Source organism: Hippichthys cyanospilos, chromosome 4 (assembly GCF_059441005.1).
Source record: "Hippichthys cyanospilos isolate Australia breed blue-spotted pipefish chromosome 4, RoL_Hcya_1.0, whole genome shotgun sequence".
In the NCBI taxonomy this organism is placed as follows: domain Eukaryota; kingdom Metazoa; phylum Chordata; class Actinopteri; order Syngnathiformes; family Syngnathidae; genus Hippichthys; species Hippichthys cyanospilos.
Window position 1 is genome coordinate 21,123,230 of NC_142372.1, and position 72,089 is coordinate 21,195,318.

At 39.7% G+C, this 72,089-nt stretch overlaps 3 protein-coding genes across 8 annotated transcripts; all 3 read right to left on the reverse strand.

The window, feature by feature from the left end:
- Positions 1-7,360: 7,360 nt before the first annotated feature.
- On the reverse strand, positions 7,361-11,221 carry rxfp3.3a1 (relaxin family peptide receptor 3.3a1). The gene has a single exon (XM_088413306.1). The coding sequence runs from the start codon at positions 11,214-11,216 to the stop codon at positions 10,227-10,229; it is 990 nt and encodes a 329-aa protein (XP_088269432.1). The 5' UTR covers positions 11,217-11,221; the 3' UTR covers positions 7,361-10,226.
- Positions 11,222-14,505: 3,284 nt separating this feature from the next.
- LOC148424980 (E3 SUMO-protein ligase PIAS1-like) lies at positions 14,506-59,222 on the reverse strand. 4 transcript variants are annotated; one of them, XM_088413593.1, is made up of 14 exons: positions 59,178-59,211; positions 51,223-51,385; positions 33,488-33,983; positions 27,574-27,658; positions 27,345-27,483; positions 27,111-27,245; positions 25,435-25,540; positions 24,587-24,660; positions 24,159-24,319; positions 22,806-22,942; positions 22,102-22,351; positions 21,378-21,520; positions 21,222-21,262; positions 14,506-18,733 (listed from the first exon to the last, which is right to left on the reverse strand). In XM_088413593.1, exons 3-14 carry the CDS (start codon positions 33,978-33,980, stop codon positions 18,422-18,424), a joined length of 2,076 nt encoding a protein of 691 aa, XP_088269719.1. In that variant the 5' UTR covers positions 33,981-33,983; positions 51,223-51,385; positions 59,178-59,211; the 3' UTR covers positions 14,506-18,421. The 4 variants fall into 4 exon arrangements, with proteins under 4 accessions (XP_088269719.1, XP_088269718.1, XP_088269717.1 ...); XM_088413592.1 differs by lacking the exon at positions 51,223-51,385 and having other exon boundaries at positions 21,378-21,517; positions 59,178-59,222; XM_088413591.1 differs by lacking the exon at positions 51,223-51,385 and having other exon boundaries at positions 59,178-59,222.
- A 3,406-nt stretch (positions 59,223-62,628) lies between these two features.
- LOC148424981 (SKI family transcriptional corepressor 1 homolog-B-like) lies at positions 62,629-70,047 on the reverse strand. 3 transcript variants are annotated; one of them, XM_088414023.1, is made up of 8 exons: positions 69,881-70,047; positions 67,496-69,218; positions 67,094-67,163; positions 66,920-66,973; positions 66,687-66,749; positions 65,694-65,768; positions 65,501-65,575; positions 62,629-63,353 (listed from the first exon to the last, which is right to left on the reverse strand). In XM_088414023.1, the coding sequence occupies exons 2-8, from the start codon at positions 69,206-69,208 to the stop codon at positions 63,256-63,258; spliced, it is 2,148 nt and encodes a 715-aa protein (XP_088270149.1). In that variant the 5' UTR covers positions 69,209-69,218; positions 69,881-70,047; the 3' UTR covers positions 62,629-63,255. The 3 variants fall into 3 exon arrangements, with proteins under 3 accessions (XP_088270149.1, XP_088270148.1, XP_088270147.1); XM_088414022.1 differs by lacking the exon at positions 69,881-70,047 and adding an exon at positions 69,355-69,468 and having other exon boundaries at positions 62,629-63,350; XM_088414021.1 differs by lacking the exon at positions 69,881-70,047 and adding an exon at positions 69,355-69,468.
- Positions 70,048-72,089: the final 2,042 nt, after the last annotated feature.

A 72,089-nucleotide genomic window follows, 5' to 3' on the forward strand; every position in this document is an offset into this window, starting at 1 on the left:
TTAATATATGTTTGTTGGTCTAATACTTGCTATTTATATTACATGGGACCATCCAGATGGGGGCAGTCATGTTTTTTTTTTTTAGCCAGGAAAGCGAAGGAGGAAAACATTCGCCAGCGTAATTCAAATCACTTTTAGGTTGCCAGTTTGTGTCTTGTGTGCATTTGACCAACTTTCCGAATTTGTATGTCAGTTGCGAATAAAAAAAAAGGAAATAGATGGTTTGTTTGAAAATCCTAAAAAAAAGAAGGCAAAAGAAGAGGGGAAAGAGGTGCGGGGGGTGTACACTCCACGCAGCCCAAGTTTCATGATAACGCACGTGGATTGATTGATCGGTTTGGGAGTTAGAATAACTAGTTACTGTACACATATGAGTTCGCCCACCAAACACAAAAGAAAACGCCAGCAAGGCAAGAATTTACCTTGGCCCACAGTTGCCGGTTGTTAATCCTTAAGTGCCTGCCTGGATGTCTACCTGTGTGACAGCGTAGTGCATGTGACGCATTCACATAACACCAGTAAACGGCAACTCTAAATTCTCCACATTCTCTCGCCGTTTACCATTTTTTGGACTGCCACTTCACACAACTTCCACCACTTGTGTCCAAATCTAAGCATTTCAGTCAACACATATGAATAAATTAACAGTTACTGTAGTTGATTATATTTGTAACCAGGCTTGTTTTGTATCTGTGTTGCTATTTTTAGGAGTAGCTATTTCTAACTTAACTCGAAGTTTGGGACACAAGCAAAGGAACCTGTGCTTCTCAGCAGTATGAACATTCTCATTTCTAAGCTCTCGTACAGTGAAATCATTCAAGTTTAGAACAGGACTATTTGTTATCCCTGCACAGTATGAGATCTTTTTTCTTTTAGCTGTTTTATTGGCAATGCAGTACACCATTGAGTGTAGTACTGATTAATGCTCTGCTATGCTTTTTAGTGCTCTGCATGACAGGACTCTTGTGGCTTTTGTAGGTAACCTGTTGCTTGTTGGTGCCTTGTTTTAATGCTAATTCATTGTAGGATAAAGCAGTTAGGATAGATGGATGGATGTGAAACGCAAGTGTGATAAATACAAAAAAAAAGAAATAAGCAAGATAGTACTGCAGATTTTCATGGCAGTGTAAAAAAGAACTGTCCTGACATTTACCTTTAAGGGGAAAAGCCACATAAAGGGCACCCAATGGATGTACTGTTGCAAACAGTCACAATGAACTACAGCATAATAACCCAAGACGTTACTGCTCGACAATGAACACATTGTCCACAATGAAAGTATAAGACGGTGGTGGCACTACCAACAAATGAATTTGCCCTGAGAGAAAACTGGTCTTTAGAGGATGTGGAGAGTCCGACGGTGCTATTAAAAAAAAAGGGTCATTTCTAACAAGAACCAGTGATGTACGACACATGATAATCTCTCACATTCTTCCTATTCTGGCTACAAGGTAGAATGGAAAGGCAAATTTGCATTATTAGAAACGCAACATGTTGCCATGTACCTTTTGAGTCCATTTTTCAGACACACCATAACAACGGTCTGTTTTAAACCTTCAGCAACCTCAAGGAAGACTAATGAACTGTGGAAGATCTGATCATTTTAATAGTTTTGTATGGAGGTAAATTTAGTGTGAAAACTAACTTGTAGTTTTTGAAAATTAATTTGTAGTTGTAGCAAAAGTAGCTTGTAGCTGTCAAATATGATATGTTATTGCTGTAGCAACACTAGCTTGTAAATAACCATAAATTGCGGTGGCAAAAACTGCATTTGTAGCAACAAATACGTACACATTTATTTATTCATTTACAGTTTATAAATTAATAAATATTGCCTTAAATGTAACAGAGACATGAGTGTACAGAGACATAAATGTAAATGAGACATTTTAGTGAGACACTTGTGCATCATTAAGGTTTGTCATTGTTGCAAGTTTTGTTTCTTTTTTTTTGCATTTTTGCTACTTATGAAATGTATTTAAAAACATCATAAAGTCCCTGAATTGCCTTCAAGTACTACCAGATGCACAAGTGCACCTATTTGAGAACCACTGCTTTAAATGACATATAGCAGGGGTGGATTGTAAAAATGACTCAGCTCGATAGAAATCACTCATAGAACGTGATACAACTCTTGAAAATGCTATTAACATGAGCAAATCCATGGAAATGGTATTTCAAGATACAACCTGGTTTCATAATAAAAGGAATTTTCATAGCTTGAGTGGAAGTGGCAGGGCCACTGAAGATGTTCAAGGGCCATGTTTCCACTGTTGCATGATTGGTCGCATGGTTTCCGTAGGGATTGCCGTAAATATGCCTCAAGCGGTCAAGCATGTCAAACCTATAAAAATAATGACAATAGACACAAGACTGCGAGAAAATAGTAAAGCGCACATTCGTTTCTGCAAGGAGCGTTTCAAAGGGGCACTGAACCCCTTGATGCAGGCTGAAAACGTTCCAAAGTTACAGAATGGTCCTCAGTCATAAAAAGGTGAACGTTCATCTCCAGGTCAGAGGTGAGACCCTGCTCTACAAGGAGGAGTTTACGTATTAAGGGGTCTTGTTCAAGCTACGTGCCCACGCTCACCTACGGTACCGAGCTGCGTGTGGTGATCCAAAGCACAAGAGTGGATACAAGCAGCCAAAATGGGTTTCCTCTGCAGGATTCCGGTCTGTCTCTTAGGGTAAGGCGCTCAGTCATCCGAGAGAGACTCGGAGTAGATCAAGTGTATCAAACATCTGACCATCATGCTTCCTTGACGCCTTCCCAGTGAGTTGTACCGGGTACGTCCCAATGGGAGGAGGCCTCGGGGGCGACCCAGTACACGCTGTAATGATGTGAGACTATATTTGCAACCATCTACTTTATGGTGGAGAATTTCTGCTGAAATGGGTTAATGGAATTCAAGCGTTGTATAAGAGTAGGGTTGGAATCAGATGATCAGATGTGTATTTGATATGTATTTACCATATAGATCAGGGTTTTTTTTCATAGTTTGGTAGGTATTGCGACTTGTACTCAGGTGCCACTCATGGATTTTTTTTCTTCATGATGCATTTATTTTGCCTCATATATTCAGTCCCAGCTTATCCACTTGATGACAGAAAATACATAATTAACCTGAGCATCTACATTTTGTATTTTTATGGAAAATTCTAACCATATTTCAAGTCACCACTAAGCATGGGATGCTAAAGGAGTCGCTAAAGTACTTGGCAACTGCCGAAACAGAAGAAGAAAAATACAAGAGAAGTCCTGAGTCCAGGAATGACCAACCTTTTTGACAGAGAGCTACTTCTTTGGTACTGATTCATACGAAGTGTGAACAGTTTATGTGAAGACATTGATCATGTTAACGATTTCTCACATTAATTAAGGAAAAGCTGTATAGTATTAATTTGTAATGTTAAATCTATGTAGTAATTGTTTGTAGAATTCCTACTAAATCATAATGTTACTACTCATGTGATCAGGCTACTCATGTGATCCTTGGGGGCTACCTGGTGCCTGCCAGCATGTTGGTGACCCCTGGCTTAAGTCACTTAACATAACTGCAGCGGCACAGCAACGTTTCTGCCTTTGGCCTATGAACTTGTGAATGCAAAAATGCAATTGTGAGAAGTGAAGCCACCAGCACCCATCTTATTTGTATTTATTTATTTTACTGAAAACACTTGTCAGTGTGTCTCCTTTACCAGGATTATTGTATGGGCTATTGAGAGCCTCTCAGAGAACAAACTTTACTCTCTACCTCAACCATTCAGAGTCGCCTAAGGGAGCCAAAAGTTGGCAACATAGTATGGCATTTGCCTGCTTTGCCTATCACCAGGCAAGCTCTTGTTTTGGCCAAAGTGAAATGTACAGTGGGATTCTACTTAAGGTAAGTCATTTTTTAAAATCTTCTTTCCGGGCACTCTGGCTTTCTCCCACACTCCAAAAACATGCATGGCAGGTGTATAGGACACACTAAATTGTCCTTTGGTCCTTGTCCTTGGGTGCGTGAATGGTTGTTTGAATGGTTGTTCATCCCGTTGTGCCGTGCAATTGGCTGGCAACCAGTTCAATCAATCAATCAATTTTGTTTGTAAAGACCTTAATCACCGGAGTTTCAAGGGGCTTCACAGGTGAAAAGAAGTCATACAGAAACTTCCTAAGTACACAATAGCATTGCCTGATCAAAGCTCCCAAAGGGGAAGGAAAAAAGCTCAAAACCCCGATTAGGGGAAAATCAGAACCCCTCAGAAGGGACCAAAGATGGGAGGAGCCCCCTTCCAGACCCAACAGGTTGAAGTAGATGCTGCATGTACCAAATACATACAAATACAGACAAACACATTATGTGATATTGGGCAGGAAACATCCAGTGCAAAGATGCTTCGACAGCAGGCGAAGCCACCTGGCAGGTTCCTTCCCACGGTCTGGCCAAGTGGGTCAATCCCAACAGAAACACCACAGAGGAAGTGGTCCATCCCACGACCTGTGCGCGTTTAAATCATCTCTCACCGTCTAGCCCCCTCTCCAAGCCCGGAGAAGCAGGCAGGAAGAAGAAAGAAAGAGCTACAATCAAACAGACGCCTGCTGCCCGAAGTCATTGGCACCAGCAACCCTGAGACCCTTGTGAGGATGAGCTGCTAGAGGAAATGGATGGATGGATGGATGGATGGATGGATGGATGGATGGATGGATGGATGGATGGATGGAAAAAGAGCAGCTTTTCCATCATGGTCATCCAACCAGAACTTGCTGTTGCCTGAACGGCGTGTGCTTGCATGTGTGTATTTTGCAATCAGCGGCTCAAATCAGCTCATGCTGGAATTGTTTCCTGCACTGGCTCCTCTTGGGAGTACTTTGAATAATGAAGGCTGAAGGAGCACATTTGAATAACCTTTTGAGTTTCTGAAATGAGTGTGTACTCTACTGTTCTTGGTGTTGTAAATATATCTACCCCCCTTGCCTCCGCCTCCGCTCAATACTATAGGGTACGATAGAGTCCTCAGACCTTCCGAAAACATCCGTGCAATGTTGTGAATATGAGTTTGAATGGGTGTTTGTTTGCCCATATGTGCCCTGTGATTTGCCAGAGACAAGTCCAGAGTACTCCCCCAAGCGAATTCAAAGCCAAGACCAATTCCAGCTCATCTACAACATGGATAAGGACAAGATAATTAAAAGGATTGGTGAACATTAACTGCCTACGTGTGTTGCATCCCTGGTTATGTGCTTATAATTACAGTTACTCTGCAATCATTTGTACCTTCTTTTGTTGAAATTTACCAAAGGCACCAAAGTAATTTTCTTGCTTTGGGTTTACTTTTAGGATTTTGTTTGTTAGTTGGCTTGTGTTTTGGAATTTGTCATGATGTCTGTGTTAAAAGTATATCAAAACTGACTGATTAGCCTTCTGAAGCTCTTTTTGTTTCGAAAGGTTGCCGTCCACACATTTGAGAACTCTGCTTTCAGGCACCCATTCATTCTATCTGAAAGACAAACAGTAAATACTGTATCAGTTTGAAACCAATGTAGAAGAAAAAGCTTACATTTTATTCCATCCGCTATAATTAATAAAGTACTTGATCTGCTTTTCCTTCAAACTGATCTTGACACACTGTGACTTGAAGCATGCGTAATTGCAGAACCCTTCACCGACAGCACCATGGATATCCATTGTCGAACCACCTTCGCTCACCCCGCTCAGGATCAATGGACATGATGCACATACTGTAATTACACGAACCTTGGCCTCATTGAGCAATGGCGCATGAAAGCATGCAACTCTTTCACCTGTGAAGAGAGCAATTAAATGAAAAGGGGCTACAACAGATCACATTAGGTTGTAAATAATAACAAAGTTGTGAACCTAACGTTTGGAAAGAAGCATTTGAGGGGGGTTAGCTATAGAGCTAAAATGAGGCAAAAACTAGCTCATTTAGAGGGTTTACTAGATGTGTGTACAGTATAAGTTCACTACATGATACACCCAAGTAGTCGCGGTAGTCTAGCAGTGCGCCTCCTTCACGGTTCGACTATTGTTTAACAGTGGAGACAACTGAAAACACTCCCCTGTGTCCGCCCACATGAAGTGTTTTAAGTCTTCTTCTGTGCACCCGCCTTCTTGAAATTTAGGTTTAGCGTCCTGTTTTGGCGCCATTCACAGACTCAAGTGAGGTAACCACTGAACAATCAGTTTCATTGCCGAAACAAACATTTCTGTCAGACACGAAGCAATGAGACGTCCAGACCTGACTGGGAAGCGCCCTGACTGGCTGCTGTTGAGTCATGTGACAACAAAGACTCATGACAACTAGGAGGCGTTCAGGTACCCCTTTGTAAAATGATAAATATGACGGACCACAACTAATCGTTGTAGTCATGCACTATTTTAATTGCTGAATAATCCTCGCTTGATCGACGATAGCTGTTTGAGCATTTACCCGATATGTTTTGTTAGGCTTACATAAATGAATAAATAGTAATGTCATGTTAAACATTAGAAAGTAAGAAAATTATCAAGGCCTTTAAAGGAAGGTTGTCAGCGAACTCAATAAATACTCAAATAAAAGTGTCATGAAATCATTAAATGTTTCATCAGTTAAAAGTGTCTTTCATGATAGAAATGTTTAATTAATTAATTAAACGTTTAATCAAAGGGACAACGTGTAAGATTTAGACGGTTTTTCATTCAACAGGGATAAATTAAACGATTGTAAATATCAAAAACTTGCAAATGAATGTGTTCTTGATGATCAATGGAATGTTTTAAATACAATCCTAGGTCTACAGTAAATGAGTAAACCATGTATCCTTTTTAAACATGCTAGAAATGTCCATAATGATACCTGTCTGAAATGTAACATTTTAGCAGCAAAATACTGACATCTGTAGGATCGTGCAAATGTTTCAAATTGTCAGAGATCTGTCCTCTGTTTGCATTGGATAGACAAGGTAGATTGTAGAGAATTATTTTCACATGTATAGCACGATACATGTGCACGCGTTAATATTTAAGTGAAGATGCTATTAGCAAGCTAATGACAGGCCCCCATTAACAAAATTACCTAAAAGGTTTCTAGAATTTTATTACCCCCATACTGGATGAGCACATGAAGCCTTGACTGGATGATGTAGTTTTGTTTCTCATTCCTTATTGCATCGATGAACAAGAATAGATTGTCTCACATGCAAAATATTAAACATGTTAAAATAATTGAAAAATTACAAATATAAACATTGTAATGTTTATTATTTAATCAACAAACCAAGACAGCACAATCTTGTGGTTTTTGAAACCAGTGTGGTTCTTTTCGATTATTATTATTCATAATAATAATAATAAAAACATATTAATAAAAACATATTATTAAACACACCACGCATACACACACAACACACACAGAATATAAGAGCATTCATCTGTGTCACGTACATCTGGAGCAATTCAGATTTAATACTTGTCTAATATGTCAAAAATAAACAATCAAACTAAATTACATCACCACCAGATAGTCCAAATCGGTTGATGAAAAACCATTGATGCCTTTGTGCACTTTGAGATCAATTTGATCAGAATCTTGGAAAAAGTAGATGAAATTTGATAGAGCAAATATGAGAATTCGGGTTGTAAATGTAGATCATTGCTTCTAATAGAGTTTGGTCCAGTAGAGAAAACCTGACCGGACGTGATGATCCGCCTCTAAAATTTACAAACTAAGGCACACCTCCACCTTGGTGGCACATATGGGACCGGCTAATTCAGCTCAGGATATTTCCTTCCATCCCGTATGTATTTATAGAATATCTGTGCATCCTGCATTGCCGGATTGATCTGTATTCTTAAAAATGGACAGCTCCAATTCATTATGTTCTAAATGTATTTTTCAAAGTTATCGCAACGATAAAAAACATCACAGTGAGCCTCTTAATCGAACACAAGCATGACGGTCCTTGTGAGCGACAGTGGTTCTTAATCTTTTTTGAGGAATTGAACCTCGAAAAGTTTCATGCATGCATTATCAATGGCATCACCGTTGCTGACTTAAAATTTGTATTAAAAGAACAAAGGCAACAAAATATGAACTCTGTCAAAAATACAGGGCACATACTGTACTGTACATTCAAGTAACTCACATGGACAACCACTTGAGGTTTCTCATAACACAAACCATAGCTATAACTCAGATGCAGACTGCCACCGAGTTGTAGCAATTTCTAACAACAGTTGAAGAGAACTAAGACAGACTTTAGACTAAGTGAAATATGGTCTAAGGTGTGATGGAGGTGGTGTTACATGGTTTTGGTGAATCCGTTCCAGATGGAGGCAAACAGATGTTGCACTCTGCTAATATGTCTGGTGGATCATTGTATTTCACTCATAAATATGTAATTAGTGAGCATCAAACCCTCACAATCAGTGCAGAAAATTATGATTGTCATTATTAGTCATAAAAAAATAAAAATTTTACAAGGCAGTTTGAGACCCACTTTGTAGAGATATTTGTTTTATTCTATCGTTTCTTTAAAGCATACTTTGAGCATGCTGATCTGAATGGACTTCAGCTAGCCCGCTATACTTGTGCTATGTAGACGATGCACTTGAACTGAGCTAAATTTAAAGGGAATTAGATCAGTCTCTATGAATGGCCAAAGAACAAGTCGTCTGCGTTCACTCCTACAGCGGCGCAAACACCCATTTCTAATTGTACCTGTACGAAAATACCAGAATCATTAAAATTCCACCCACGAATACAATCAGACTGTACAGTTTGACTTTTAATTATACTGCTTAGCACAAAAACAAGGCTCATTATATCATCTTTTGCTACGTTTCTACAAAAACATACTAATTCTCCAAAGAAAGGGCACATTTTTGTATATATATTTCTAATAGATGGAAGGTTATTTACATCTGAAACCTATTGTAAATTGAATGTCATGAAGATGTTTTGGTGGCCCAGAGCCAATGATGGATAATGCCTAATGAGGGAGGCTACAAACAAACAAAAGCCAAAGAAAGAAATAAGGACAGTCTAAGACTCTAAAAAGGTGAATGTTACACATCCGTCCATCCGTTTTCTTAGCCATTCCCCACTGTCTTCAGGCAGTAAGTGGGGTATACCCTTAAACTCTTTGCCAGCCAGTGGCATGGCACACACAAAGATAAACAACCAGGCATTCTCACAAACATGCCTGGAAACAATTTGTAAGTGTTCAATACATCTACCGTGCATGTTTTTGGAATTTGGGAGGAAACCGGAGAACCCCGCTCGAAGAAAACCCTGGCAGGCACAGGGAGAACATGCTTACTCCACACAGGAAGGCCAGAGCCGGACATGTACTCATGACCTATGCTAACCAGTCTACCACTGTGCAGCTAATGTCACCATTCTATTCTTACCCACTTCAACCTCTGAACATATCAAAGCAATTGCAACAGCACGTTTTATTTTATAGGGCTGTTGTGAGCCTTCTTCTCCCTACATGTACACTAATTGATTAACATTAGAAAACTACGAGCAAGTGTGTCCAAAATGTGCACATCTCAACATATGCCCACATCTTCAAGATCTCAACAATCACCTCAATATTTTGAATAGTATAGACTAAGCATTTTCCTCACCAAGTGACATTAAACAGACAATGTCAATAAAATGCAAAATATTGGTGATATTATTTGAATACGTAGGATTGATATGGGGGTACAGGTAGAAATGTTCACACAGAATTTGGTGATTTAAGTTATGAGACAGTAAGTGCTATTGAGCGTTTTTTGTTTGTTTTTTATGAGAAGAAAACAGAGAATTGAACAACTATAAAATAGTGGGGTGTTTTTTTAATATTGTATGGGATTGATATGAGCAATGTGCACGTGAATTTTCGTGACAACTGGTCGTAGCTTTCTAACAACGAGAGCAACTTTATGCTTTTGAATGAATGACGTAACGGAATAAAAATTTAAAATATTGCGCCTATTGTTTTGGCATTTTTAGAGGTTTGGCAAGGACTAGTGGCGTGCACAGGAACGTTAATAGACATTAAGCATCTTTTTTAGACGGTCCCAAGTATGGTATTTTATTTTCTGGTTCACGCCAGACCCTTTTTTTGTATCCCAAAAAACGTCACTGTATTTACATACGCACAATAGACACAAGAGCTCGTTTATTGAGCGACGGTTGAAAAACGCGCCCAACCCGTGCGTAATTACGCACGGCTCTGGTCCTCTGAAAAGCTAAACGTCCGACGCCTGTCGTCCGCGGACGAGAAGCCTCAGCTTGATCCTGAAGTCGGGCCTCATAAGGCAGTAGATGACCGGGTTGAGACAGCTGTTGGCGTGGGCCAAACACACGGTCAGCGGAAAGACGTAGGTGTGCGCCACGTAATAGCTTCTGTCCCAGTTGACCGCGTTGAGTTTGACCAGAACGCTCCACAGGGTGACGGCGTGGTTGGGCATCCAGCAGAGGAAGAAGGAGAGCACGACGATGGTGACCGACTTGGTGACTCGCGATCTCCTTTTGGGGTTGCTCGTCTTCATGCTCCTGATGCGGATCACGCGCACGAGCTTGATGTAGCTGACCGACACCACGGAGATGGGCACCACGAACCCCACGAGGATCTTGTGGATTTGGTACAGCGCCAGCCAGTCTTGACCGCCGGGAAATTTGAGCAAACATAGCTTTTCTCCGCTCACGTGGCTAACGGTGGAGAAGATTGACGTGGGTAAAGTGGCCACCGTAGCGAGGATCCAAATGGCGGCGCACGTCCACTTGTCGGAACTGGGGCTTTGCACGTCCGTGCCCTTGAGAGCCGACGTGAGCGACAAGTACCTGGTGACGCTCATGGCCGTGAGGAAAAAGACGCTGGCGTACATGTTCATCACGGTGACGGACAGCACCACTTTGCACATGGCTCCCCCGAAGGGCCAGCTGAAGTCCCGAGCCGTGTCCACGGCCCAAAAGGGAAGCGTCATCACAAACTGCAGGTCAGTCAGAGCTAAGTTGAGCACGAAAAAGTTCATCCGGGACGCCTTGCGCTCTTGTTTGCTCCCCAGGAGGAAGAAGACTAGAAGGTTGCCCGCGAGACCCGCGGCGCACACCAGCGAATAAACCGAGCAGATGAGGACTCTTAGAACGGGGCTGTCGTCCGCGGAGACGTCGATGTCGTCCAGTTTGATAAAATTGGAGGCGTTGGACCAACCGGTGTAGTTGTTGTCTTCGCTCATGGCTCGGTCGTGAGCTGTTCTCATATGACAACCTGACTCCTCAGCCTTTATTCCTCACGTCCCCCCCTCCCCTCTCCCAAAAACATCACCAGCAAGGCTGTCGCGGAGGTGAATCTAGTTGCATGACCAAAGTCTTCATTACATTTACTTGGTATAAAACGTCCGGCAATACTCCAAAATCACCAGTTTGTTTTAGTTTCTTTGTTGTTGCTGTTTTTTTTCTATAAACACAAACAACACAATGAAACAGGAGAGGATAAGCAATAACCCGACTTGAATTTTACCAGTCAGTTTGGGAGCACTCTTTAATTGAGTATCCATCCATCCATCCATCCATTATTCAAGTACTTATCATCACAGAGTGCTGGAGCCTATCCCAGCTGCCTACAGGCAGGAGGCGGGGTACAGCCTAAACTGCTTGCCAGTCAGTCACAAAGCACACAAACAGTTTCACACACACAAACTTGCCTGAGGGCAATTTAGAGCGTCCAATATACATGCCCTGCATGTTTTTGGAATGCGGGAGGAAACTGGACTGCCCAGAGAAACCCACGTGGGTATGAGAGGAACATGCAAATGCCACACAAGGTATGAGAGGAACATGCAAATGCCACACAAGGGGGCTGGAGTCTTAAAGGGAGTATGTGTAATTTTTGGCAAGTGCCTGTGGGAGCTTTAGGTGCATTACGGTAAATGTAGCACAGCACACTCCGTCTGCAAAAACAGACACGGCGACCTCCGGAGGAGTAACACCCCACATGTAATATGATTTCATGATAACTAGACCTACGATTATATGTAAAACATACTGTTGGACACATTTATTTTCAAGTTTTTGAAATGTATAATCATTTATTTTGTTCCTTTTTAAATGGAAAATGGTCAGTGTCACTCTAAGTGAACCCACGACCTCCGTATGTGAGGCATGTCTTCTGTTAATATTTCTGATTACTCAAAGTAGGTACATTTTGACAGATGACTTGACATTTCAGTATTTTCAGTGAACTTAAAGACATGGAAAATCTTTTTTTTAAAGGCTTGCGTTTCACGGCTGCATGTTACTCAGTGTTAATAGCTTTAAAGGCATGACCTCTTAAAGAAAAGAATGAAAGACATTAAGTGTGCACTCTGCATAAAAATGAGCACATTTTAATTTTTGTGCCTGTTAAGAATGGGTAATTTTGAAGACCTAGATGCAGGGAAGCAGGGAGTCAGGGAATATTCCTCAAAAGATAATTTCCTGAAAGAAAAACAAAAAAGCAGTGAAGGAACTTGGAACCACAAAATGCGAGATGAACAAAACAACAAACAAAACAATAGAAACGAAACAAAACAAAACAATAGAATACAAATGCAAAACATTGGGAGCTGAACATTACATGGTTAGGAGTGCTAAGTGAAGCATTGTTCTGTGATCTGTGACAATCATTGCCATTCGGATCGTCCTGAAGCATCGTACCACATGTGTGAGGATCTGAATTGTAACTTTAAAGTCAATAAGGTCATTAATTCCACGCAATGGGAAGGATAATACAGTCCGTACTCCCACAACCTCTCTTCCCAAAACCTTACACGGAGGGGATATACAAATTCCGCATTTTATGCACAAAGACATAGAAATCTGCAACATTGTTTCTTTTTTACTTTGTTCCGAAAATTTCACATTCACAAAGCCAATGTTTTAACTTATTTTTGATTGATTTTGATTATTACATGGAGTCACGTAAATTTGTATGTAAAAAAGGTACGATTCTTGACATTTATTCTAATTTGGTTAAACGAAGTTTGTTACGAAATTATATTTTAACATTTAATATTTTGCCGGTTTTTATATGATGTTAATGTTATCCGGAATGTCTGATTGTATGTTTTTGTTGTAGTTCTTTACTCATTATTATATCGACAAAAGAATTGCTCAAGCATTGTGAAAAAAAAAAAAAAAAAAAAACAACGTACCACGTGACTGATTAAGGAAGTGGCTATTTGGTTTGGCAGTTCGACCAGGTGTCATTTGAAGTATAAAAGGCAGAGCAAAACATGATGCAGTCACCCGCACAGCTCGTGTAATTTTGAAGAAATCCCACTGCAGTGTTGGTTGGCAACAACGAAAACATAATTTCCCTAATTTATTCAAACGGACTCTCACTTGCCTTTCTACACCAGCATAATCTGTGCTCTGTGAGATCATTTTTTATTTCCTAAAGCAGAAGATATCCTCACAAAAAAAAAAAAAAAACTGCCTCACCCAGCCACTTTGGAAAAACATCTTTAAAAAAAAATAAAAACCCAATGAAAAAAATATTTCCATCCTCCTTATTAACAATAACTAACAATAACTAAGGAACACTAGCACGCGGTTATTACCAAAGCAATTTTCACTGTGGTCCTGTCACTTGTTATGTTGAGGGAAATTAGATTGTAGTACATTTTAATGAACTCTTGATGGGGCTACAGAGTAAAGGACTTTTAATGACTTACTGGTACACGTGTCCCGACGGTTGGCTGAAAGTTTCGATGGTTCATGGGGCTTCATCTCAAATCGTTACAAGGAAGCACAAACAGGATCATTACAGCAAACAAAAATAACTTTACAAGAACACAACTAAATAGAAGTCAATGTTTGCGGAAACAAAAGGAAAAATAAATAATTTGAGCCAAACATAAGTTCCCTTTTCATTCAGCAACATATTCAATTTGACAAGTATATTTGTTACTTTTCAGCTATACTGCAGTTTAGAAAATAAGAGTTGCAAATTGCACACCTACTTATAACAAACAGGGTCGATTTCCCCCCAAACGGTTACTGCCAATTATTTAGTCAAAAAGAGCATTAGCTTTACTGGCTTCATTGCCTACTTAGCAAGCAATTGTTGACACAAAACGCATTAAAAAAGTATTACATTTTTAAAAATATATTAAACTGGTTCAATCGACGAGTTAATTGAAGCGTACTGAATACTTTCACAATCTAATTTAAAACAAACACAAATATATATATATTTTTTGTATTAGCCCTATATTCTGTCTTCCCTGGGTGTTAACGACAAAGACGGCACACTATAAATGCACTATCAACAGCGGCCAGAAGCGGCGCCAAAAAACAAAGACGAAAGCAAACGGGGCACAAATCTGGAAATGTTAAAAGATAAACTATATCAGTTCCAAATCACCCCAATCATTTCACAGACCCCTGTAGTCAGGCCACGGGCCCCCAGGGGTCCGCAGACCCCACTTTGAGAACCACTGCTATAGTAAATGCTGGAAAGGAAGGAAAGACAAATGCGGTGAATTAGCAGAATGCACTTTTAATACATCTAAAGTTTTCTACATAAACAGTTAACATTCAAGAAGTAAACAATTTGTTCGAATGCATGTAATAAATATTTTCTTCCACTTGGTACATTTGTACAAACTGACAAGGGTTTACTGTACTCAACACAGTTCTCTTCTTTAAAAGCCTTGTGTGGTTTTGGAGTAGGAGCCATGAAATCAAACCTGTACATGTTTTAAGGCAGTGAGTGCGGGTGTTGACTATTACAGCTCGAGACACTCTTTATTGACCACAGTCCTTTCTTCCATACTTAGCTACGGCTTCCATTCTCTTAAAAAATATATAAATCACTTTTTTTGCGAGCGGCTCTGACACAAAACGGACATCAAACACATTTGGATCTGAATATTCAGGATTCCACACGGGCAGAATATACATATCGTTGAATTTTCCCTTTCGATCAGTGGGAAACATCTCGACCGTTTTTGAGGAGCGGCCTCGTTCGATCCCGACGGAACGAGTGCGCGGCCGGGCCCTGGCACCCTAACATTGATCTTATCGGGTACAGCGTGTACTGGAAAATGGCGGACAACTTGAAGCGTGCACCTGCACAGACGAACTGGCCTGCATGTTGTCTGCTGTCATATCACGCAAGACGCTCATTTTGAAGGACAAAGAAAGACAAGTAGCTTAAAATCTGTAATGGTGAACTTCAAGGTCAGTGCTATAGTTGCGTTTTAAGATGACTTTTGGTCAATCCATCCATTTTATGCCGACACCTGAGCAGAAACACGTTCAACATGGCCTGCGATGCCCCTTACACTAACAGAATGTAGTCTGATACACAGCCTGCACTGGAGACTCAATGCATTAATTTGGAATATTTTGGAGTGTCTACTCAACCTTAATTTGATCTCTAAAGTTCTTAACCCGTATGCCCAGGTGCTCAATGTTCTAGTCTTCTCAAGCTCCCAAGTTTGTTGAGGGTCAAATTATTCATAAACGATCCTTTAAATGTTCTTTTTGTACATTATGTACTGTCATTAAAGTTAACTCATAATGACTTGATGATAGCAAGGCAAGCTAAAGCCATTAAGTCATTATGACTTTTGTATGAGCAGGCTAGCATTATTGCGCCATTAAAGCTCTCAAGAAAATGAACATGGATTGGTAATAACTTATTGTACCTTTATCGTTTGTGAGAAACGCACACTTCTGTCAAAGCAAAAAAAAAAAAGACAAAACAGATCGGGAATGATGACAACTCATACACAATGTCCCACATAAATCACTTTGTAAAAAAGTAAATCCCACTGAGAAATAACAGCAAATAAATAAAAAGCGCACAGGAAAACACACAGGAAAAAATCAATTGTGTGTGTTTGATAATACGGGGTTGGTTGATCTGAGGAGATGACCTCAATTTATTATTTTTTTAAGTCCTTAAACAATCTTCACAATAACAAAGGAGCATGGTCATGAAGTCTAGTTCTTTCTCCGGCGACATGAAGAAAACTAAACACTAAATCACCTTCAGAAGCAATCCCTGTTTGTTTCGGTCACATAAAGTACAAAAACGCGGACTAACGGCTCCGATTTCATTCGGACTAGTAAGCTGAGAAAGAAAGTGATCAGGCTATGGGACCATGCATGGCAAAATATTGTGTTTGTTGTCTGCAGGGGATGCTTGGGAATATGCTATTTGAATCTTTGAAGTTTCAAGACGTACAGGATAAGAAAATAGTGAGCTTGACTGTATGTGAGCCGATGACTCCGACACCCCAGGATTTTTTAAATTTCCAATTCAGTACAAGTTTCAGCTGAACACATTGAAGCTAGCGCTTGCAGGATTCTCAATTCTCTATGTGTTCCTGCTCACCTGCAGTCTGACTGCAGATTCACCCAACAAAAGATGGATGGATGTAAATCACAATTTTCGAGTTTGATCTTAGGGGTGGGCATGATTACAAAAGAATCAATTCATACATATTTGGGAATATTGATAATTGTGGTGAACTGACTGCTGATTAAATACAAACTGGGGGAAAAAAGGAGGGAACATTCAGTGCACTACTTAGCTGCTGACAGCTGAGGCACTGTTGATTCAGTTTCAACTCGTTTGTGACCTAAAAACAAAAAGCCTTACGAGAGCGAAGGCCTACATTCACGCAGCAGCAGTTTAGAACATTCAGGGAAGGTTTATGTAATGCCTCGCTTCTAACTACACACGAGTGGAAGATGAACCGAGGAAGTTTACAAAGGTTGGCAAATCGGTTACACTGCATTACCGAGTTTCCATTTGCTTGAATGGCTGTCCCTGCTCCGCGCGCCTGTTGACATGCTACTTTCTTATGCGCCGTGTACATTTAACGAGAAGAGCTTCAGTCACAATCGACTGTATTTCAAGTTTGTTTGGTTGTTGTTTTTTTTTTCATTTTCCCCCATAGGTTACAAAGCTTTTCAGTGTTAAAAATAGTTGTAAAAATTATTTAGAAGCAAGTAAATATAGCGATATGGAAATAGTTCATATACAGAATACCAGTAAAAGGTCTGGAAACGCCTTCAAATTCAAGTTAATTGAATTAGGTCATTTATGACCTAAAGCGTCGTCTGAACCATGAAGTTGACTGATAAAAACAGGATTTGCAAAAGGTGCCGATATTGAAGAACATAAATTTGAAAACATGTTCTGTCCTTTTTTGTCCCATCAAAGAATTGTGATGACTTATGACACCCCCCTCACTGAATTAGAGTGTGTTTTCAAACATTTGACTGGTAGTGTAGGACACGGTAATTTTCCTCAGAGTTCAATGTCCATCCCTAATCGAATTTCATTCAGTTTCAAAGATCTACTATGTTTTGAAGTTTAGCGAAACCATTGACGTTTTGTCAACTCCCCCCAAATGCCTAAATGGACAAAACGTTGTTTATAAAAACAGGAGACACATTAAGACATTCTTTTTTTTTGACTCGGGAGAAACCATCTCTAACATGCGATGACGCATTCACACAAACAGGCACTAGTTGAAAATCAAGTCGCCGTGGAACGACTCAAGACGGGCCGCGGTTCGACTTTTAACTTCATTGTTCGATTATTTTGAATGGTCCAGCAAAGAATGCGCTTTAAGTGTCCCAAGAAAGACGAGAGGACTCCGACTGCACTCTCGTCATCGTCATCAAGGTACCTTGTTATTTTTGGCATAAGCAAATAAAAAATAAAAAAAATCTTCCATCTCACGGTTTCATAAATATTGTGAAGCTCTAAGAACAGTCCGAATACTGTATGTTGAAGGTCTTTCAAAGGGGTGCAAATGCGGTGGATACGGTCGCTCCATTTGCCCATTTCCTTTCACAGATTCAGGGTAACCTAACATGTAAAGGAATGCATAATGCGTAAAAGAAGTAGTAATAAACATTGAGAATTGTCTGTAGGTGACACAAGGAGGACTGATGCGGCGACGAGTTTGAACCAAGATGTCACTGAACACATCACGCAAACCAGGAGCCAGACATGTTGTACGGACGACAAACTATAAACGTAAAAACTAAAAACAGCAGTTGAAGCAGCTTGCCCGCATGGATGTATCCCGATTGACCATACAAAAGTAAAAGGAGAAAATAGATTTTGTTCTCTGTACGCCGCGCCTCGCCTCGCCTGTGTTCATTAAAGAAACAGACAAACAAAAAGAGCCTCGTCCGCGCTTTCGCTGTGCCAGGTCGGGAGCAGTAACGTTGTAATGCGAGCCACCGAAAAAGTCAATGACCTTCGGCTGACCTTCACGACCGTTTGAGCAGACATTACCTTCACGCCGTCCGGGTGCTCCGCTTGCGCTCCGACTCCACCGAGGAGTTGAATGATTCGAGTCTAGTTTGCGAGTCACTTCTCTACCCTGCAGTTAAATTCATGGATGGATCCAGCCGGACTCTTTGTTAGTCAATCCAACGATATAACGTCAGGAATTCCTCCGTATATAGCTGCCACCGCCGCTTCCGTGCCGCCGCGGCCGGCCAGCGCGCCGCCGTGTGAGTGTGAGGATAAGGAGTGAGAGTCCCGGAGGCTGCCGGAGGACACCAGGCTGCTGCTGCTACTGCTGCTGCCGCCGGAGCCGGCGGCCCCGTTGCTCGGCGGAGTCAGTAAAGATGCGGAGGAGCCAGAGGTGCTGTAGGGCAGGAAGCGGTTGAGCAGAAGCTCGTGGTCGTCCGAAGCCGAGGCGGCCGCCGCCGCTGCCATCACCATGTTGTAATGCTGCCGGAGAACACACAAATTAAGGTCAGATATATATATATATATATATATATATATATATATATATATATATATATATATATATATATATATATATATATATATATATATATTTGATCTCGCGTGTGTCCTACGCGTTGCGTTGCTTGGCAACCTGGTCAAACTCTGCTTTACGCCGTCTCCTCAGTCTGATCGTATCTGATTAAAATGCATGTACTGGATTTATTAAAAAGTGAATGGAAAAACACACGGGCCTTCAAAATAGCAAGCGGATAAGCTGCACGCACAACACTGGCAGGGATCACATATCTTGTAGGTCCATGTGTTAATTTCACATTGAAAGTGAGATGGATTTTCCAAGTGGATCTCGATGAAACATATGTCTCAGGAAAACTACGATTTGGAAATTAAGGCACCATCAGACTTCCCTGAGACGTCACTTGGGTGGGCGCACACAAATTTCCAAATTATTTGTCATGGTTGATCTTGTTTTTTTTTTTTTTTTTAAAGGTCTGATTTATTAAAACAATACAATCTTGTGCAATATATTCAGACAAAAAAAAAATCAATACTGATTTCATATCAATTTGAACATGAACGTGCTCAAAGGGATAATCCATTTATTATTAGCAGTAAATAGTTAATATTTGATCTAAATTTAGATAACTACATTGTTGTTCAGGTACAATCAATACCTTTGAACACACATTTTTCTACTTGCTTTTAAACTGAAAATAACATCACCCATGCTCAACGCTCGGGTAAGGACCAATTATCGCTCACCTGTTGGTCATGTGAGACATTCATAAACTGTACTATGATTGATTGGGATTGATTGGTTGTCATAGAACAGCAAGGGACAGGAGATGAAGGTATCAATCAGTTCAGCACGTGATGTCATTTTCAGTCGACAGCAAGAGGGAAAAAAAAGGTGTTTTTAAAGGTGGGGCCCCTGACTCCAAAAAGTTTGAGAACCCCTGATCTATCCTCCTAATACAGTTAGAGCACACGTAATGTGTGAGCGCAGAACAGCAGCGGACAGTGCATGAAGCTATCAATCATGCCAACAAGCGTTAAAATAGAACTCTAACCCTAAAGCAGTGTGGGGCGGGCCCCCAAGGCGATGCCAGGGGGGGCGGGGGATGACCCCAAGGACAAGGATTTGTTTTTGCCCTGCGAAGTGTAATTGTGATAAAACAAAGATGAGCATCTTTTTTTTCCAGGCGCTTTGATACACTTGGGTTTTTTTCAGTAGACCAGAGTTGTCAAACTTGTTTTAGCTTGTGGGCCTTATGGAGGGCCCAATAAAATCATGGTATATATTTCTATTACTTTAAAACAACAACTTCATATTTATCAGTATTTGTTACTACTGTCCAAATGAGTAAAAGCACAACATTACAATTAAAAATAAAACATTACCGTCACTAATCATCATAAAACATTTAAACTTTTTCAATTATTTTTACTTCATTTTTTTTATTATACTTTTATCATTTTTATATGAAATCATCTCACGGGCCGAATTAAACCCATGTGCGGACCAGAACCGGCCCGCGGGCCGTATTTTTGAGACCCCTGGCTTAGGCAAACCTTTAACCTGTATAAATGCTGTGAAAAAAGAAGTTACCATTGCTTTTTCCTTGTATCAATATTAAAACGGATAGTTTTAAGTATACTTATAAAATGTTCAGAGATAATAATCTTATTTATGGTCGGTGTGGCGAAATGTTTTCTCTTTTGTGGGGGGGCAATATATAATTGAGAAGAACTGCCCTACGGGAAAATGCAGTGTATGATTTTGCAGCTCGTTTTTTTTGTTCTGTTTTGTCTTTGGTTTGCTACTTGTTTGCCCGTGATTCCATTTGTCTATGGTTCTATGGGCGCACAGGACTTTTTTTTAGATAATGTTGATATTTTTACATGTGCTGTGACTAAAAAGACAAGCATGGTAGAATCTCAGATGCAGGAAAATTTGTTTTTATGCCAGCTGTCTCAAACATTTCCACATACATCTCGATGAAATTAGCAAAGGATGTCTAATCACCATCTGGTGACAAGATAAAAATGGCCCTTTGTCGTCATGAAAGAGCTTTCTCCACAGACTCTTGATTCTCTCTCTCTGCGTTGTCTTTTAGCGAAAGCTCTACTTGCTGAGGCAATCTACTATTTCTTTGTCAATCACACCATGCTGTTTGCAGTTCAATGTAATTACATAGTAGGCACTTCAAGACGTTGCTAATTGAATGCCGGGGCTTGCCTTTATTGTTGCAAAGAATACTGTATTGTTGCAAGTGGGCTGCTACGTGTACGAAGGTCAGCCACAGACTGTGATTAGTTCCAGCGTTCAGCGAGCAGCTGGCTTAAGATTACATAGGAGCGACTTTTCCAAGTTCTAAAAATGCGTTTCACTAAAAGACTTAATGTGCGCAAAGAGTGACGAACAATGGCTAAAACCTCAGCCAGTGTGGCATGCTGTGACACATACCTGATGATTGTCACCTTGCAGGAAAGAGAAGAAGTTCAAATCTGAAAATGAAGTGGGCGCAAGCTTGGTTATCAGGCATCCGATATCCACTGTTGCGAGGTGTGTAAAGAGTGCTTTTTCATCAGACAACGGTCAGGGATAACAATGGTAAATTACCCGGAAGGTCGTTGGCGGTGTGGTAGTAGGGTCTGTAGTCCTGGATGAGCGGTGGGACAGGAGGCATGTAGCTCGTGTCCACTGCTGGCATGCTGGGAGCGCGAGTCACGGGGGAGGCCTGGTGGTGCAGGTTCAACACCCTGCTGGCAAATGGGGAGCCACACATTCATAGTCAGATTTGATGTTTCAAAGGGTTCTTGCGCGTCCACCGAGCCAAAAACACAAACCTGTGAACAATGTTATATGGTTGACATGAGCGCATCTTTGGCTGCAACACAATCATAATGTTAGCTTTGAAGCAGTGTTTAAGTCACCGGTGTACTTTTATCTACTCCTATCAAGGATATTGCAGTTTTTGTGAGACTCCACACGACGCAATCTCCATGAAAATAAATCAATAAAATCGATATCGTGGCAAAAAGCAAGTTCGCTTCATCCGATCCTAGATTAAAAACTGCTAAATGAGTCCTATTTATTTCTTAAGGAAAATTCTCTACCGAGCATTCTACCTGTCACATGGGATTTCAAGAACAAATGTTACACACTCAACCTTTTATGTGGCTATTCAAGCAAAACGGTAAAAACCTATTCGTGCATTCAAGTGAAAACCTCATGAATCATTTCATATCGACATGCTTCACTTCCCATGTGAACCTTTTCAACACTTGATTCCTAAGCTACGAGAGCGGGCAAAATCACAACCATTGCGTCGAGGGTGACTTACCCTTTGTTGAGGACGGGCGGCGATGTCGGGGAAATGGAGGGACAGGAGCGTTTAGCGGGAGGAGGCAATGGAGGTAGAGGCGGAGGCGGCAACGGCGGCGGAGAGTCCTGCTCTTCATCTTCTGAGGAGCTGTCCATTGTCAAGTCGATCACCCCCATTTTCTTGCTGTTGCTGCTTTCGCTGGAGCTGCTGCTGTGGTTGGCTGACAAGGAGCTCTGCTGATCTGAGCTTGCAGACGTCAAACACGGACCTGGAGAGCAGCAGATTTGACAAACATATTACTATTATATTTATCATGGATTATGGAACAAAAACTGTTTCACATAGTGCAATTATTATCTTTATTGTGTTCTTGTTTTGTTGTTACTGAGAGCGTACATAGCTCTTGGGCGAAACGTGGCTTAGTGCCAAACAGAACGGTCCATTTTTCAATGGCAGCACCCAAACAACAGACTTTTTTCCCTAGTCCGAATACAGTCAAAATTAAAAATAAGAATTATGCTTGGAAGAGAGTATATATATGTACCTCCACTGTAAACAAACATTAAACTTGCTTTATTACATGTGCCTTCTTTGTTAGCTGTATCTTGACTGATAATGAGTGTCATAAATACTCAAATAAACATTTTGTGTCATTTAATTTAGTATAAAATTACTTAAATACTCAGTCTTCTTGCTAGCCCCTATTACCATTCATTTCTTACCATTCACGCTGCTGTTTAAAGCTGCACAAGAGACTTCCTGCAAATCCCTTTTCGTCCTCATGGGGGCCCAGTTCCCATCTTCCTTGAACTGAATCTCATCACAGTCCACACAGCTGTTCAGGATCTCCACAAAAAGCCTGAGGGATTCAACATCGAAAACCACATCACCCGTCAGAAGAATTGCGCATATTGTAGTCAAAGTGAAGCAGTGCCGCATTGAACAAACATTTCATTCTTACAGTTCTCTGGAAAACACAGTTGAATTAAAATGGAGACAATAGTATTTGGACTCAGTCATAATTTATTTCAATAATTATGATGAAGAGGTTTCAGATGGAAAAGACAGTAGCGCATGAGTTCACTGAAAATTGAACTGAACATTGTACAAGATGTCATATTTATTACCTGTCTACAAGTAAATAAATACATCAAGACAAAAAATACTTGAATGTCCAGCTGTGATGTATAGTATAGTGTTAAGATTCAGAAGTTTTCCAGGAAAATTAAGACTCTCACATCCACTGAAACACATAAAAATAAAATAGACAATTAGGTTTAACCCCTGGGTGTCTGGGGATTTTTCACTAGCCTGGCCTTATTATCAGCCAACTGGGGCTGACTTGGAAAGGGTCATAACATTGTCAAATGTAAGTACATATATTTACTTTAAATCCCTCAAAATGTTCAGCAGTATCAGCCCTATCCATACATATATACTTTTTTTATGTACAAAAATTGTAAAAATGCGATAATAATAAAAGTAATTACATTTTATATTTATAAATGTATTACATTGAAATATAAATGTATTACATTGAAATATAAACATTTATTATGTTAGAATTAAAGTATTAGGACTTTTGAAGACTTCTGCATTATGGGAGTCCAAGCCAATCATCTAAGTCATTGAAAGGCTTGCCAATGTATGTCATAGGTTGACCACCAGTGTCCCCCGATGGTTTTGGAGTGTCAACGCAAACACTGAGAGGATTCATGTAAAAATCGGGAGAAATGCATGATAAAACATTGGGTTTTCAATAGGTCCAAAAGGGACAGACAATATTTCCAATTCTGAATGGCAGTAAATAAGCCCAACATGGGCTCAATTTGACACCTACAGGGTGTAATTTTTGACCGTCTGCAAGCATTTAGAAAGGACGGCAGTGTGGCATATTGAAAGTCGTCACGTTTTGACAATCTATGCAATATTTTAGCCTCCGAGTTTTTTTCTCTGTATGCCTTTCCTTTGTTATCATACATCAAAAACATAAAAAGCCCGATTTAGGTTGAAATTTCCCCCATGGGTTAAATACATTTTGGACTAAGCATGAAGGTAGAAGTAGGGTAATTTACCCGTCGATGATGAGGAGTTCATACGGAGCCTTCTTGTCACATACAGGACATACCCAGGTGGGCTTCTTCTCATTCATTTGAATATACAGCGTGGCGTCAAAGCACTGCAGGTGGGAGCATGTCAGCGCCCTGCATGGAATCATCAGCCGCATCTTTCCGAGCTGCATAGGGCACATGAATATGTCTTAAGGCAATCAATTGGTGACTTGCACAGGAGGGGGTTAAAGAACTGTATATGGGTGTAATACATGTCAAAGAACACATCAAGCATTTTCAAAAGGTGCACACCAGGCGGTAAAAAGATAAGTCCATAGGTGTATTATGTAGACAAAAATGAAATGATTGTACACAACATGTTTGTTTTGGTAATGGGCCTTAATGCTACAGAATAGCTGTAAATTGCCTTGAAATGAAAGAAGCACGCTTACCGGGCAGAGCAAAGACACACGAAGACTAGTTGTAGCTATTTCACTGTCTGGGTCTGCTGTTAGCTTCTCTTTGACTGTAGGCAAACAGAGAAACTTTATAAATACCCACACCAATATGGCTCAAGCTTCATTGCAATAAAGACTAAAAAAAAAAAAAAAAATATCGGAATTTTAATCTTTCATGCATTTTGCAGACTAAGGTCACGTTTCACCCTTTAAACATATGGTACAAATTAATGTGCTTTTTTTTTCCCTTTGTGGTCAAACAATATTATTAAAAATGAATAACAAAGAAGACCATGCCCTGGGCAAAAAGGAGGGTGTCCATTTTTTTGAGTGTACTTGTCACAGGTATTTTGGTCTCAGGTTCAGATGCTTTTGGAAAAATTTAAAATAATTTAGATAAGGACTATTTATAAAAGCTTGAGATTTGTCTGTTCTTCCCCATTCTAGGGTATTTTTCCACAGTATGCTTTGGTTTTTCTATCCTTTTGGAGGACACGCGGTCTCACAGAAATAAAGCTTTCAAACAATGGGCAACATATTTCCCTGCAGTATGACTTGCTGGATTTGAGCTTATTGTGGGCTGCATAGATTCAGGACAAACCGCGTTGGATGTAGCAAAGAAACCTGATCTATATTTCAAAGTAGCTACTTACAAACAAAGCTGTGAGCCTTTAGGAGTCTTGGTCGTCAATATGAAAACTCAAAGATAAAACTTGAAATACTGACGATAAATCTTGTCACTGGAAGTGGCAAAGAATATATGTATACTTAAATAAAAAAACTGCTATACTATAAATGGGCCTGTGCAGTTCTTATCACAAAGAGGTTCAAAGGATTCTTACTGAGTGCTCTGGAGTGGTCTGGATTCCTAATGCCTTTGGCCCGAAGCCTCTGTAAAAGCACAGTTGATGACTGCTGCTTCACTAAGTACACTGCCATGGAGTAATTCTGTGAAGGTGAAAACCATGTAATTATGTGAGTTTGTTTCCCCCCCCTCAATGTTCCACCAACTGGATAAAACCAACAGCTGTTTGACTGAGACACGTTGAAACACTATGGGAAGAATAATCCTGCCATCTGTTGTGTTTTTAAGGAATTACAAGGACCCCTGACTTGTGTCAAAAGGCAAGATTTGGGAAAGACTCTTGGAAGATTACCATCTTACACTAACTCATATCTAAAGACTGCTTTTATTCTTCAATCACAGTCTGAGATTTTACAATGACTTTTCAGGGTCACGAGTCAAAAGACTACAACTAGATTCTTAAGACATTTTTCCGCCACAAAGTTATTTTTTTCCCTCATCATGGTCTTGGTAGAAACCAACGAACTGGAGATGTAGAAGATTTTGACTACACTGTGTCTAGTGCAATGAGCATCTAAAATCAAAAACAAAAGGAGAAAATGCAGTAGAATGTCGTATTTACATTTACACACTTATTTGTCCTCATATCATATTGTCATGATTGTAAATACTGTCACCACAAAGACTGAAAGGCTTGAGATCAAATCAAGGGAGTATCCAAGACTGAAGAAAATGACCAAAAATGTCACAGACTACCATCTCACACTAAACTGACAGGAGAGCACGGTGCTAAAACTCTTAAAACTTCCTTAAAGGGACAATGTGTAAGAATGAAACCAATTTTCATTACAGACAGCAGGAGGTGCTGCAGGTGCTGCATTTATCATTGGCCGTAGCTGCAGTATAACAAACATGGCGGCCTCCAGAGGAGTGCCACCCCCTATGTAATATAATTGAATGATACAGTGACTAGACCTACAATTATTTTCAAAACATACTGTTGGTTGTTAAGAACACAAGTTTTTTTTTTTTTTAATAATCATTAAATTATTTCTTTCTAATGAAAAACGGTCTAAATCTTACTCATTGTCCCTTTAAGACTTTTTGTAAAAAGCGTTAGGTGTTAATCCAGCAGTCGTTCACTGAGGTTGTCTGAACATATATGGGCAAAAAAAATGATTGCTCAACCAAACATACCGTATATGGAAGCTGACTGCAAATGCTTTAATATGTTAAACTGTTGCAGTTGTAATTTTGGCCATTCTGAGAGGTGTCTCCAAATAGATGAATTTAACATTAACACTACAGTGTATATTATTTATGCATTTAACATTTTTTTTGGGGTCGGAGGGGGGTCGCAATGTAAGGAATCAAATAAAATATATATAAAAAAAACATGAATTTTAAGCAGTTGTTGCTCTCCCCAAAATTTTGGAGCAGTCTTTTCTGAATTCTAATAAATCAGCCCGTTTGTTTTCCACTAACCTTTCCCATTCTATCACTTTATATTCATGTTTATTTTTATGTAAATATGATGATGACAGTTATCAGCAACACCAAAATTGCAACACCGTCTCTTGAACGTCTCCTTTGAAAAGGGTGCCAATCGTTGTAACCGGCCACCAACAATGCACGGAAACCTGTTTGATGGATGCAAATTTTCACAGCCACAATTTCGGATTTGAGTAAATCTAGCCCTTGGTGTCAACTTACCCTTCCGATTTCAGCGGTCCAGGACACCACAATGGTATTTGGGACCGTAGTGGACAATCTGACCAGTGAGGTAATGTTGATGGGTCGGCTGGGCCGCTTCGGCTCAACACCGTTTTTGGTTGGGGGAAGATAACCCTGTGACAATGTACGGCAAAAATGTGAAGATTACAAGAACTGTATGAAAATACACCCAAAACCGGAATGTGGCTGCTTGTGTTCTGCATGTGTTCTCACCGGCAGGTTACATGGCTTGCCATTTACTTTCACACACAAACTGGGTGGAAAATGATCTTCCTGAGGACAACTTGTTTCTGACAGGCAAAACCGCAATTGGACTTGAACTGAGAAATCACATTTGGTCCCCGAGATGTCCCTTAAAGCAGACGGCAAACAGCTGTAATGAATAATTAAGAAATAATTTACAGAGTGGCTATAAGACACAAAGGTATTTCATTCATGTTACATCGAACTGCTGATCTGCTGGACTTGCTGTGGGGTTAACGCAAAGGCAAAGCATGTCTCCTGGAATCTCTGGCTGTTGTCCGAAGCTGTGGAAAAACAAAAACACATAACAGGAAATTACCATTTATGTATGCCACTTACAAAATTTCACCATACATTCATGTAAATCAGTAACGCTTGTCAACAGCAGGATGAAATCAAACATTTTAAAATACTGCACTATTGAGGGACAGTCTTGAATGGAACTTACACAACAGACGGTCATATTGCTCCCATGTTGTGTTAACTGTGCCAACACTCGCAGTTTTACACTGAAAACCATCTGGCAACTTCTTTGCTAATAGTTTGAGCATCATTTGGAGCTACAGTTTGATTCCATGTTAGGATGAGGTTCGCACCAAGTGGACAAACTGTGAGATAAGCTTCTTTAATCATGCGGTTGGTAAACATTTTTTCCAGTATCCTAGACGCTGTCCTCGTGATATTATTCTGTAAACTGTAATACAAACAATTCATCATATATCGAAAAAATGTTTTGTAGAATTTTCTTCAGTCTCCCTCCCTTGGAGGGATTGTGCCGGTTCAAATATGGATCGGAATTTATATTAACGTCAGTGAAGCAATCATCTATAGCAATTAATTATTTTAAAGTGGGCATACACTTTAATCACAGGGCTGAATAATTATGACTGTGGACTCGTGTGGGTTGTGAATGTGACATGGAAGAACGGCTTATCAGGATTTTATGCTATGGCTGGAAAAAAGCTGGTGAAATTAATGAAGACACTGCTTAAAATGCATGCACGTGACTCGCCGTTGTACACCTACTTAAGATAATTACAGCATCGGTAGTGGTCATCAGATATTCTGAGTATTTCATTTCTGCGGTAATGACCATCCACACTAAAAAGGACCTTTACAGCATCTCATACAATCATTGTAACATGTCCTTTTTTTTGCTACATTTTGGAGCCAGTCTGTGCCACAGAACAAAATTACATGTGATGTGCTTTCAGACTTTTCCTTTTGGGCAACCGAGACTAAAAATAGACCTCGATCACTCTCTCACTCTCTCCCTCCCTCCCTCCCTCCCTTTTCCTCTCTCCCTCCCTCCCGTTTACTTCTCACTCTCACCCCCACACCACCCTTCCAATGCACTAGAAGTCACTCTCACCACAAAACCGGTTTTGTTCTCAGGTTTCAGTGTGCTTATGAGATATGAAAAAGGTTACAACCCTCATGAATTTTCAATCTACAATCACGCCACACTTCTTTAAAGATGCAGATTCATGGGATTAACAGAATGAAAAATCGAAAAACAGAGGACAGAAGTCTGGATGTAGATCAAAGCCAAATTACCCCCATGTTCATATACTTTTTTGTCTGTCCATCATATTTGTATTTATAAATATTCATTATTCGTCTTTTTAAGCCCAAATGACACAATCAAGACGTTTCTAACCTAGGTGATGCGGTTCACGTCTTTGTGTTTTGATGAGAACATCAAAAAAGGCTTGTGACACCAATCAGATTTTTTTTTTTTTTTTGGTAATCGTAGATTCGGCTTCGTTTCTCATCAAATGCTCTATATTATCTACCTGCAAATGGTTCATCAGTACATCTGCAAACATACACAGATGAATGCAGTGACACTAGAAACCCAGTTAATTCTGCATCACACAACAGCATTTAATCTAAGTATGTACAATATATATATACAGCATATGGCTGGGACGAGACACAAGTCCCACAATACGAGATTTCTCACGAGATTGACATCATAAGAAAGAAAATAGATTTTTTTGCAACATTTGTAATATAAAATAGTCGGATATGAATATTCCGTTTTTTTAAAACGATTACTTTCTTTCAACAATCTGCATGAAAATGAACAATCTAGCTCGCAAATGTAAACTGCCTTTGTCTTATCTGCCGATAGTTAAATATCCATTCTGCAAAACCAGAATATAACCACACAAGTGATGTGAACGTCATCAGAATATCCTGTATATTCGCCTGTAGAGCTACAGCTATTAAGTATTTCAGCATTTGCAAAAAAATAAAACATTTTTTTTCTAGGTGAAAAACAAATATACAAAGAAGACTACCGTATTTCTCCAAGTACATGTGTAGTCATTTTTTTCCTTCCTAATTTTCAACCCCCATATTAGAGGGGTCGACTTATAACTCTAGTTCATGCCAACAATTTACAGACAACCTGTAGCAAAGGCCTCAAAATCATTGCCTGTAAAAATACATATTTGTATTTAGCGTTGTATTTATATTGTATTTAACATGGTGATGAATAACTGAATTTTGCCATGTGAGATGTGAGAAGAAATCTCCAGACTATTAAATTGTAATCCAACTGTTAAAATGCCATAACTAATCTTTGACAGTAAAAAAAAAAAAAAAAAGAAAAAAAAACCTACATGGAGAAAAGATTTGGGAATATTTGGAACAGTATATTTCACTTTTATTTCAAAGTCCCTGGTTTGTTTAAAAACAGTAATAGGAACTACTGTCTGGTTTGCTGCCTTTTGGACTAACTAGGCAGATCATTCATACTGGCTGAGTCTAAAAAGGTGCAATACAGTATGTGAAGTAGTGCTGACTTTGATTTAAATCTTCTTTTTTTTTTTTTAAACCCTTGTGCTTATGGTCTGGTCTTAGGTATGAGCTAAGCTAGAGAGAATTTTCCCGAGTCAATCTGCCTAATCAGCACAACAAAGCCCAGCTGGAGTTTGTTAGCTTGGTCGTGCCTTTGCTACTTTTTCATTAATTTAGTGCGCCACATGCAAACAGACTCACACGCACACCAACACAAAAAAAAAGACAATTCCATTCTCAGAAAAAAAAATCTCTACAACAACGTGTGACAAAAGGTCATATCTAGAATTTACAAGCCAACCTGTGTAACTTCCTCTTCACTAACAACAGGGACTGCTCGAAAGCTGAATGGACTTGTTCTCCAGCTCTATGGTCACCGGGCTCATTAAGACATTCCAATGCGCACGTACAGAAATGCTTAGATCGGTGGGTTCTCAGTCTGGCAGCTGCTGCTGCTATTCTCGTCAATGCAAATAGGAGATATTTTACAGGCTGTGCCAGAGCTACGTGGGCCGCACCCAGGACAACACACATCTGCCAACAATTTGCATAGGAACATTGATAATTGTCTAAAATGCAAAAATGAATTGGATTTTATTAGTCATGTCGTGCTCTCTGTTCATCACTACAACCTGGAGTTCTGTTCATTTGTTTTATTGAGTATTTGTCAGAGCTGAGTAACTTTCCCTTTGTGGACCAAGGATTCACAGCCGTTGCCACTAAGCTCAGAATTGAGCTCAGCCGCATCATTTCTCCATTGATGACTCCCGAGAGCTTAATTGGAGTCCACTGTTTGCCAATTCAGTTGAGTGGGCTTGATTTGGAAAGGCACATACTGTACCTGTGTGTATAAGGCCCACAGGTGCGTGGCACAGACCATTCATGAAGTCAAAGGAACTGTATGTAGACCTCTGAGAAATGATTGTCTCAAGGCACAAATCAAAAACGGATCGTACAAATGGCATTAATTCCTGAAGTCATCTTGGGAGGAAACCAGGCGTTGCTCATCATCGATATTAATTGGTTGAAAAGGCCCATACCCATGTGATGATTGTTGTGAGATCACAGTGTGGAAGGTTGCCCTTCACTGCCCCCCCACCCCCCCAGCTGCCGACATCCATGCTGGCTGAAGGAGACAAGTCGTCGTTTCCGTTTCATAATGGGTCAGTGTCCGCCGAAAACAATTATCCACGCAGCCTTGTTGTTGACGACAAAGAGGATGCGTACTATATCAAATTAGAGGAGTGTATGTTCATTTCATGCCTTGTAGATGACATGATATATGTTATCCAAACACATATGCGGAAAAAATTGTTCTGTTTAGAGTTTTTCGGTTTTGAGTCAACCCCCCTAACATGGGGCTTGAAAATGAGGGAGAAAAACTCGACTTGTACTCTGAGAAATATGGTATCTCTGGAGAGATATGAATATTGCTGTGGATTCTCATTATGGAGTGTTATGCGTAGAATTTTGAGAGAAAAACACATTTTATTCCATTAGAAGACGAGGCTGTAACATACCAATATGTGGAAAAAAATGTGAATACTTTCCAGATGCAGAGTATAAATAACTGACTGATGCATTAACATAGTAAATATTTAGAAATAACAAGTAGGACTTGAGAATTTTTTCTACTTCTTTGTGCTGTTTAAACATGTAGACTGCGCTGGACTAATGTGAACCATTTTTAGGTTTTTCGTTTTGATTTTTACAGTATATCCTTAGTATGGGTTTAGCAGGTCAAGAGATCAAATCAATCAGAAGGATTTGCAAAAACGTGTGTACTGTTTTTAATTTACCCTTTACACAACATTCCAATTTCATTGGAATTGGCTTTGTAAAGAATTAGACTCACCAGTCGAATACGTCTTGAACGGATAGCTATTGGAACGTCTTCACATTAATGTGTCATGCAATAAATCTAACCCTTTCACGGATCAAATAAATTTGATTTAACAGGAGTATCATTTTAGCATTTTATGACACACATGGCAACATTCTATGTAAGGGCATAAATACTTGAAGCAGAAGGAGTGGGGGTAGGTATTCAGTGAAAATTATATTGTGCATGAGTGCAAATGAGGAAGTAGCATCAATAATAATCAACAGAGCTGAATGAGGCATATGTGTATGATTGAATGATAACATGACTATTATAATTAAGTTAGGAATAGAATCACACATTTTTTTTTTCAAAGAACCATTAAAATCTTTATCCTGGTGAAATAACGTGCACCATCTTCCTCCTGTTTCTCACTCGCCCTTTCTCTCACTGTTGAGAGAACACATTCATTATTAATATGGAGGTATGTCTGGTTTTGGAAGGAACCGTATGTGCAGAACTGAATCAGTGCGTGAGAGACCACAAATGTCTCTACGCAATTCAAATTCAAATAGAAGGAGCGACATATTCTACAGGCACGGTTGCGCGGCTGTGCAATTTTACCACTTTGAAGGCAAACATTCATATGCAAAGCGAATGGAGGCAGACAAAGCTGTGAGAGAAACGAGAAGAGGAACAGGTAGAAAACATTTAGTACATCTCACAATGGAATGGTACATGGTGGAATGGCAAAGCTGCGGCCAGCTTCTCTATGCATTGGTGGAAAAATAAATGACATATTTTTTACTCTATTAAAATGCTAATGCTACAGATGGATTTACATTATTTTGTAATACATATATCAGTAAGCCAGAACCTTTCAAAGCAATACTAAATAAGTGCTGGTACTCGGTACTGAATGAGCATGCAATACAATGATAGATCACGCCAATTCGGAATCAAATTTGGCTGGGAAACTGTTTGTCGAGTGTAAAATAATACTTGTAATTAAAAGTGTTCACAATGACTAACGTTTTCACATTAAATATTATTTTGTTATGTGGTATGTCTTATCCTTATATCAGATATTCTCAAATCTTAATTTAGCATGTCAACATTTCATTTGGCATTAGAAAGCCATTTTGGAGTAAAAATGCATGTGCCACGGAACACAGTATATTATAAACGGTACATTTTCTTATTCGGACCAACAAAGTCGCTCATACATACTCATATACATGTACTGTACATATTGACTAAAACTAGCTGAGATGATAAACATGTATTTGCAAAAGCAAACATTGGAACAAAAGGCCAATTGTTTTTTGAATAACTTGATGGTTATTAAATACTTTTTTTTTTTTTTTTTTTTACCATTGAGCATCCCTTTTTACTCTAAGTCCCTCAATAATGGTTAGTTTCTATGACGCTAGGTCACCTCAATCAATGCCCCAAAACACAACGCATTGTGAAAGGTTCTTACCTAGGCTGGTTGGCTTGATGAGCTCATCAAGCATGTCATAAAACGGCAACCTCTGAAGCTTCACATCTGGGTGGACGGGGTGTAGCGGGACCGCAGAGGACAGGTGGTGCGTCAACCCGGTGAATTCGTGCTTCCCAGGGCCAAGCAGCGAAAGGGGCAGTAAGGCGGCGGGTGACGGGGTTCCACTGTGTCCCGCGTGGCCCTCGTACGCCAGCTGTGTAAGGCCAGCAGGCAAAGCAGCTCCACCACCTCCAACCACCCCTGCCGTGGCTGGGTGATGCGGTCCGGGCAAGGAGAGCTCGGAGTGAGACACCATTTTTGCGGGGAAGCGTCTGCGGTACAGCTCTTTGATCTTCATGTGTACGGCGGGGCTAGAGCCTGCCTTCAGCAGATGTAACGCCTTGGTTAGAAGCTCGTGCTTACGTCCGTGCTTGTTGCGCCCGGCGTACCCCAGCAGCACCTGGAGCTCCGACACTCGCAGGCTCATCACCATTTGCTGTGGCAGACACCATGGGAGAGAAAAAGAAGAAGGAGAATAATGCAAACGTGTCCACAGACATAAAAAGAAAATCAATTCTATTTTAAATAAACATATATTTTCCCCCCACCGCCAAAGATTTCATTGTATTCTAACCATTGTATTGATCACAGGGGTCAAACTCAATGCCCGGGGGCCATCAAGCCCGCCTTATCGCTAAAGTCTCGGAAACTACTGGGGCAATCATTTAGAAGATCAGGGTCTTAAAATACATATCTACGCCATTGAGGGCGCAAGCATCATTTCAATAAATATAGTTGAATACAAGGGACTTGACTAACACTGTGGTAATGTGTTTGTTCATTTTCTATTGAAATTAAAGCACATGTTTTTTCGATATCCCAACATTGTTTTCTCTTATGAGGTGGATAAACATAACAGTTGATCCGTCTGCTCCTGTCAAAATTTGTCACATTTAAAACTCTTTGCAGTCAAGTCAAAATGTTTGCCCACCCCTGGTTCAGCTGGCATACAACAAAACTGGCAGCACTTTATCAAAATAGTGTGGTTTGTATTCTAAGTGACAGATGTTGCAATGTGTATCTATAACAAAGTTGAAAAAAAAAAAAAGGGTTTTACGTTTGCACTTTACCAATTTCAATGTTCTCCTAAGCTTTGTTTAGACGTATTTCATGCAAAGCAGACGTTTTGTAACTTAAATTTTAGGGGTTATGTATGTCAAATGATAGAATGAAAGCAAAACCTGTTTTGTATTTTCAGTGTTATGTTTCTTATTTTGTTTAAAAGATAGGAAGCGTAAAAAGAATTAGAAAAAAATTGATTAAAAAAAGTTTGAGATTTTATTTTTAGGCAAAAATCACCCAACTTTAGCTGCAACTTACAATTTTAACAATAAATTGATCAGTTGATTATTTTGTTGATTAATCGGCATGCAAATCGGATTAGGCAAAATAAGCTTTTGTTTCCATTTGTTCTTTTTTTCTGCAAAACGTACAAAACATTAAGTTTCTGTTGCCAGTTTGGTTCACAGTATGTCAAAAAAAGAGCAACAATCTTGATAGTTCAAGTCCTAAGTAAAAGAAAATGATGGCAAATGTTTTGTTTTGATTTAAAACAAATAATTAGTCTGCTTACGTGGAGGACTACAAAAACTGGATAGTCACAGCTGGGAGTCTGAAATTCGAGGGATTTACACAATTGCTTAGAAAAATGACTATCAATGCATTTGATGAAATATTAGTTGCTGGTTAATTGTTGCAGATTTACTATTTTTGAAAAGCACCAATGAGTAAAAGTGATTATACCCTCAGGGAGTCTGGGAATATTTAATGCATATTCAAATTCAAACAAATATTCAAGGAATATTGTAATTTCAATAGGCATTATTGAACTTTCAATGTACATTTAAGGTACGGATGTGCGAGTCCTAATACCAGGTATATAGCATCAAGCCAATACCAGGCCTTATTTCAAGGGATGGAAACTCGCAACGGCTACTGATACATTACTACCACGAGCAGCCTTTTTGTGGGGGTTTTAAAATGGGGAGCTAGAAATTAGAAGAGAAAACTTGCCTAATGGTCATATAATTTTATTTTAGGCTATAGATGATTTTCTTCATTAGTATTCATCATTGTTTTTGGAGATAACTTTATGTATGAAGTCCTTGTGGTATATGTACTTGGAATCAGTAGCGTGGCTACTCAAGCTGTATTGGTTTGAACAAATGTGGTATGTAACATCCTTATTTTGAAGTACGGGTTCTTCTTATTCCTGCTGTGTTTAAAAAAACAAAACAAACATATTTGAAACATTTCAAGATTCAAGACATTTATTTTCATAAGCATAGTTGTACCACACAATTAAATTGTTATTCTGTTCACTTCCCCCAACAGCAGACTACATTCCATAATCGAGCAATAAATAAATAGCAATAAACAACAAACAGAAACAATGGTGCTAATAATGTAGTGCTGAATATAATAATAATAATAAATACATAAAAGTACTGCAAATGACCAGCTCTAGATATGCATTTTCTGACAGCCCAATGACCACGTACAGACACCTGCACCAGGATTACATCCAGACCCAGCTAACAGTGATAGCATAGCGCTCTTTTTTTGTATCAGTAGAATACACACTGCATGCAATTCACTAGAATCACACACATTATGTAAATGTATTTCTGAGGGTCTGGATGTGAATAACAGAGCAGTTATAATGACACATCATTCAAACACAGATGACTCTGACAGCAAGACAAGGTGCTTCAATCACAGCAGCAGCAGCATGCAAGAAGCAGCTGTCCATCTGTGGATTTTTACTAGAATGACTAACTAACTTAATAATATTCCATTTCATATCCTCTTTCCACATACACACACACTGTCAACGAACTGCCCTGCTGGTGACATCAATGACCATTCCATGAAATATGCATGTGGTGGAATGGGAAAGATGAGGTGGGGAGGGTGGTTTGGCCAAATGATGACACTGGCTTGCCGCCATTTCAAACACACTTTTCTCTATCTCTTCACAAATACACACAGAGCAAACCCAATACTCTCATTCCAAAGCAAACGTGCCCATAAAAGACACAAAATGCACAGAACACAACACAAACAAACATACACTTTTGTCACCCGCCACGCTGCGGATGTGTAACATTCCTCTACCACACCAGACAAAAAAAAAAAAAAGAGGAAAACAAATACATGAGAAAAACAGGGGGAGGGGGAGCATTTGAAGAACAGGCCATAAGTCACCAGACCTTCCGTTGTTTGATTTAGTCCGATATTTACCGCCGATCATGCTTTGTTTGTGTTTGAGTCAGAAAGATTTCAGAAGTCAGTCAGAAGAGTTTTCCTGACTACCATCAACTGATGGATACATATCATTATAAATTATGTGGTTCAAATAGGTGTTTCCTCTTTTCTACATGGAGGAATGCCTTTACAAAGACTACTGATTTAGCTACAGATGAAAGAGCATCAGGAGCAACTGGGGGCACAGTGACTCAAGGACACTTTGACATGGTTGATGCCGTTGGTGACTGAACCCACAACCTCTTGGTTGGAAGAAGACCACTTGATCACTGAGCAATGTAAGTAAATAAATATTTGCCCAATTTCAGTAATATTAAAAAAAATAGCAACTGGTATCAGGTTGAACCTTGTTTTATTTGAAAGATTGGTCCGTGAAAAAAAAAAGTGCACATTTACATGAAGGCTGCCAGCAATGCAATCGACATTGCTAAAGTGTTTGTAAATGTAAACGCTGTGTATGAGGCTGTGAAAGTACGGATACAAGAACCAAAATTCGATTATGAAGCGGATGTGTACCCCCCCCCAGGAAAACGTTGCAGCATTGCAGAACTGGTGCAGACCACAAAACGTTGGAATGGTTTCAGAATTTCATATTCTACTGCCCATTTCAACATAGCATTTCAAACAGTGACCTGACGTTTTGTCATGGAATGCAACATTTTAAATATATACTTTTTTCCCCCATGCTAGTCGCACTGACAAAACAATCTAAAAATAAAAGCACATATGTTGCTTACGAGTCAAGTGGCATCTTAAAATAATCTTAAATGTCACAACCATGCTAAAATCGAAATACTAATGGGAAATGTGACCAGTACTCTCTGTACAGCATATGTTGACTTGGTAACAAAAGTGATCACTGTCCAGGGATGTCAAATCCCCAACATTACTAAAGTCTGTCTAATAGACCTTTCCAATTAAAAAAAAGAAAAAAATGCACCCTTCATGTTACTGCATTTATATGGTGTGTGTCCATCTGTGCTACAATGAATTGTGAATTAATGATGCACTCACAAAGGGTGATACTTATTAATTAAACTCAAAATAGGCATGGGCAAATAACTGGTTTGGCTATATATTGTGATTTTAAATTCATGGCTATTTAAAACCATCCAAATTTGTAAAAATGATGAGTTTCTTTCCCTCCAGCATCAGCTGCCTAAAGAGGCAACTGCTGTGAGCAGCAGATCCTTTTCTCATTGTGTATAATAGGCGAGTCCTCCTCTGCTGCAGCAGCCAATCACATTGTCCAATTCCTGCTTTGTCGCCTTCACTACCATTGTAATTTTGCTCCTACGGCTAACTGCTGTGGGTAACATCGCTAACATGTTATCATATGCTATTTTCACATAGCGTTTTATAGTATATTGCTCAGGGTAGGATGTTAGCACTCTATTGAACTGCAGTGTGGGTCAACAAGGCGACCCAGTCAATCTACGTAAAATTATATATTTTGGACTTGTAATTCAACTACAGTGATACCGCGATACCATAGTTTTGCTCAAGGTTATCATACCATCAGAATCTGATGGTCCCATCACAAAGTCTTTATGTTGTTATTTTGAAATCAAAATGATGTATTAGTAGTCTATAATCCCAGGACTCATTCAAATTTCCGCTACTTTTGTCTTTCAGGAATAGCATCTTAATGCTGTAGTATCCAAAAAATTGTCCTATTCCCTTTGATGGTAACTAACCAATGAACAAAATTAGCTAATTGCGGGTAGACAGAGAGGAGTATGTAGGATAATTTGCAAGGAAAATTAAAGGATGGCACGATGAAGCAAAAGGGGGATGGGGAGAATGCGAGAGCAGTTGAGCTTCCAAACTGAATGACATCCGCCACACTTTCAGTGGAAACAACAGTTTTAAGAGTTTTATTGTCATTTGCATTGTAATACCACAGAATGAAATTCTTATTCTGTTCACTTCCCCGAGCTGACTGCATTTCATAATCGAGCAAATAATAAAGAAGGCAATAAAACAAAAACAAAAAATAGATCGATAAGGCCAGTAATAGGAAGGGGGGAGCTAATGAAAGGCGGCTTGTGGTCTTGGAAGGTGCTATTGCTGGACACATAATGTGAGAGGAGTCAGAAAATACAGATTGGAAACATTTTAAGGCAAGTTGAAAATACCATGATTTAAAATAAGTCGAACCATTGCAAATCCACTGGTTTTGCACCTCTTCCACAAGCTACCAAGCTTCACCATTTTTGCTTGAACAATTGACACTATGGTACTGCAAAGACCTGAGACTTTGTCAGAATGTGTATTTAATTATATAAAAGTATTAATCAATAAATTTTCAGCTTCCGGATGAAAGCTTACAAAATAAATCAGAAATGGGAAAAAATAGTTACATTATTTTTGATGGCTTCAGCCTGATACGTCAGTTCCGTGCGATACTATCTGTGTCACAAGGTCGTGACAAATGAGTAAAATCAGATAAGAGACAGCAGAAAGACCATCGTAATATCCAAGACTTTTATTAAAATTGTAGGGATTTTTTGGATGTAACCCAGTGCATATAAATCAACTAACCCTAAACAGCTTTGTCTAACTTCCCCCAAATTACAAGCTCCATTGATTTACTTTAGTTGACATCCATGCATCTCAATTTCTCAATTATATTTTGGAAAGACCCTCTTGGATATAAAAAAAAAAACATTTCACCCCACCCCACCCCCACTCCCACCCCCCCAAACACGCCAACCATAAATAAGATTAATATCGATAAAACTTGTGTAAAACGGTATCCTTTTTTATCACTGACAAAAGGAAAAAGCAATATAAACCAACTATCAATAAATGTTGAAAACTACTTTTTACATTTATACAGGTTAAAAAAATTGTCTTAGCTGATAAAAACCCAAGCGCACCGAAGCGCCTGAAAAAAAAGATGGCAATCATTATTTTATCACAATTACACTTTGCAAAAACAAATCCTTTCCCCTGGGGTCATCCGCAACCCTCATGGCCCCCCGCCCCACTATTTGAGAAGCACTGGTTTACATTAGTTTTCCTCCCACACTAACACAGCACCAGAACCCTCTTTGAAATACAGGATCAAAGCTGTCCATTGAGATGACAAGCCATGCTATGAGATGTGACAGAGCTGTACCACCTTCTATTTAGACAAGACTTTGGGATCAGACAACTTTTGCAACATTTGGGGGCATCTTTGGTTTCACAAAAAGCATAACAGAAGAAATTGTTAGTTAACACAACAGGTTCCAAAGAGATCGTGGGGATGCTAATATATGAATTGGTGAAGTATGAATATGAATATTAATGTGAAAATTAGACTAACAAATGACAAACCACCCCAGACCATGTGTAAATGTGTGACTCCACTGTTTTAACTGGTTTTAATTTGCAAGGTAAATGACACTGCCAGCTTTTAATACCTCGCAGGACTGAGCCAAAAAGTATTGCAGAATACTGGTGATAGCATTTACATGTTTAACGCTGTTGATGCTAAGATAGCCTAACCCATTAGCTAAAGTAATAACAGTCACTAGTCACTAGATTAATAAGTGATCAATTTTGTTATAAAATGATAGTGAGAATTTATTTTGTATTCATTTATTTTATATACATATTGACTCTCTCTCTCATACATATGTATATATATATATATATATACATATATATACATATATATATATATATATATATATATATATATATATATATTTTTTTTTTTTTTTTTTTTTTTTTTTGTTCTCTTCGTGTCATATTATATCCATTTGATTATACTAATTCCAGTGTTCTAGTTATAGTTGTTAGAGTTTTTAATCCTATCAGAGTTGAGCTAACTTGTGTCGCCAGGCTGTATGAAAATCTGCCCCAGGCCTTCAGAATCAACAGTGCGGGCGTCTGTGCACTGTAGTGAAAGGACACATAGTTAATAGAAAGCTGGGATAGCCAATCAGATGACAAGTTGGCGACAGTAAGGCCAGCTAGAAGGCCTCATGTTGAACTTGACATGTACCCACCCTGAAGCTACAAGGTGTTACTTGGGGTTGATCTGCATTGACAGTGTATCCTACACCAGACCCAGACCTGTAGACCTTTTGCAGAAAAATCAAATATATTTACTTGTTTTTTTGAACCAACAATGGCTGAAGAAGAGGAAACTGTCAACCAAGTCATTGATGCCTTCTTGAGGAAAGAAAGAAGAATGGATTTTGAGTTGAAATAAGTGTTTTGGGGCATGGATGTTTTGGTGAGTGCAAGCATTGTATTTTTTAACTTTTAAGATGTTTTAGCAATTTTATTTTATTCTTATTGAATTAATGCATATTACATATCCCGTGTAGTGGGTAAGTTTTAATTGCTGATGTGGACCAGCAAGGCCTTTTCCTCTGGCCTAAAGTAACCTGACATTATCATAACTATAATAAACTATAATAATAATAATAATAATTTTAATAAATACATATACATTCCAGTTGAAGAAGAGTTTGGTAAAATATTGGAAGATATGAAAAAGATGGTTTGTATGCATTTTTTTAATTATTAGGTATTGGGAAATATCTCATCTGTAAGAGACAATTCAACCTGGCTCTTTTGTATTTCCTTTGCACACATTTTTTTTTTTTTTTTTTGCAGTCTGCTCAGTAAAAAGAAACATGGTGCAGTCCTACTGCAACGTTCCTGACTTTCAATAATAGGAAATTTAAGATGAAATATTAAAGAAGTGAGTTTCTAAGAGGCTTGCAGGTCTGTGAATGTGTTCTGTGTTGCAACTACTGTCCAATGCCACAAAAGTTATTGTTAACGATGTAGACAAGCTAGTCTTTCTTTCCTTGAATTGAAAACGGAAAAAAAATTGAATACAATGTAGTTCTAAAAGTTATGAATCACACTATGAGGAACAAAGTGTTAAATTCAATAATGTCTGAAAAGAAAGAACCTGAAAATGATGGTTTTTGGATTTATTTAACTTTTTCTTGTTATACCAAATTCATACCAAACATCAGTTGTCTGTTATCACCACATTAAATGAACCAGCATTCTACATTCTCTGTGCCTAAAAGAAAACATGCAAATTGAATGCACTCAATAGTATTAGAAGTAAACATGGCAAAGAAATATACACAGAAGACCATAACACAGACCATTGCAAACGAGAAAATCAAGAAACAACCCCAAATCACGCGCGCACACACACAGTCACATGCACACACAATATGTTATGGTTATCATGCAAAGCTTCAGCTTAACTAAGCACACACGCAGAGGGCAGTCAAAGACAAAGTGTATGCATGCCACAGATCTGGCACACCAACGGTTGGCATGCGAGGGACACCCACAAAGCATTTGAATCCGCACACAACACCAGAGTTTATCAGCCTTACACCGATTGCCGAATGGTTGGGTTGCAAAGTCTTAACCCTTTACTGGGCACAGCGGCTGCTTTCAGGCGACAGTCTAAAAAGGGACTTGATTAGGCACACGTTTTTTTTTCTTTTTGGCTTTTTTCTCACAATCAGAAAAGGTCCGTACCATCGGCCTTGGTATAGTGACAAATTAGCCGGGGTGGGTGCTCTCCGGGCACTCCGGCTTCCTCCCACTTTCCCAAAACATACATATTGGACATACGGCATTGTCCTTAAGTATGATTGGGTGCATGAACGGCTGTTTGTCTCAGTGTGCCTAGCAATTAGTTGACAACTAGCTATAGCGGCCCATAATCAGCTGGGATAGGCACCAGCAGGCCTGCGACCCTCGTGAGGATAAGTGGAAATAGAAAACGGATGGATGTATTGTTTTTCTCCCGCACTCTACATTGTTTTAACATTGTAATCCAACTATGCTGCACATGGTTAAAAAGGAAATCTGTACAATAAAGCAGTTCTTATCCGTCCCGGGAGACTGGAAGATGGTGAGGGTAATAGCATTGTGTCAAGCAGTTTTTGAAGAACATTTCTATGTCTATATGTGGGTGTTTTAACAGTTGTGTACGCATGGGGGTGGAAGCCTGCACACTACCTGGCCATTATATAAAGCTCCCACTCTCAACTAGAGGGCTGTGTACTGAGTGTCAGATCCCTCCCTATCCTCCTCTCCTCTGTGCGCCCATCCCCCCACCTCTTAGCCTTCCAGCCTCTCTGACTCGAAAATACTTCTGCCTGTTGTTTTATCTTCCTTCGGCCTCTGAAGTATCCAAAATCACAGATCATATCATAGCTCAATAAGTACAGGATTGGTAAGGTATAGAGCACACACATTCTTTTGTAAGCACCCAAGAACTCAGCTTAGCTTAGTGATTGCTCTTCTCATCGTAAGCAGGGTGAAAACATGCTTGCAACAAAGGTTTAGTTCAGTCCACCACCGTAGTTTGTAATGACAAACCCTGATATGGACTGAATTTACACCACAGGGTGTGTTAAGTCACACATGGTAAACTGTAAATTATTGCAGCAATAACCAAGCAGAATAAATATATTGAATAAATATAGAATATATATATAGTGCCATAAGCCAATAGAACATTTTTGAGACATTTTCACACAACCTTTCTGCTGAATTGATGCATCAAAGGCATACCACAAGGGCTACTGCATTGGGAGTAAGTCATTCAGCCTCTGATGTAATACTGTATACATTGTAATACATCATTTAAGTTAACTAACTCCTCTACAGAATGAGGAAGGGCAATTAATGAAAGTGAAAGTTTAAAGCGTACATCTGGAGGCCCCTTATGCGGTATCGATAGGAAAATGAAATAATGCTCAAAAGTTTCGTAAATATCTGGCATTCCCACTTTTGTGTCTAGTTTTGTATCTGCCAATACAATCCCATTGGTTTAATGCTAGGTGCCATGTTAGGAATCAGAGCTGGATGCTGGATTCACCCACAAATGCTGCCTTTGCTCATGTTTCTAGAACATCAGCCCAGTTCATTTATTTTCTGAGATACTACGAAAATCCCAAGAGGGCAGACGGCCACTATACTTCCATGAATTAAACAACACCCAGACGAAGTGCAAAGTTTGGTCGTTGCTTCTCCTACAAGGGCATTTTTTTTTTTAATAGAAAGATCTTCTTTTGTTGTTTGATGCAACAATAGAATGATCTCTCGTAAAAGGGGCATGGCATGTGGTGGTGTGTTATACAAATCATAATACACTAGGCAGACATTATGCATTGCATCTTGGCAATACTAAGAACTGTCTGTGTCATTCAGGAACTACCTGGGAATATCCTGGCATTAGAAGGGATCCCTGACACTCTATGCAAGCATAAGGTATGGCATATTGCTAGAGAGGTGCCAGTCAGGGAGCTCAACCATGTTCAAAAGACTAGATAAATCTTAGACTGCAGCAGTCACATCCAATAAAAATCTGCCTCGTAATTCTCTAAACCAGGAGAGTCCCACTCTGTTACGCTAAATAAATATTCCAATGGAGGCATCAGGTTACACATATTAAATCACACATACCGGTTAAAAATAAATTGTACTGATTTAACCTCAACTACCTACGTACGTATCATGTGCTGGACATCATTGGTCACCATTCTCAAAAAACATATTAGGTCTAAAATGAATAATAGGGAAACTAAAGCCTTTTTTCTTTTTTGGGCCAGTACCAAAATCAAGCGCTCACTAATACAAGTGCCAAGGAAACAAAACCACTAGTACTTTTGAAATAAAATACTTTTATTAAACCAATGACAGGTCATTAAACAAAAGACCCAATAAAACATTTTTTCATACAAAGTGCATGGCATTAAAGGGACTGTTGAGCACATTTGGAGATGCCCTAAAATTTTGGTGGACTGATTGATTGACATGAGATGTTTATTGAGCTTAATAAGAGTCCACTTGCAGTAAATTGCATTGATTGGACACGGTTTCAAAAGGCACACACCTGTCGATGCGAGGGCCAACAGATGAGCGTGCATGTCGGAGCACACACACCAAGCACGAAGTCAAAGCAAATGTATGTAGACTTGCAAGACAGGATTGTCTTGAAGCACAAATCTGGAAAAGGATACAAAAAGACTTTGCTGCTTTGAAGGTTCCAATGAGCAGGGTGGCCTCCATTATTCGTAAATGGAAGAAGTCTGGAACCACCAGTACTCTTCTAGAGCTGAATGTTTGTCCTAACTGAGCAATCGCGTTAGAAGAGCATTAGTCAGGGAGGTGACCAAGAATCTGATGGTCACTCTGTCAGAGCTCCAGCATTCCTCTGTGGAGAAAAGAGAGCCTTCCAGAAGGACAACCGTCTCTGCAGCAATCCACCAATCAGGAAGGTTCAGGAAGGTATGGTAGAATGGCTAGTCGCTCGCAACTCTGAAGTAAAAGGAACATGGCAGGCTGTCTGAAATTTGCCAAAACGAACCTGAATGACTCTCAAGACCACGAGAAACAAAATTATCTTGTTTGATGAGACAAATGTTGAACTCTGGTGTGACTGCCAGGCGTCATTTTTGGAGGAAACCAAGCACCGCTCATCACCAGGCCAAAACCATTCCTACAGTGAAGCTTGGTGGTAGCAGCATCATGCTATGGTGATGTTTTTCAGCAGCAGGAACTGTCAGACTAGTCAGGATAGAAGGAAAGATGAAAGCAGAAACATAGAGAGATATCCTGTATGAAAACCTGCTCCAGAGCACTCTGACCTCAGCCTGGGGCGAAGCTAAATTTTTCAGGCGCACAGACAACATCGCAAAAAATTGGCTTGAGAACTACTTTGTGAAGGCCCAGCCACAGTCCAGACTTTAATCAGACTGAACATCTCTGGAGAGACCTGAATTTGCCCGTGCACAAACATGTCCCATCCAACCTGATGGAGCTTGAGAATAACAGTGAAGAAGAATGGCAGAACTGTCTAAAGGTGGCATTATATTCAAAAAGACTTGAGGCTGCAATTGCTGCCAAAGGTGGATCAAAAAACTATTAGGCAAAGGCTGTGAATTCTTACTGTATGTAAATGTGATTTTATTAGTTTCTTATTCTTATAAATGTCAATATTGTTCCTAAAAATTCCTTTGGTCATAATGGAGTATATTGTATGTGGAATTGTGAAGCAATAGATTTATACAGTTTGGAATGAGGTTATAAATGAGAAAATGTGGAAAAAGTGAACAAGACGCACTGAATGTTTGCGTTTGAATTTGCCCCACTGCATTTTACCCTACAGAAGAGAATTCAATATGTTTCTTTGCGCAATGTCAATTTCAGCAATAGTTGATTGTTTAAAAAAAGAAAATCAATTGTTCTTTTGCTGTATTGTCATGTTTGTATTTAATGAAAAGCTTGTTTCAAGTTCCTGGTAATAAACAGCATAAAAGGCTCCTCAAATAAAATTGTTGATTTACAAAATTGCTTCGCAATAAGTAAGTAAATACATCAACAAATCCAAACCTTGTTTCTCATGAAATTGCCTTTAATGATCAGTCACTACGTAGATTAGAAAAGCAAGTTTTCAGCTGTCAGCCAACCCAACAGGAGGGTGGTCACTGAAATGTCTTTCTCTTCCAGTTGGTAGCACACAATTACGTTCCAAACTGTTATCTACCCATGTCCATCTCAAATGTGACAGGTTTCCATGGCAACAGAATAGCTTAACAAAATCACCACCGAAGTCGACGAGAGCTCCCCCTTGCTAAATCATTCTAGACGTCGATGGCTGCTGACAAATCTGAGGCACGATATAAGCCAGTGCCTGAGCCTGAGTTAGGTTGTATGGAACATACTATTGTAATGCAATGTGTTTGTGTTATTTATACATTATGGCCAGAAAAGAAGCCATGAAAGAATGGGGGTCTTTAATACAGCGTTTACACTAGGGGTCTCAATTTACATTATGTGAGAGCCGCTGGCAATAGAATCTGGGTGTGTCTGGACTGCATCAAGTATTCCACAAAAAAAGAGGTTCAAGTATTCAAAAAATGTACAGCTATTCTAGTCTACTCGAGCTAGTAATAGCATCTGATTTTTTGAGCACTGTACTTTTCCCTCTGCAATCATGAAATGATGGAGAGACCCTGTGATTGAAAAAAAAAATCCATCTCCTTGTTTTTATGGATATTGTCTATTTTCATCAACACCCTTTCTTCACTGCAGGTTTTGGTCTTCACTGGGACTGGGTAACCGGATATTTTTTCCTTTCATTTCGTGTCACTTCAGAATTACGTTTCACCAACAGCATCCATGAGCCTGAGCTACATATATTAGGCTAAGAGTGACAAAAAAAAAAATAGAAATAAATAAATACAATTGAAATATAATGAGATCTCGATATATATATATATATATATATATATATATATATATATATATATATATATATATATATATATATATACACACACATATGTGTGTGAATCTCAATGGAACAGCCCTCCATAATTGATAATTAAGTCGAAATTGTAAATTGTGTTGAATAACGAGGTCGCTCGAGATTCCCACCCCCAGTGTGAATGCTTAGCATGCACAAAAAAGGTAGAGGAGACAAGAGAACAGGTAGGAGAGCAGAGCAGAGGGCCTGTATCATTAGGGATTAACCTAGCCACAGGCTCTACAAATAGACTGTCTCCTCCTATAAGCTGCCAGAGCACAGATGCTTATTTGTATTGCCATGTTGCTGCTGGAGAGAAGAGAGAAGAGAGTTCAAAGCTGAGGCAGGCTGGGGTTTCTTTGAAACTCAATTAAACAGGGCGCTTTTGAGGACCTGGTAATGTTAAACCATTGCACTTTGTAGTATTATGACTTCAGAGAGCAATTTAAAAAGGTTCAAATATGGCAAAATGATTTGTTTTCCTTGTAATTTTGTAGTAATGCACTCAAAGCAGTTTTTTTCCCTTTTCCTAGCGATGCTGTTTGAGTTCATTTTACCACAAATACCTCGCAGCAACCGTGTCTCACCTAGTTAATGATTGTACGAATATGCCAAAAGACCCCAATTGATAAATGACTCAAATGGAATACCGTTCCATCTTCTCTACCCAGCGCACTCATAATTGAATCAGCCGGAGACAACGTAACCTATCTGTTTGAGTAAAATTCCTGTGTGTGAACGAGAATAGATTCGGACATTTGGTTTAGTCTGCTCGCTTCTTCTTTTGAAAATAATAATAACAACCTGAGCTAACACGAGCTTCTGTTAGCTGCAACAGTCACTGGCTGCTAATGGCCAAATTACGTCCCCCTCTAGCTCGTCCCATTACAGTAATTATTGTAAATAAGAATACAGCCGATATAAAAATGCACATCTGTGCATCAAAACTCGGCTTATGTGACTGACAGAACAATCTTCCTCAAAGGGATGTATGAAGAGATTTAAGCATTAGAAAAAGTCCGTCATAAAAGATTGCTGAACATTTATTTTTGAACATAGACCCCTGTCAACACTTGTGGCTCCACGCTTGTGTTGGGCGCAATTGTCGCTGGGCCTCGCACTGAACACGTACTGCAGATGTCGCCCTATCACCCAATCACACAAACGTCATTGACTGAAATTCGAATGCGTTGCTTGTTACGCCGTCCACGTAATCAATCTGAACTAAGCATTGTTTTTATTTGACCAAACCACTGATAGCCGATATTATTTTCTGTAAAAGAAAAATTCTTTAAGTTATTAAAATTGTTGATTTTTCATATGGATCTTACTTATCTAACCAGTTTGGGTTGCCCCCACTGACATAAACATGCCTTAACAAGTTATATAAAAACATGATAAATATTTTTCTACTCTAAAAGAAAATCTTAACTTGTGCTAAAATATCACTGATCTTTCTCACTGATTCCAAAAAAAGGAGAAAGATTTTCCAAATGACAGCACAATCTGATAAAATTAAAAAAAAAATTTAAAATAGCTCTCTGAATTTAACAGAGTTGAACATTGACCTATTATCATTAAACTGTCAAATAATGTCGCTGATAATTAGCCCCACCAACAATTGTAGATTGTAGTCTATCCCTACACCAATGCATGCATGTCATTACCTGCTTGCACGAAGCTGCTGTGTGAGCACTGAAACATACAGAACCATGAATAGTAAATAATAAAAGCCAGCTCGATGCTTGTGCCTCTGTGTCTCCAATTTGGTGTAAACCAGCAGTCTCAAGCTTTTGCCCTTGGGCTGGGTCATTGGCAGCCCACAGTATATTTTGCAGCCCCCTACTTAAAATCCTTATACGGTATTGTGTCCAATTCTTTCAACATCAAAAGGCGTGTTACATCAAAGGGAAAGTGTTGGAAACAACACTAGGGAGATGAAATTCCACCCAGATGGTGACATCATGTCAAAGTTTAAAATGGCATGACCACATAGCTATCAACCTTCCAAGAGTGTGCCATCCCTTGTCTAAAATACTGCGAGTAGAATGTGAAAGAATAGAGTAGGACTACTTTTTACTATAGATTTTTAATCCCCCTCATGGTTCATAAAACCATCATTTTGAAACTATATCTTCTCTCTGTGTCATATTAAAATTGGTTTGAGGAAATTAAACATTTGCGAGAAAAACAAAGAAAATAACCAGAGGAATCAGGAAGGGTGGGTTTTCACCTTAGAAGGCTCTCAAAGCTATTTACAGTTGATTAGTTTTTCACCGTAAGATGATGCAGCATCAGGAATAAATGAGGGTTCAGCATCTCGCTCAAGAATGCTTCACCATGGTCTACAGGGTCAGAGGTCAAGCCCACAACCTTCCGGTTGGGAGACGAACGCTCTACCACCGAGTCACGCAGCCCTCAAAACTAGGTTAACTCCTGAATTCTCTAATTTAACACATCATTATTTTATATAAAGTACATAGCAAAGCATTCTAAATGACCTGGTTTCAATTTCAACAAGGGACTCTATTAATATTCTTTGGTATGAGACAATTTTCCTTCTTCACCAAGATAACATGTATGTGCAGTATATAGCGATACATTGCAGCATCTTGAATGTTTGGTTACTTGTCCAATAAAACCACCAATCAGAGTAGAATACATTCAGGCAATGAGCGGGTATCATCTGATGCATCCAAAACTGCAGATTAGGAAAGTATAATTCTGAAGTAAATTCTTTCAGGCTGCAATATTAACGAGAATGTCATAACCTCACTATAGCCTCCTAAAACTAAATCAAGCTTTTCTCTGGTTGACAACAGCTCTTCTGTTTGTGTGTCATGTGAAAACTGGTTCAATTTGCACTGCAGCGACAGCTCCTCTCAAGGGAAAGGTCAAATCATTTTTGATTGTAGGTAGGAAAATAAAAATCACTAATATTTACCCTTTTTATACAACGTACTCTTTGTCATAACAGAGAAAAGGCCATCATTAACAAACTGCAAGTAGTGTTGTCAAGATATTGGAATTTCAAACATCCAAACAAATGCTCGGCAGTGAACCATTCCAGTGGCGCAGTAGGTGACTTTAAACCCAACATGGAAAGCGCTAAGTGTTGTATTGTCACGCAAAATCCATACATCAAGTGAATGTAAGCAGGAAGCATGCACGTGCACCTCTTCAGAAGCTTGAACACTGCAAACCCTCTGAACCTTTTAAAGGGCCCTATCATGAAAAGTCAACTTTTGGGTGCTTTTAACCATGTCAAAATGATGACAGAAGAATTTTGTATCTCCCCTACACCGCTCCCATACCGCAAGCGCCAGAGTAATTACACGCCAACCAAGTCTTTTAGTTTCCTTTTGGTTCCGGAGTTGAGGTGGTGAGATTTTGCGCCGAGTAAGCCAAGTAAACAGTAAAGTTTCATTTATTAGTCACAACGTTTTACTGTAGAAAATGCCGAAGAAAATGCCGCATTGATTAGAAGACATGGGGCGTGGCAGGAAATTATTTTCTATATTTGTCGCTCCATCAAAGGGCCAATTTGTCCATCAAAACTGCCCTGGAGCAATTCGCGTCAAAATGTTCATATGCAAATAATGCCACAATTCTCCACGCAGGCAGTGACACATGAAAATGATTATACTATAAACATGTCAATCCAACGGCACATTATTTACATCTGGCGGAGGCAGTATGCTCAGGCAGGGTTTAGCAAGCTAGCCTTTGCTGCAACCCTGAATAGATGAACACACAAATATTTTCAACTTTCAATGCTACAGCATTGCGTATTGTGTTGGAAAAAAAATGTAAGAAAGATGAGTCATTGTGATGATACAAATGACCTTTTTATCAGGACACAAAATGTTGCTTTGTCCACTTTGTGACGTTACAAACTGAGGAACGCTCTCAAACCACCCCTAGATGACCCCGCCCTTACAGACTAAAAGCCGCCCACACTTTCAAAGGAGTCAGCGGTGAATAAGGACCAGGGGAACGAAACATTTCAACCAAAAGTTTCATGCCTTGGTTAAAAATATTGTAAAGCCACAAAAAAAAAAAAAAAAAAAAAAAAAAACGTGATAAAGCTCCTGTAATGTAGGTCACTTACATTTTCCCTTGCTTGGACGTGGGTCACCAAGGCCCCCTTCGAGAGTCAGGCCTGGAGGCGGAGCTCGCTGGCAAGCGACTGGTGGCCGGGCTTGCAACCATGGGGCCCGGCCGGACACAGCCTGAAGAGGCAACGTGGCTCCCTCTTCCCACGGGCTCACCACCTGTAGGAGGGGCCAAAGGGGTCGGATGTGGAGAGAGCTAGGCGGCGGCCAAGCGCGGGGAACCTTGGAGGACCGATCCCCGGCTACAGATGTGAGCTTTTGGGACATGGAATGTCACCTCTTTGGCGGGGAAGGAGCCTGAGTTGGTCTGCGAGGCTGAGAAGTTACGACTAGAGACAGTCGGACTGGCCTCTACACACAGCTTGGGCTCTGGTACCAGTCCTCTTGATGGAGGTTGGATTATCTTCAACTCCGGAGTTGCCAATGGTAAAAGGCGGAGAGCGGGTGTGGGCATACTGATTGCCCCCTGCTCTGCGCCTCTACGTTGGGTTTCAGCCCGGTGGACAAGAGGGAAGCCTCCCTCCATCTTCGGGTGGTGGTACAGGTTCTGAATGTTGTTTGTGCCTATGAGCCAAACAGCAGTTCATAGTACTCGCCCTTTTTGGAGTCCTTGGAGGGTTTGTTGGAGAGCTCTCCCACGAAGGGCTCCCTCGGCCTGCTGGGGGACTTCAATGCTTACCTAGGCAATGAGACCTGCACTGTTGTTCTATGACTTCACTTCTGTCCTCAGCACAAATTATCCATAATGAACACCATGTTCAAACATCGTCCATATGGCACGAGGACACCCTAGGCCGCAGCCTGCCTTAAACACTGTGTGTAATGGAGATCTCAAGCCAAGACGATGTGAGCCGGTGGAGAGAATACTTAGAAGACACTGGAGAGACTATGTCTCTCAGGTGGCCTCGGCGCACATTTAAATTAGTACCCTACACACAGGTGTTAAACCATCTAATATTCAAAGCCATAGTATGCTAGTATGTGTGTTTGAATTCATTTTTAATGTATAACGGCCTAAATCTTACACAGTGTCACTTGAAGAGGTTTCGATTTTTGGCCAAGCGTTTCTCATTTTCGGTTTTTGCTTTCGGCAGAACATTTTTATTTTGGTGCATCCCTAATTGTATTACTGACTCAACCGGGGTAAACGGAGTTCAATCTTGGAGGTTTGACAGTACTACACACGTTTTGATGTTAAGTGACTAGGTCATGGTATTTTTCTACTTCCCGCTAGGCCTGAGCAATGTATCGATTTCTCGATTAATTCAATTTTTTATTACATTCAATTCAAAATTTTGATTTAAACAATGATAAATCGATCTTTTACATCTCTCTTTGCTGCGGCGCCTTTGGCCCTCATGAGCTTCTGAAGCTTCAACATTCCTCTTGTATACTTCACACTCAGGCCAAATATAAGGCTAGTGCAACATGGCTAAGGCTAAACAGAGCAAACCGTTTGTTTTTAAAAGACAGGAGTGGTACCGTCAGTGGCTTGGGAGTCGTTTGGGTTTGCAGACATAGAGCAATTACCTCTGCAACGTTTGTTCACAACGAACTTATTTGGGCAAGTAAATCAGAGACACCCGACCAAGTGTGCAACATGTCAAGCTTTACGAGGGGAACAAGACCGCGTCATACAACAAACTGCTAAAAAGCAGCTCGCCGAGGAGGAGTCATTCACACTTGGAAGCACATATAATGAAGGGGCCCAATGGGGAGCAATCACGGTTGAACACCGCGAATCGCACCCATATGTGTATATACAGGAAAAGACTGGAGGAATTGTCACATGCGGCAGGGCATGCCTCAAGCCAGAGGCTGTGGACAGGCTGCGTTTCCTTGCCAAAAATGCAATAAAAAAGGGATGTAACAAGCACACACCTCAGGTATAGAATAGAACAGTGCTTCTCAACCTTTTTTCAGTGATGTGCCTCATGGGAAATATCTTTTCAGCCAAGTACCCCTTAATCAGCGCAAATCATTTTTGGGTTAAAAAAAAAACAAACAAACAAAAAAACACTTCACATCAGTGTCTGATTCAAAAAAAAATAAAAAATTTGAAACTCTGAATTAATTCGTATTAGTCCACAAAAATACATAAATAACACAATAAACAAATAATAAATAAACAATACAAAAAGAAAAAAAAAACAAAGTGACCTCTTTTGGATCATTGAAGACATCGGTTATCAAAATGAAATAACTTGATTTTTAATAATATTTGTCCACAAATATAAGCAACATAGTGTCAGACCTGTTCTCAAAAAGAAAAAAAAATATTAATAAATATTTCTCCAAAGTAGAATATTAAATATAAAGCATCCTCTTTAGGGATTACAGTAGCGATCTGTTCACAAAAAAAATATTTATAATCATTATTATATAATATTATTAGTATAAATTATTTGTCCACCAAAAAATATAATCAACAAAGTGTCAGACCTGTTCTCAAAAAGAATTAAGTATAAATAAATATTTATCCACAGAAAAAAAAGAAATGTAAAGCATCTTCTTTTGCAATTATAGGAGAGATCTGATCACAAAATAAAATCATTGACTTAATTATGAATAAATATTTGTCCACAAAAAAAAAACAATCAACATAAAGTGTCAGAACAGTTCCTGAAACTATAATTAAAAATTAATATTTGTCACAAGAAAAATATTTAACTTAAAGCGTCCTCTTTTCGGATCATGGTCAAGATGTGTTCAAAAACATAAATTATTAACTTGACAGGTAACAAGAGGTGGCACGTGACAAGTTGGGTCCAACCATTCTTGTATTGGGAAGAATCTGGTCTTTTAAAATAAGGAAATTGAACAACCTATCGAATATAACATTTGTTCATGAACTTCTATTTTCCTGAAACTTTTAATTAAATAACTATTTTAAGGGATTTTTGCATGATTGTTCGTTTTCATTAAAATTTCTAATACCGCCTGGAGTTTCTTCAAGTACCCCCGGGGTACCAATGCCCCGATTTGAGGACCACTGGAATAGAATAGAATAGATTGCCTTTATTGTAATTGTATATTGTAATTGCATCTTATACAAATAGCTTTATTTGCATCCTACGTGATACAAGTTCCAATGTTTGCACATCTTTATGAATGTTGAAAAAAAAGTTTTAGGTTTGCACTACCTTTGTTTACATAGATATTTCATACAAGGCAGAAAATTGGCTCTTCAAAAAAACTTTTTTTCACAGTATAATCATGCATATGAATTACATTTGGCACATTGCCGAGTTAATTTCTTATTAAATATTCTTATTAAATATGAGTTTTTTTGGAATATTTGTAAAAAGGAAGGATAACACCTTGTTTGCAGTGTGGCTGCTTCGCCCCCTTCATGATATCTTTGAATGGCGGCCGGCCACGAAACAATCCATCCATCCAACCGTCATCTTGACCGCTCATCCTCACGAGGCTCGCAGTTGATGGAAATGATTCCAACAGCGTGAATAAAGGTGCCAAAAGCAAGCATTTTACTGACATTAAAATGCCAAACAGCATCAATACACTGCTCTCACTAACACCCGTTCCTCCTTGAAAAAAAATCTCCACGGGAACCCAGTATTCAGAACATTAGTTCCGCCCGCCAGGTAATTATTTACGAAGACATTGACATTGTGCTCCCAAACACACGTTTTCACCACTTCGATATTTTCTACAGTAAAACGTTGTAACTAATAAATGAAACGTTGTTGTTTACTTGGCTGACTTGATGTGAAATCTTACCTCCTCAAGTCTGGAGCCAAAACGAAACTAAAAGAAGTAGAAAAAGGTCAGCGTATATTTACTCTTGCGTGGGCGATACGGGAGCGGTGTAGGTGACATACGAAATTCTTCTGTTGTTATAAAAGTTCTTCGAGTTCAATGGCTCGGGCAGGGTGAGAGTGCAGAATAAGCAAGGAATGATTAGAAATACACCTATGAACAAAAAGAACACTTGGGTTTTTTTTAGAGTGAGAAAGCAACATTGTAACATGGTTAAAAGCTCCAAAACATTTGACTTTTCATGATAAGGCTCCTTTAAGTGCAGTGTTGTATAGATGTTTTAATACCTTTGACACCGATGTGCCAGCTATAAATATTAAATGAAAAAAAATACTGCAGGAAAGAAGAGTACCATCTTAATGGTCACAGCACATTTGTGGTTATATCTTCAGTCCATCTGTTATTTTAATCCCAAAGAATCATCCACAGGCGTTGCATCACTTATCCAAAGATAAGTTTCTTATAAGCACGATACAAAACAATCTTCTTTAGACATTCATGGATTACCGCCATGTTAATAAGTAAGTTTTAATTTGGCTTTTATTTGACTTAAGAAAACTATGACACACAGCCACACATCATCAAAGCCTCCAAGCAAAGTAACTAAAAAAAGCATGGCTTCCAGCAAGGACAAAACAGATTTATCGGGGTATCGATCATAACGGTATTTAAGGGATTTGTTTTTGCATGATAAACTTTCACTTTCAGTGTCATCCACCTTTGGCAGCATTTACACTGCAGGCACAAACTGTAGTTCAATCCAATCTATTTTTCAAATTAGTTTTTATCCAGCCAAGTCAGTGCAGTGGGCCCCCCGGTAAACGAGATTAATCCGATTGGGATCGTAGCGCAAATTCACCGTATGGGGGGCAATCCAACCCTATGTTAATTAGCTAATGCGTGTAAAAACCCCAGGTAAAAACATCAAAATTGTATATACATATTAGAAATTGGCATCAAAATAGTATAGTAAGTGCTACTTATACATAATATACATGCACACAATTAATATTATAAATGAAAAATATATAAAGGATTTATTTACCTTTGAGTTGACGCATATTTATGGTCATATTCCCAAGTAAGGGTAGCCTAGGCTTGGCTACCTTAGCTTTCTTCGTATTTCTTGATTATCTACAGCTTCGTTTCCATATAAATCATCTTCTTACTTCTCTCACACGAGATCAAGTCTTTAGGTAGTCATCTTTGTGACCCCGTGTGCCAACCAATGGCAGACCAGCATCTTTGTGACTTCATAACGCTGACCAATAGTAGGCCAGTATCGTAGGGAGTCGAGACGCCAACCAATAGCAGACCATTGTAGTGACGCGTTGCAGCGGAGGCAGTTTACGCCAACAGAAATAAGAGCAATTACCTAAAAACGCCTCAAGAGGGAGGCAAAACAACAAAAAACAACCCCACAGGTCATGACAGTTGATGTTAATCGTAAAGCGGGATAAATGTCTTAAGGAGGGGACGAATTCCACATCGTAATGTGAAAAAAAACGTAAGCCAGGGACGCTGTAACCCGATGTCCACTGTACTTGTATTATAACACCTGTCCATATCTTTTCTGCCTTCCTATTTGTTCACGCCATTATGAGGACTGTGAGGTATTCTGAAACAACAAGAACATCGAACGGCACAAAGCAATAATCAAAGCATCCCTGGGGAGCGGGTGAGATGAGCCTAACCCAGCGGACTTTTTGGTGACACTCCTGACTGGCAGCCAGCCAATCATAAGACACAAACAAAAATAAGACCGCTAAAACTCACAACTATGGGTAATTTCGTGTATTGTAACTCATGGGAGCCCTAACGTTGCTTAAGTCTCGAAAATACTTTTGAGGCTGCTGCCTCAAAATGTACAAAAATAAACACAAATTATATTGATTAAATCAATCACATAACTGAATTACAACTTCTATTCATTTCCAAACAAAACGTTAATTAGATCCAAATGAGTACTTATCAGTGCAAAACTTCGCATATGCTAACTTATACCAAAGGGAAACACTTGGCACAAACGAAATTGCTATCGAGCCAAACGCATGCAAGGCATTATTTAACATGCAAAAGATAAGACTAACATTAGCTAGCAGTTTATCCACAGTCACAAGAATTGGAATTAAATGTAATTAAACATAATATTTACTGTCAATTTTTAATTATGAATACTAGTTATGACACAATGAGGGAAAAACTCTTTTCAACAAAATAATTTCCTTCTCTTTTTTGTTTTAACTGACAGTGGTTGTACTGAGAAGAAAAAAATATCACCTTACATCTTGTATACTGTTTAAGAGCTCAACTTTTATACTATCAAAACAACAAACTTCAAAAGCTTTGACGACAAAAGTGACCAAAAATGTGATAAAGGACAAAGTAAACCATACGTATTTGTCCTGTCAGATTAGAATTTTAGAAAACCCCAAACTGATGGGTTTTTTTTAAGGCGCGAAACAAGATGTAACTTGCATATACAAAATCAGCCATCGGCTGGAATGTCCTAATTTGCCAATCGATCATTGATGTCATATATTAGATCTGCAAAAAAAAGACATTACAGCAAACTCAATCTTGTTCCCTCCAGGGACCTTCTGTGTCCGGCACTGTTAATAATCCAAGATTTCTCACCATATGGAGTCAGGTTCTTCTTTCTTTTGTCATTATTTTTAAATCATTTTATTTTTTTCATGCTTTTTTTTTTTCTCCATATTGAATGTTTATCTGGATTTGGGATTTTTTTTTTTTTAGGGTTTGACAGCTACTCTGTTTTTGCCCAATCATTTGTATCGGGTGTAAAATATAGGAATACTGTATTTTGATTATTTATGGGTCAATCACGAGTCCGGATGAGTCAAGTCAGCCATTACCCCACGACACATGGCTGGTACCAACTTCTAAATAAAAGCGATTTTCATGCATTTGACAAAATGAGGTTTATTCTGAAGTTGGCCATGTTTTATTTTAATACAGACTTTTTCTTTTTTTAATGTGGTTCCAATTGGTTTGACATGTTTCCTCATGTGTACACCAAAGAAGCGGGTATCTGAGGCATGGAAAAAAATGCAGCAAGAATTTAGTAAACCTATTTTAGGCTTGACCCTTTATTGGGCACAGCGGCCGCTTTCAGACGATAGTCGAAACAGGCAAAAGGGCTGAAAGAGTCCTCAACAGCCATTGCTTAAATGCTCACGAAGCTCTAAATAGCTAAAAAAAAAAAAAAAAAAATCATAAAAATGATTGCCTGTTTAGACCATCAGCCGAAAGTGGCCGCTGTCCCAGGTAAAGAGTTAAAGTGATCAATCATCTGACTGGATATGTGATTGTATTTTTTTGGAGGGCTGGGGGGGCGGTCGACTTATGAGACCCTAAAATCTCAATCGATCAGTCTCTGAACGCATTGCAGTGAACAAAGTAACAAGTTCACGATGAAAAGGCGGGGACTTCGTTTTCAAATCTAGAGAGTAAAAATAAATACACAAGTTAAAACAAAATTCCCGAAATTGCCATTTCAGAAAAGCAATGCCGTATCAAACGTTACGAGCCCAATGTGAAAAAAAAGTGCGATTTGGCCTGCCTAACGGTTCGGGAGGCGCAAAAGCAATGCTCTTGTCATCAACAGGTAAAGTGTGCATCAGTTATGAAAGGGCCAGGTACTAAAGCTCCACTTCAACAGCTTGAACTCATCGTTTGCGCCGTGTAAACAAACGTGCAATAAGCAGCGAATGTAAGAGGATTTTCCAAGCTGGATAGCGCGCGCGCACGCACGCACACGGGCGGCTGTCATGTTGGAGCCCGGTTTGACAGTCAGTCGGCGAGACAAATCGCCATCCGCGAGACTGCTTCCAAAAAGCACATTCGAACCCCAGTGACATGATCTTAAAAAGGCGACGTTCGAAAGCAAAACAACGGTGCACGCCCATTCAGCAGCCGCTCAATCGGGGGGTGGAAAGGGTCTGTCCAGTTGAGCCAAACCCGCGAGTCTCCATATCAACATAAACACGCTCGCCCGTGCACGCAAAGTTGCTTGACTGTTTGCACCGTGAGCGTCACCTCTGAGCAAATCCCAGCACACGGACACTTAAACCGACAGAGCCGCGAGTGACTTGACAAGTGAACACTCGGCAAGCGCGAAAAACGATCCCGATTTCAGGCTGCGCCTTACCTTCAGTTCCGCACTCTCCGCCATCTTGTATTCCTCTGCGCAGGCGTCCTGAGGAAACCCGGCCACAGGCACGCGCTTCGCGGTTCGAGAGCGCGCACCTCGTTCCTGGTTACACCACAATTTGACAAAAAGCAGGTGTACTGTACATTTTTGTTTCAGTCGAAGTCATTACGAAATGAGCTCATATTAATAGAATTAAACAAATACAAAAACAAGCTCACAGTTGATAATCAAAAGGAGTAGGTTGAAGTAAAAAGACCTAATCCTACCCCGTTTTCTGCAAATAAAAGACTAATGCTACGTTCTACACTATTTTTATGCTTTCTTTGTTTCACGATTAGCATCCGAAGATTTTTTCCCCATTTTTCCCCATTTGCCCGATACATTCATTTATTCAGAAGATGACATTGATACCTTTCAATCATAATCATAATCACAAGATTTCAGTGTAGATTGCTCAGTTTTACTATAACATTATTTTTGTTGTTCGACATACAAGATTAGAAAACCACAGCTATGCATTAATTCAAATTAATTGATTACTACATTGTCCATAATTACCATAGCGTTTGCTTTTCATGACAGGTTTTCAATTACAGTAATAAGTTCCCCCTTTTTGCCACTAGAGGACACTAAAGTATGTCAAATGTGGCACATTAGAAAGAGAGCAATCAGGAAACATACTGTCTTCATTTATCTCTTTCCATTCTATTTGTTATTATTTGTCATGTCTAAACTTGTAATGGTACATACTTTTAGAATAAAAGTTAGTTTTGCTTTTGGGCCATAAGCTATTGTCACTCTACCATTCAACCACGATTTTTTTCTGTCGTGTAGTGGAACAAGTCATACAGTTATTCTATGTGAGTCAGCCGTCTGTCGTATTGTTAATGGTCAGAGATGGGACGTGTTTATACAGGTTCATGAATAATCTTAACAAAAACGGTCAAACAATGTCGCTGGTGGTTAACGTAGAGCTGAGACTGAATATGGTTTTAATATCGGCAGTACAAATGCATTAAGTGTCTCACTAAAAAACTGAAAAGTGAAAGCAACATTGGATCATTACAAATCAAAGCTTTTTTTAACAAACAATATAAAATGTGGGCAAAAACAGAAATCAAATTATATGGAGTTAAATTGTCAGTTCATAACATTAACCCACGCACGTGTAAAATTTGTAATGAAACCTAATTCACATTGGCACGCAGGACTGATTATTTTTTTTAATTATTTATTTATTCATTTGTTTTGTTTATTTATTCATTCATTCAATCATTCCTTCATCAGTAGCAGCATTATGATTCAGTATATAATGACATTTTCAACAGAGAGATTTGTGAACCATAAAACCACCCTTAACATACCTCGTTCACGCATCACACCTCGTAACTGTCATACATGTTAAAAAACAAACAAACAAAAAAAAACATCTCCTCATTCCGGATTCGGGTTATGGATTAGTTGGTGCCTATCTAAACTGACTTTGGGCAATATAGTACAAAACCCACTCCTTCTTTGCGCACCCATGGCACCAGGTGGTGCAGTGGTGGTGCACAACGTCTGTGTGGAAGTTAGAAATAATTTAGGCAACAATCAGCACAATGTTCTACACCTTTTTCTTCAGATGAGAATGTTTAATGTATCGGTGCTTCTGTAATTTTATATATTATATATATTTATATATATTATATATATATATATATATATATATATATATATATATATATATATATATATATATATATATATATTTTTTTTTTTTTTTTTTTTTTTCATCCAACGGTAAAGTTGGATATATATGTTTTATTTCATGAACTTTGATGCACTTTGATTTTTTTTGTTTGTTTTTCAGTCTCAGGCTAACCTGTAAACTGTATAAACCATGTAAAAAGTCAAGTTAACAGTTGTTGAAAGTTGATTTGTGGTGCAGTGGTTAGCTCGTCCGCCTCGTCGGCCTTCCTGTGTGGAATTTGCATGTTCTCCCCACGCTGGCGTGGGTTGTCTTCGGGCACTACAGCTTCATGGAACACTCCAAAAATACGCATGGCAGGTGTATGGAACATACTAAATTGTCCTTAGGTCTGATTGGGTGCATGAATGGTTGTTTGTCTCTGTGTGTCCTGCAATTGGCTGGGAACCAGTTTAAGGGATTACCTCGCCAGCTGGGATAGGCACCAACAAGCCTGCAATTTTTGTGAGGATAAGTGGCTCAGAAAATGGATGGATGATTTGTTTATTTTTTTCTTTTGTTAATGCTAAAAAGGATACAATTTTAGGTATACTTATTTCATTTGTGAATATAATTATTATAATCACTGATTTGTGAGCTCTGAGTGTGTGTGGGGTACAATGTTTTCCCATTCCAAGGTGGGAGGAATTGAAAAAAACAATTGAGAAGAACAGAATTAACCCCAACTACGAGAAAGACATCCTAACCACTAAACCACTGTGCTGCTCATGAAAATATGAAACACCATCAAAAACACTCATCATTTTAAACTAGTTACAAGTGTACATTTGCATATTATTGTAAGGCTACAGGATATGGGAATGCATATACTTGGCTCTATATAGGTCATAAGCAGTTATGTCAGGCCGCTTGCAGAACACCTGATCCACCATGGCACCATTCATCGATGGAGATGAGTGGACACAGCCTCCATAGATGTACAGTACTGCATTCTGGGTTAAGATATAGAGGCATGAAATTATGGAGTGGACACACTTTAGTATAGTATAAATATATAACATGTACTGTGGGCTGGCAACCATTAAAAGATGTATTCAAGTTCTCACCCAAAGTTCGCAGGGATACACGGGCATACACACTTTTAGACTGCAAAAAGTGCACACTCTGTCACCTTGACTTGATTTATAGTGTTCAAGACATCACGCTTTCGTTCCTCTTTGTCATCGCTGGATGGCAGAATACTATCATATTTCACTGATGAATTCTTTCAAAGTCTTATGATTATGAAGTAGTCACTAAATGGTATTCAGATTACCACCAAATAACCTTAAGCAGATTTGTGATGAAAATTTCAAATATAAATGAAATGAAGCGACCAGTTCGCAAGTTCATGACCTTTGGAATGCATAAAGAAAGGGTGTTGCTAAAGCAGTCAGAATCACAGAAAATTAACATTCATTGTGTGTCAGTGAAGTGACATTATGTCTCCGTATGAAGCATCCAGGGACTCGCAGCAGCACAATCGATATCTATTAGGACTCCCCTCAGAAGAATTAGATGTCACTATTAGATCAGCCTTGCTCCCTTGACACCATGTCAAACATTTTAAGTTGACTGATTGCTGATGCCGGTGCCTAATGAAGGAGATCATGTTGAAGTCAAATATACTAAGAGGCAATGGGATCATGTTCTCCATGGCTCCGGTAGGTGTCAGAATAAGACTACTCAATGTGCAGAACGCGGATGAAGACATGGGGACACTGAGAGAATTTTTTTTTATTGCATGACCTCAGACATACATTATGATCTCAGCCACTCTTGAAGAGCTTCCTTTTCAACATAAACATCTGTTTTTTTTGTTGTTGTTTTTTTTTTCCATATGACCATTTGGTATAGAAAGGACGACAAAAGCAGCGATGTTGCCCATTTAAAGTGCTTTACAACACGGTGGTACAAATAATCTTAAAGAGAAATGAAGGTGAATGTGTAACTGAATTTTAAACAAGCAACAAAAATCTAAATTCTGACAAAGGTTTTAACTTATCACAGTTTGACATGCCATTGCACATTGTCACATACAATGTATACACGTAGTGCTCTCCCTTTTTCAGAATAGTTAAATAGCAGGTGAATACTGCATGAGCGTTCGTAACAGATCAGTCGAGTCTCATTTTAAAACAGCGTCGAAATAAATCCTGCCTTCTCTGAGTGTCAGTGTGTTCACTCAATTGCAAGAATCACCGGTGTGCCTACGGTGGTGATTGTTGTGTTTGTGACTGGCTTTGTGATTGTGTGTGTGTGTGTGTGTGTGTGTGTGTGTGTGTGTGTGTGTGTGCGTGTGTGTGTTTGTGTGAGGACGAAGGGGGTTGTAACTTGAGCGAGAATTTAAGGAGGCAGCAGAGGGGGTTTAAAGGTGCAGGCTCCCGTACACTGGCGAGGGCTCAACATCTTGCAGGAGAAATGATGAAGGGCGTCGTGAGCTTCTAGGAAGGAACAGGCCCATTAGTGAGAACATGTCCGGTCGCATTTAAATGACTTACTTGTCCTTTTTATTAAGCTATTGACATTGATCAACTCTGATTTAAGACAGTGGTTCTCAAATGCGGGTACGGGTACCTCTGGGGCACCTCTGGGGGTAGTCGAGATTTTAAATAAAACAAACATGCAAAAAGCCCATAAAAATAACAATTGTATTAACTGTTTCAGGAAAATATAAGTTCATAAATAAAATGTTATGTTCAGTCGGTTATTCGATTTCATTATTTAAAAAAAAAACAGATTCTCCGCCATACTAGAATGATTCTATCCAACTTGCCACGTGCCTCCTCTCTCGTTACCAGTCAAGTTGAGGATTTTAATTTTTGTGAACACATCTCTATTATGATAATAAAAGAGGACAGGTTAAAGTTAAGGTTATTTTTCTGTGGACAAATATTTATTTCTAATTGTTTATTTTTGAAAAAAGGTCCGACACTTTATGTTAATTACATTTTGTGGACAAATATTTCTTAATAGTTATGTTAATGAATTATTTTTGTGAACAAATCACTAGTGTAATCGCAAAAAGAGGAAGCTTTGTATTAAATATTTTTCTGTGGACAGATAATTATTTATAATTATTTCTTTTTGAGAACAGGTCTGACTTTATGCTGATTATCTTTTGTGGAAAAATATTTATTAATGATTAAGTTGATTATTTTTTGTGAACAAATCTCTACTGTAATCCCAAAAGAGGACGCTTTATATTTAATATTTTTCTGTGGAAATATATTTATTTAGAATGATTTCTTTTTGAGAACAGGTCTGGCTTTATGTTGATACTTTTTGTGGACATTTACTTATTAAGAATCAAGTTAATTCTTTTTGACAACAGATCTCTTCTATGATCCAAAAGAAGCCACCTTATGTTGAGTATTTTTTGTGGACTAATACAAATTAATTTTGAGAGATTCTGAAGTTTAATAAACCAGACATTGATGGCATGTTTTAAGTCTTTCTTTTTAACCCCCAAATTATTTGCACTGATTAAGGAGTACTTGGCTGAAAATGTATTTCACAGGGTTCATTGGAAAAAAAAGGTTGAGAACCACGGTTTTAAGCTGTTGTCGCTCTATTGATAAGAAAAAAAAAAGGTCCCGCCATATTAAATGACCTTGAAGTGGTTTTTTTGCGTCAGCCTTTAGGTCTAAGTCAAGTGTCTATACTCAGAATGAAATGAATCAAAAATAAAGAAGGGATTGAGTACAAACATGCTGTTTGGCCTCGTGATATTTACAGTGACCCCCTTTGTGTACTTAAACAAGTGTAACACGAAGCCAATCCTTTAACGGGTAGCTTTAGTTGCTGTCTAGTGCATGTAACCGATACAGCAGCACATAATGGGTTGTCTATTCAATTTTCCAGCGTATGATTTAGGAGAAAATAACCTCGGCAAACAAAACAATGCGGTTTCAGGTTCACTTTTTGTTTGAGATGCCTATTCAACTTATCAACCGCATGCAGCAGAAAAAAATACGACTGGAGTCAGAAAGATCAATAGGTCCCCAAAAGTATTGGAACAGTGAAAAAGACAAGGTTTTTGTTTTTGTACATCTTGCAAAGGTTCAAATGTGTTTGGAAAATTGGTAAATCGCAATTTTTTGGGTGAACCTTCTGATATTTAGTCACCCATTTTCATAATAATTCCTGAATAATGACATATTTCTGCAATTGTCTCGCAACCAGTTCAAGGTGTCCCCCGCCTACTGCCCGAAGTCAGATGAGATAGGCACCAGCAAGCCTGCGACCCTTGTGATGATGAGCGGCTCTAGAAAATTGATTAATAGATGGATGGCATATTTGGGGGAAAACTCATTGGTTAAATACACTTTAGCATGTCACGCATAGGTTAAGTCGCATTAGAATGCTTTCAATGACAATCCTTTGTGGTTGTGTATAAAAGTCATTAAAAGTGTGAATGTCCAAATTTGGGCAAACCGAAGTGCCAATTTTTACATATGCCAGTGTCACTTTTACTTATTTTTATAGAAAGGGTATGTTACCATTTTAAAAATGGCTCTGTCTCCGTTTAATTAAAAAGCACTCTTGAAAAAAAATGTCATTTTGACTCATAAAGGGCGGAAACACTAACCTCGTACAATTTGCAGCTGCTGGACCATTTCCTCTCTGTAGGACAGCTCACGCTTCATTTGATCCTGAAAATTATCTGAGGAATATTGTGGACCTTTAAGATACATTCCTGTTTTTAAATAATAATGCAAGCCCCCAAAGAAGCAAGACAATGGTGATGACAAAGTGAGCATAACTCTACATGCAGAACCTGCCTTTTAAATGTTGAAATTCTCTCTCCAGCTTTTTCCTCAGCTCCATCTGCTCCATAAGCTGCTTCTGCAACTCCTCTGTAATGTTAAAGAATACAATAATATGAAATAACGCACTTGCCTGCATGTAGGCCTAGCGCTCCTTGATTTTTATTGACACTGGATTAATTTAACAATTACTACATATGCATGACATTCGTGTCTCCTCGACTAATGATGAAGCAAAATATATAGCGCAGTTCCTATACATTTCTGATGGGCCAGTTCAAAATCAAGGCAGATTGGAGAGCATTAGAATGCGCAGGTGTACCGCTCCAACACATGCATAATGAGGTCATCTTCTCTTCAATTTCCCCATCACTCCCTTAGATTAATATGTATTGAATAAATGCCCATGAATGTAAAAGCATCGCGACATGAGGTGCATTGACAACAACAGCCGCCTCCCGGTCTCATGCGTGTGCGCGTGTGTGTTTGTGTGCGTGTGCGCGCGCGCGCATGTGAGTCCTGTAGCAGTGACCGCGTGTGTGCGCCAGAGTAATTGTCGCACAGCGCCCGCAGGCTACACGAGGCCACGATATTTGGGTCTCGGGGTTTTTCCAAGCGTTCAAAAATAATTAGCTGCCACGCCTCGGGGTTATGGCTACGTTCGTTAAAATATTAATAGCCTCTAAACGATTTCCTCTTACAATAATAAGTCCAAACGACCATGTCATGTGATTTAGTGAGCAACACCTATGGGAACGGTTTAGGCTCATAAGATGCAAATTCGCAGGGGTAATGTGCCACATGATATTTAGCAGGATGCGAGCATTTATCTTGGTGAGGAAGGATTCATAAATCAGCAGTCAGCAACGGATAAATTAAGTTGCGACAATTAAATGCATCAAATATAATATTTGTCTTATAATTAAATGCATTAATATTATACTCCTGTGGTAGGTTTCTGTTTTTATTGCAAAAACTGTCAATTTCAAAAATGATTTTTTTTTCTACCTTTTGCCATGTTCTCCAGATTTCGTTCATGCACGCTGATGTCAATGCGCAAAGCTCCTTCAGCTGTTTAGAAAAAAAAAACACGAAACACACCAAATATTAAAATAGCAAATTGCGCATGCAAATAAAAAAAGGTCTTAAATTATATTGTAGTTTGCAAACATTTATATGGGCTTAAAATATATTGTAGTTTGCAAACATTTATATGGCACATTTGTGTATACACAAATTACCTTGACTGTTCTTTTGTTCCTGATTAAATATGTTCGGTTGATCGTGGTGCGCATCTGAAAGAATGAAAAAAAAATCCACAAACGTAGGCTATTAATAGATCTGGGTTGGAAACGGGGGTGGAAAAGCATCACATATGCACACACAAGCAAGTTCTAAATGACACAAATAATCACCGTTTGATCTGTCCGGCGACTCGAACGTCTGGTCCACTTGCACTTGGCCATCCTTTTCATGCTCGTATACCTGGAAAATGATGGTCACGCGCACTTAAAATATATTGCGATTTCAACTTGAGACAAGGAAGGCCTTGATTCTGCAAATTGATAGGCAGCCCGCGAATCAACGAGGAACCCCATCACTTATCGGTGCAATCAAATAGACGACCATTATGGGGTGACACGCAATATAAGCCCGGTTCATTTTTTTTAATTGATGTTCTTTTTACATGCATTTATAAGCCACTTATTTTTAACGAAGGCCCACATTCACGAAAATGGCGCTTTTTAATTTTATTTTGAGTAGCCGCTTCGGGGGTTTGAATTAACGTAAGGTTTGATTTTCAAATGGCATCTTACGTTTTGAAACGGTGATCCATCCCGAGTGAGCCGGCCCTCATCTGAGGAGCCTGCAGTGTGCGCGGAGTCCTCGGGCGATGATGCAGGGGGGCGGCAAAGTGTCGGCTTTTCCTGGCTATCATCAAGCGCCTCTGGCGTGGGAGACTCGCGGCGGTCCCCCCTCGGCGAGATGCGGAGGGGCTCTTCATCCTCAGTTCCCCTGTTGGACTCCACATCTACGTCGGGGTCGTCGTCGTCGTCGTCTTCCACGATGTCTCTGTCCGGGGACATGGATCTATAGCTGGACGTCTCGCTGACAAAGTCTGGGGAGAGGTAGCCGGACCGGGTTCCATACAGCTTGGCGATGGTCTCCGCGTCTTTGACCACAGGTCTGAAGGCAGAGATGTAACTGATTTTCCGGTGTGACGTCGTCTCGTCCCCGGACCGGTCATCGTCGTTCCTGCAGTTGCCGGATGAACTGGCACATCGCTCTCCCGCATCCTGTTGATGCTGGTGGTGCTGGTGGGAGTCTTTGGGGGTGCTCGGACGTCTTTTGCTTTGGTTTGCTGAGTCGAGGTCGGCCTGGCGGAGCGCTGGCAGCTCCGGAGGTTTGGCCGCGTAGGGCGTCATCGGAAGGCTGCTCGCCGAGGGCCAGAAGACGGGGAACGCGGGGTAAATTGCGTCCTTGGTAGCAGGCCAAAACACGCCAGGGACGTTGCTTTTCGTCACATCTGGCACGCCGTCACTTTTTTTGGGACACAGGCCGTAGCTGGCGAAACCATAGGGGTGGTGCGGGAACAAGGGCGGGGGGATTTTTTGAAGCATGCCAAAGTTTTTACTGGGAACCGGGATGAGTGGGTAGCTCCTCGCACCGCTCGCCAAAGCGATGTTATTACTCCCCTGATCGTCATCGCAACGTAAACTTTTGCGCGGGGCTTCCGGAGAAGCGCTGCGGCCGAGGGTGGAGGATGCTTGCGCTTTCATGGGCGACTGCTCCCTCGAGCTGCCCATGGGAAGCGTCCTCTTTCTGCTGCCTCCGTTGAACATGGCCTTGACGTCCTCCCACGCGTGGTTGATATCATCCGAGGGTTTCTTGTCCGTCAGCTTAAGGTGGCGCCGCCACGAGTTGAAGTTGGCCGCGTCCGGCTGCAGGTATTTGGACTCCGGGGTGCGATGCGAGTGGAAAATGAATTTATTCGGGGAGAAATACATGTTGCAAAAGGTGCACTTGATGCACTTGGCCCGCGAGCTATTGTACCGGGCCGGGATGAAGCTGCCCCGACAGCCCCAGGCGCACTCGTGGGACACGTCGAACGCGAAGTTCTCGGGCAGCTTCGGGGGACTGTGCGCCCCCAGGAAGGACTTGCAGAGCCTCTCGGCCTCCCGCTTCGTGATCATGCCGCAGCGTCTGGAAGAGATGGGCATGGCGCCGGCGCGTCGCAGGAGCTCCAGCTGGACTGGGGTGCACTGCACGCACGTGATCCCCAGTGCCACCCTGCGGTTGTGGATCTCGTTGTAGCTGTAGTTCTTCAGCAAGGTGTTGGAGATCTGCGCCAGGCACAGTCTTTCCCTCCCGTCTATAACGAGGGAGACGATGGGCACCCCGTACAGGGAGGTCTCGCTCACTTGATTGGGTTTGAGGGGGCCGGAGAGGCCCGGAGCGTCCCGTTTGGGGCTCGGGCTGGAGCTGACGTCTCTTCCGGCCTCTCGAAGCTGTCCGGGTATACACTCCATCCCTGGAAGCCTGTCATTCACATAGAAAACTAGAGTGATGCTACACACAAAACAGCGTACAAATACAATGGCGAGTCAAATCAAGAGAAATTATGGCAACGCAAGCCTTGTGTTGAATCGCTATACATTATAAAGTCAACGTATACATTGCTCTTAATTCCTCCTGCAAGATATGTCACGTCCCTCCTGTGCTGAGGCGTGGATGTGCTGCTCCTCCTTATCTTCAAATCGGCTCAGCACTTATGAGGCAACTACTTAAAGAGCCACATAAGACCTTCGGAGGCAGATAAGGACAGCAGGAAAATGCATCCTGAGCTGCACCAATGCGCTTAGTGGGAGGAAAAGAACAAGTGTAAGCTCCTTTGCTGGTAATTACACAGATCCAACCGTGCGTCTTCCCATTGTTAATAAAAGACCAGCCCTATATATAATTAAAGCATCAGCAAGCGGATTAACCTTAAACTGGCAGGAAGCAGGTCCACCTATACCAATAGTCCACACATTTACACTTTTGCGCGCTTTTACGCGGGCCTTTAGGGCTCTTGGAAAAAAACACACGGCTCTCATTGCGCCACAAAAATGGGAAAACACACTCAAAAATTATCATTAAGCATGCAATTATATATAAAAAACTAATAATCGCCTGCAGATAAGCAACAATACAATTCTTACCTATACTCCTCCAAACGACGCCCGCAAAATGGCCGTAAAATATAACGATGGATGAACAAAAAGTAAATGCAAACAAAAAGAGCATATATGTACAGTATTGTACATAAGGTACGGGGTGCGTTATTTGACTTTATGTGCACACATGCTGCAGCAAACAAGGTGCCTCCATCCTGTTGGCCAGCAGGGAGGTGAATGGCGGGGAGACAGCGAACACATGGCACCTCTCTCCAACTCCCTCTCTCTCTTGCTCGCTCACCTCCCCTCACTCTCAAAACAAGGCTCCTCTTCTTTCTTTCAGTCGCGACGAGCGACCCTGTTTTATCGTACGGCAAAGACTCACTTTTTCTTTCCTAACATTTCTTTTGAGGGGGCTTTTGACGGAATACGCATGTTAGGACCTTTAGTGATGCAGCACCATCATACATTCACAACAGTGAGCAAATGGAAGCAAAACTTCTTCGTGACCGCGCTGAAAAATGAAAGTCATTCAGTTTTATTGTGCATATCCCCATTGACCAATTCGGTGTTGATGAAATAAAAAGTGGAACTTTTCAAATCATCCTGTGTTGAGATTAGGTTTAGAATAGCTGTATTTCAGGTCCAGGCCCTTACGTACTGCAATATGATTATTTAAAATGTTTTAAAAATTCAAACCTATATGCAGTTAAATATAAGTTAATAACAGAATATATAGCTAGTTAAACTTAAAAAAATAATGTCTTTGCCAAACACATTTGGCCCTGAAACACTCTGGCTCATACACCACGCAAAATGTGCTTGGAAATTGCCTCCGCTGTTAAAAAGATAACAGAAGAAAACAAAAAAAAAAACAAAAGACTTCACGTGAACTCAAAATTTCGAGGCAACAACCTTCAAAAAACTTTTAATTAGTTCAATAAAATATTTAAAGTGCTGCTAATGTGAAAATGAGCTTTCTCGCATTTTCGACAGATAATTTGCAGAATTGTCTCGCACAACAAGAAGTGATGAACACTTTTTGTAAGCAATCAGCCTGTTTTGGTGCAATATGAATGTTAATGGTTCATATCTTAAAGTTATTATACTTTAACTTAAGCTTTAGCCACCCCGGCAATTGTGTTTTTTTTAAGTTTGTTTTGATGGATACAATATAGATAAGTAAACACTTTGCAATAGGAGGCTTAATTGTGTCTGTTTACACCGCAGGTATTGTAGGACATCCTTGAAAAACAGAAATGCCCCTCCTCGCACACACATTGGCCAAGAGCCATGCAGAGTAGTGCCACTTTATGGTCTACAGCCAGTGTTTTCACCGAAGAGAAAGACTGAGCGAGCTGAGGGGTGCATCAGGAAAGACAATTGGCCCGCCTCATTTATCAAGTTACACCACCATCTGCTTGGCTTCCACGGCTACGCAAATCAATGTGAGGCCTCGGTATGTTGAAGGCAAATGTGGCGGAGGGAGGGTGGGGCGAAGAGATGACGTTTAAAAAATGTTTTAATATCTATGAATAGTCCGAGCGAGGGAAAAGAGAATAATGCGGGATAGTGTAAACATTGTGGATATACCTGCAGCAGGTGCGCATAGTCAAGCGATTAGATTTATATATATATATATATATATATATATATATATATATATATATATATATATATATATATATATATATATATATATATATATATATATATATATGCAAAACAGGAAAAAAGAACAGGCCGAAAAGAAAATGTAATCCTGTGTTGCAAATGGAGGTCAAGTGCCAAAATATATTCCTTTTTGTGTGTGTGTGTGTGTGTGTGTGGGGGGGGGGGGGGGGGGGGGGTTGCTAAACACAGCAGCTGCAGAGACTGCAGGCCACGCAGCCTTGAGGCGTTGTGGTCTATGGGGGAGGATAAAAGTGCACATAAGGGCATGAAGTTAACAAAACATTACATTTGTACCCAAAAGGAGACAATTGACTTCCCGTATAGGGACAAAAAAGTGGAGTCACGTGCTTCACGGATGAATACTATAGGAGTAGATAGGGTGAAACATTTAAGTGTTGACGCAATAAGCGAATGACGCTGCGTCCTCATCGTTTAATATTGATGCTAAAACCTGATCCTTGCTCTCGTCTTTCACCATCAAGAGGCTTCCCTGCCGCCCCCACCAATAATTACAATTTTACACTGTAATTATTCCTCGTCTTTTAATTATTTAGATGGCCCGGCTCAGTGCAGCCGTTGC

Excerpts from the sequence above, each read along its gene's own strand:
- rxfp3.3a1 (XM_088413306.1), bottom strand. The coding sequence starts at position 11,216 with ATGAGCGAAGACAACAACTACACCGGTTGGTCCAACGCCTCCAATTTT.
- LOC148424981 (XM_088414021.1), bottom strand. Across the intron at positions 66,974-67,093 it reads GTCGCCGGACAGATCAAACG|ATGCGCACCACGATCAACCG; the intron begins GTGATTATTTGT and ends TCATTCTTTCAG. Across the intron at positions 65,576-65,693 it reads AGAATTTCAACATTTAAAAG|ATAATTTTCAGGATCAAATG; the intron begins GCAGGTTCTGCA and ends AATATTCCTCAG.
- LOC148424980 (XM_088413591.1), bottom strand. The coding sequence starts at position 59,201 with ATGGCGGAGAGTGCGGAACTGAAG. Across the intron at positions 22,943-24,158 it reads GAACTCCTCATCATCGACGG|GCTTTTTGTGGAGATCCTGA; the intron begins GTAAATTACCCT and ends TGAATCCCTCAG. Across the intron at positions 22,352-22,805 it reads TTTAAACAGCAGCGTGAATG|GTCCGTGTTTGACGTCTGCA; the intron begins GTAAGAAATGAA and ends GCTGCTCTCCAG.